Genomic DNA, 72089 nt, shown 5'->3' on the forward strand with positions numbered 1-72089 from the left:
CTAACTTTTCTTTTAATTCTCTACTATTTTCATCTATCTTTTCTTCGAGCTTTCTTTCTAATCTTCTGCTATTTTCTTCCATCTGTGTTTTTAATTCTCTATTATTCTCTTTTGCTTCTCTGCTATTCTCTTCCATCTGTGTTTTTAATTCTCTATAATTCTCTTTTGCTTCTCTGCTATTCTCTTCCATCTGTGTTTTTAATTCTCCTTCTAATCTTCTGCTATTTTCTTCCATCTGCATCGATAACTTCTGGAACATTTCTATCATGTTCACATCTTCCTTCCTTTAGTTCTTCCTTCATTCTCTTTTCTTTTTTATTTATCCTTTCTTCCTTGCAATTTTTGCATACGTAATCTCCTCTTTCACTTATTCCTATGTACTTTTCTCTTCTTATCTTCTCACATAGCCAATGTTTAATTTCTTTGCATGAGCTGCATAGGATAGTTTCTTCCTTATTTCCCTCTTTTCCACAGCAGTTTAATATTTCCTTTCTGTCTTCCATTTCCTCCATTATAGTTTCTCTGTCCTCGTCCTCGACTTTATTTGCTTTCTCCATCTTGGCTTTCTCTCTCTTTGCTTTCTCAGTCACAATTCTGCTAGCCGCAACGTTGGTCGCCACTAATGCTACGCCCCTTGTGGGTACGTACTTGAATGTTATTTATACCACGGATACAGATATCTTAATCTCAGGGGGATAGGTTCTTTATTCGAGAATTCCAAATGAAAAAGCGTTTTATAGCCAAGAGAATATAGTTAAATGCGGATCTATATTCTGAGAACTATACAAAATACAGAGAATATATATATATATATATATATATATATATATATGATCGAAAAGGCTTCTTCTCTTTTGGTTATCAAAAAGGCTTCTTCTTCTTTGATTATCGAAAAGGCTTCTTCTTCTTTGACTATCAACAAGGCTTCTTCTTCTTTGATTATCGTAAGGCTTCTTCTTCTTTTATTATCAAAAATGTTTCTTCTTCTTTTAATATGGAAAAGGCTTCTTCTTCTTTGACTATCAAAAAGGCTTCTTCTTCTTTTAATATGGAAAGGGCTTCTTCTTCTTTTATTATCAAAAAGGCTTCTTCTTCTTCTTTGATAATCGAGAAGACTTCTTCTTCTTTTAATATGGAAAAGGCTTCTTCTTCTTTTAATTTATTATCTTTCTTTTTTAAAGCGTAATCTTATTTATGCGCTCGCTTTCCCCGCTTCTTTGGTAAACAATACAAGCTATACTTGTAGAAAGAGTAGGGTCGACTAAACTGACAATTGCGCCACCTCCTATTTAACGACCAAAGGGAAATAACCAGGATCGCTAATAACAAGCGCTACCAATGGCCCAGTGCGACTAATAAAGAGCGCAACCAAAAAGTGCTTCGGGGCGTCTAATTTGGCACAGCGCCACCGGGGACAAACAAGCAAAACACTGACGATGTTCTCCTCGTCAGAGAAATCAAAAGAGATAGATTTCCAAATTCGTTCGCTTACTTAACTTTCCTAAACGTTTCATATGCGCCCATATTCTTAATTATTTAAATTTACTATATACAACATTCTATTTATTTCTTTTATAGTATTTGAACTCTTCTTTTATATATTTCTCAATTTACTATAATATATATAACCCCTCTTCTCAGCTCTAAGTTTTTTATAATTTCCTTTTCTCCTCTTTATATAGCGTGTTGCCATCTCTCGTCGATTCCGAGAAACCATTCCTCCTTGCAACTTTCATTGTGTCATCTAAACTGGCACGTGACAGTATATGGATGTATGTGTTGCTTTGCTTGTCTCGTCATTTATTTAATCGGTTCATCATTCATTCATCCCATTGTTCGGAAAGTTATTTTTTAAAAGGTAACTAATTACAGTTAGAGTTACTCATCTTAAAAAGTAACTCAGTTACAGTTACTGGTGCTTCAAAAGTAACTGTAAGTTACTTTACAGTTACATTCTACCGGAAATTTCCTTGCAAACATTTACATATAACTGGTGATCATTAATTGGAATAAAATAAACATATGAAGACGTAAATGTGTTTTATTTATGCTTCTGGTTGGTACATAATATGAGTCTTCATACATTTATGTTATTCAGTGAAGGGAAGGGAGGAGACAAATTACCAATAATTTATCGTGGAAGGGGGGGGGGGGGGGTCAGTTCCAAATATGAAAACTACTTTTCCAATTCCCCATAACAGTAAATAACACATATTTTAAATCGAAAAAATATCCTACATTTTAACTACACGCACGCACGGCTGGTAATGCAAAAACTGATCAGCTGCCACTGATGGATTAACCTCGTACATGAATCACCTGGAGTGTTGCTAACTAAATGAAACACAACGAAACAGGCCTTTTGAAATTCGAAACGAAAGATGAGACACGAGACGTGACAAGACGGCTGGTACAGTCTAGATATCTCGAAAAAAATACAAACAAAATATTTAAACAATTGCAAATACTAATTTACTTGGAATAAAGTAGTTTTCTTGGAAACCCAGACCAGCGTTTATTACGTCTAACGAAGGGTATCATACAAAGAGTAGGGAATGAATATCTAGTATTTTTTTTAATACTCTTTCGAAACCCATTTTCAATTTATTCAAGGTTATGTTGTATACTCTAGATACAAATGCAATTCATAAAACACTGATTCAGATTCCTGTTTATTGTGAAATACATTGTTAGAGAATGGGCAGTTTAAGAACATATTGTAAACTGTTCGAAGAATATTACGGGCTATGCTTCTAATAAAATGTATTATTTGTTTATCCTTTTCAAAGTTCATGTGTTTTTAACTCCCTAGAAACATTTTATAAAGCTTTTATTATAGTGTTGTAAGCCCGTTTTACCTGGGCTCTGAGGTCACAGGGAAGTTTCATTTAAACATTTAGGTAGAGCTTAATAATGTTTGATGGCTGAACCTGCTCCGTAGGAGGGTAGAGATATGGAAAGTTGGTGTAAAAGGTTATTCACGCTTGTTCATACCTGGTAGATGTGTGTGTTGTCTTGTCCTAATGCTTCTCGCAGACCGAATCGTGACAGTTCCAAGGTTCTATCCAGCGATCCTCAGTTCACCAAGCCAAGCGATCCCTTGCGCCTTGTAGCATGCTAGGCAGCGGTAACTCCGTGTTCCATCGTCGTAGTTAGCAGTGTAACGTGTTGTAAAGTAATCGGACTAGTTATCCATGTAGCGTCGATGAGTGTCAGAATCAAAAGAGAGCTAGCTCCGGGTAGGAGCTTGCTTTTATCATTATAGGCGTCGAAAGGTTGTTAAACCTTTCGAACGCGGTAGATCCTGTTTAGATCCACGCGTTTGCCTTTCCAGTTCCTGGTTTTTACGGAAGTTACAAGTTAGCGCATTCTTGGGATCACTCGCTGGTCGGACAAGTTCAGGAAATAAACAAGTGTGAATATTAACATGACGAGGTTTTCTCGGTCTAATGGTCTCCATATCTCTACATTCCCCTTGTTGAAATAATCGAACCACTCTGTGATGGTCGACTACTTCGTCCGGAGTAGATTATATTTAAAAAATTAGGATTTATTAACAAATCAAACGTGTAGAAGACCAATACAGTAAACCAATCACGAGAAGAATCACATCACCGTAAAAAAAATTGTAATCACCAGAAGAGTCATATCATATCGTGGCACCAAACACCGTTGAGAAAAAAATATAAAAACACGTAGAGAAAAAAATGAAAACTGTAGGTTATAGCCTCTTATAAACTCAAAAAGTACGAGCACAAATAACTAAGTTCTGAGGCATGGATAAAATAATTACATAAGTGTGACACTGAACTAGTTTTGGTTGAGTGATGACAGCACAATAAAAAAAAACACATGTCAGCACAGTGTGAGGAAACGCCGGGAACCGCAAGCGGTTGTATTTACTGTTTGCTGAGTTCAAAGTACACTCGGCGGAACATACACGATGCTGGGCGGGGCCTTGAGGTATGTTACCTATGGCAACTCTGTAAACTGCATGCCGCCATAGGCTGGACGTTCTGTGCAGCTGACGATAGAAAAAAACACAAAAGAAAGAGACGTATCTCTAATCCAATATGGGTAGTACCCATGGGCACAAACTTTGGCACTGTAAATGACATATGTTTGTATTAATTGCGTGTGCCTTACGGTACTTGAAATAGCTGAGCACCGGAACACTTGTAGCCGATGTAAGATAACAATAAGTATCATGTGTCGTCGGGAAACAAGAGCAGGATGCACGGAGTGGGCGGGGCCTGTCGATGAAGATCGCCGTGACGTCAGCGAAGTTGAGTCTGAAAGTCAAATTTGCGATGGCGCTTTTGGGTCAAGAGACGTCCTGGGTAAAGCGCTCCACATCTGGGTCGCGGCGTGGAAGATGGAAAAATCAGCCATGGCGTCCAGACGGGAACGGGTCCTTGTTGGTGCTGGAACTCCACAAGGTCGTTGTTGGTCTCTGCGATGAGCCTAGGTCTGTCGCTCGATGGTACAAGCCGGTGGTCGTCATGGGTCCGGGGACATCCGTGGAGATGAGAATGAAACAAGCGTAAAGGGAAAAATTAGGAAAAAGCAAAAGGTAGTGGAGCAGAGTTACAATAAATGATGACGGGTTATAAAATCGATTGAAAAAGGACTTTCAGTTAAAACTGGTGAATTATTTTGGGGGGGAGGGGAGGTAATATCTGATTTGAATGACGGCGAAGGGGCGTTCTTACTTATATGATGTAGAGTTTTGAAGGGGGCCTGTTTATGATTAACAGGTTTACCTGAAGAAAAGTTCGCCGGGGCAACGGGGGGGAGAGTAGGTGGAATAATTCCATGTTGTAAGGAAAGTTCGCCGGGGGGCAACGGGGGGGGGGAGTTGGAATAGTCGGCTTAGCCGGGAATGAAATGAGAAAAGAAAGGAGAATTCAGCGATAATAGAACGAACTAAGTGATTACGAGACATTTCCTTCTGTAATATGTGTAAATGTCGTTTATAAAAGCAATTGCAAGAATTTTACGTGTCTTGTGGACAAAGGTTTAAGCGCCTTCGATTCGCTGCTAATAAAAAAAAAATTGAAAAAGAAGTGAAAAAGAGTAAGTAATAGATTTGTGTAATAGTTCATTGAAAAATAGAGTAGGTTGTAATTTCATGGGATATGAGCTATACCATGTTGTATGCTATCAATATTTGAATTATAAAATTAAAGAGAGAGTGGGAACATTTGCCTATTTTTATTATATGCTTTATTAACATATTTAGTGCATTGCAGCTTTCAAAGAAGCAGTTCGCGGTACACCTAAGCGTAAATAAAAAAAAATTGCTATGGCCAAAAAGCCAATTGTTCAAGCAAGTTCTACGCAGTTCATTTGTTCTTTAAATCATTGATCTTGTTCTATCTTAGTTCATTCGTTCTTTATTTCTTTGTACTTTTTTCTTCATTTGAGCGTATATGTACCAGCAAATGGGGAAAAAAAAATATTTGCTAGTTCGGATCATAAACACACTAAGTACTTATTAGTCAAATCAGCTAAGTGATATGTTCTGACTATTACCATGCGTTTAATCGCAAATTATAAAATAACATTAAAATATCTGTAAAAAAAAATATAAATTATTAGGCAAGAGATGTATTATAAATGTTCCGACGATTGAGATAGCATTCTGTAATCCTGATCTTGTTAAAAATAAAAATAACCATGTTGTATTAAAAATAAAAATGAGTTCGTTCTAACGCAGAAATGCAGTGCGTGCACGAGAAGTGGAAGGAGGGGGGGGGGGAGGTGGATGAGCGTGAGAAAATGCTGGATCATGCTAGCATGTGCAATGTACGCAACGAGGAGCGAGGAGGCTAAAGCGAGTGACAACGGAGTGGCGTGTTAATGAATGTTAGTGGGGTTATCATGGCACTAGTCGTAGCGGGCTTTAAGTCTAGAAATAGTAATAGTGTCAGTCTTTTGTTTATTCCTGCCGGCGATGTAAGTTACTTCGTAGGAATTCTCATTAACTTTACGAAGAATAGTTCCTTTGTACTTATAAGAGGACGCAAAGGCTTTTGACACGCCTGGAGTTGGAGTGGCATCTAGAATCCATACATGTTGTCCTGGTGAGTATTGTATTTTCCTAGAAGTGCTGTCTATGTACCTTTTCTGCTGTTCGTAACGCTTATTCAAGTTGTCGTGTGCTGTCTTACGTATGGAGGTCAGGAGTTCAAGTCTCTGTGCGTTCGTCTGGGAAACATTGTCGGGGTTCGAAGGAAGGACTGCGTCAGCTAAGATCCTTGGGTTGTAGCCAAATAAAGTAAAATACGGGCTCTGGAGGGATCCAGAATGGATTGTAACATTGTGGCTGAACGCTGCGCTAGCTAAATAGTCACACCATGAAGCTTTCTTTTCTAACACAAAGACTCTCATAACCTTCTTCAAGTAACTAAATGAACTCTCAACTAATCCATTCGTGAAATGGGCACAAGTATCTACATATTTTAGTTGTACACCTGTAATATTAGCTAACTCTCGTAAGAGTAAACTTGAATTGGGCGTTGAACGATCTAAATAGATCGTCTCTGGGATGCCATGGACTAAAAAGACTTTCTCAACTAGGGCTGTTGCTATGTTTTGTGCATCGTGATTAGCCAAAGGAGCTGTAATTACATACCTTGTACAACTATCAACTACCGATAGGAAATATTTGTATTTGTGCGTTTTTGAAGAGACTAAAGGACCACATACGTCAATATGAATTCGTTGGAAAGGAATTTGGGCTGGTTGGAACGTTTGCAGCGTATGCGGTTTAGAACCTTGTGGTTTCTTTGAAATCTGACAAGGGATGCAATGTCTAACCTTATCGTACACAAATTTCTTCATATTGGGGAGAAAGTAGCGCATAAGCATTAAATTATATGCCTTTTGTGCACCTTGATGACTTCCATTCATTTTGTGTGCATGAATAAGATCGAAAATTTGATTTCTTAATGCATGAGGAATACAAAGTCTATCCCTATTACCAGTTTTGATTTTATTAGTCCTGTATAAGACTCCATTTTTGAGTACATAAGAATACGAAAGCTTTTCTAGTTTAGGGTCACTAGCTTTATCTTTGTTTTCTAATACATCAATAATGTCTCTGAAATAGGGGTCTTTACGTTGTTCTGAACTAATATCAAAATCTACTGCTTGTGCATGAAATACTTGATGAAAGAATAAGTCATCATCATCATCATCTTCTTTCTTGTCATGATTAGTCTTTTCTATAGGGTTGTCTTTGGGAATTACAGGTGACTGAGTGTTTACTGTATCATTGGGAAGGACTTCTGGATGCTGGGCCATAAGGGAAGCAGATGGGGTAAAAAGTACAGGCTTAGGGGTGTTAGGTGTCGTAGTGATGATGTTCAAATTGATATAAGTTTCTGTTCGTGGACTTAACTGAACTGTGTTTGAAAGGGTAGCTTTTCCCTCATACACATTTACATTCTCAATTTGAGTAAATATGTCATGCGACAGCTGGTGAGTCTTGTACTTTGATCTTAAAATACTATAATTAGGAGTACGTCCTAAATGACAAAGAGTTATTGTATTGTCTTTTAGCGACATTTCGCACCTTTGCGTTCGTAAAAAGTCATTTCCTAAAAGGGGAGGGACGTTAATTGAATCTACTATTCTAAATGGGTGCGAATATTTACGCTTTCCAATTATGATAGGAAGAACTACAATTTCAGACACACTCAGTTTCGATCCGGACACACCTTGGATTGTGGATTGTACCTTGTATGTTTTTCTTTCAGTAGGGAGAAGGTGGGAAGGATAAATTGAGATTTGGGAACCCACGCCAATAAGTAAATCTACCTGTTTTCCTTGTATGCTACTATTAATAAAGTATAGGCCATTTCTCTCAATTATAGGAACTTTATCTAATCTGGTATTATCTTCGATTTCGTTCCTGCAAGTCGAAGACGATTTTAGTTTAAAACACTGTCTCGTTGTGGCTTGTAAAAGCAGTTGTCGCTCTCGTGATTATAACGACCACAGAACTTACAGGCTGAGGTATTTGCATCGTCGCGATTAGCCTGATCTCGACGTTGAAACCTCTTGTTACCATTAGCTCTGAATTGGCCTCGTGAGTTCGATCTATAATTACCTCTGTGATTAGCTCTAGAATTATTATTATTTCTGTAGGAAGAGGACTTATTATTCCCCTTGTTGAAACCTCTGTTATGTGCGTTTTGATTAGCCGTTTTCGCAAATTCCAGCACATTTGAGCAAAGATTGAAGAAAGAACTCGCGTTCATCTCTTCGTTCGAAAAGAGAGACATGCTCGACATTTGTGACGAGAGTTTGTTTATTTCATCACCAGAGGCGGCATTTGGAGCGTGTTCTACTCTGGGTACGGCTGGTGTCGCCGCGCAGCGGGCACTATCAGAACTCGGTATATGATACATTCCTTGATACACTGTGTGGGAACTATTTACGAGAGCCGGATTGGACTGTAGACTTTGGACTTGATGTGTCAATGGTGGGAGAGAAGGAGATGGACACTGGTTGTATGGTACAAAGTGCTGAGCTGGGTTGTGTGCACTACTGGGGAGGGGGGAATAGACCTGTGCATGCGAACAGCTGTGAAGTGGTGTCGGGATGAATGTCTGGGGCAAGCTCGCCTGAGCGATGGCCTGATCAATTTCCAATTTCTCTTCCAACATACGGGAATTAATTAATGACTGCTGGCGTTCGAAATTCTGTAGGTGGGCAATTAATTCTTCTGTTCTGGCAAAATGCTTGTTGGTTAAACAGCCAATGTATTTGGCTCGCAGTCCCGTGATGATGTAAGAGAGAGTTTGTTCTTCAGTGGCGTTCGGGAAGTATTGCTGGACTAATGCCTTTTTAGCAATAACGTAGGTGTGGATCGGTTCACTAACCATCTGTTTCTTTTGGAGAATTATCTGTACAGGATCTGCTGACAAGTATGATCCCTTAAATAGCGTATTTAGCTCGTCTTTGATATGGGTGTATGTCAAGTCTACAAAATTGGGTCGTTTCTGTATGTCATGAAAATAAGTTAAAGCGGTGTCCGTCAAAAATAAAGGTAACATCTCTTTACGCTTAGCTTCCGACCATCCTGCGGCGTGTGCTACATTTTGGAACTTGAGGAAAAATGAGTCAATGTGCTTAGGGTCATTTCCGCTAAATGGTGCCGGGTATAATGCAGTGGGGATTGAGGTGGCCATGTTAGTCGTGGGAATTTCTACAGTTAAGTGATCAGAGTTATTAGTACCTTTAGAGGGAGTAGGAACTTCACCTGGGGTACTTGCTAAGGGCTGGGGTTGGTTTTTGTTGGGTGTTTGTAGTACAAGGACAAATTGAGGGTAATTTCTATTAGCAGACCTTAACCGTGTTAGTGGAGGGGAGGGAATTGGGGTTAAAGGTCGTGAATTTATTGGATTTGCCGTGATTGCAGTTGCTAACTCTATGATTTGGTCGAGGGAGGAATCTAGGTGTTCGTGCAACGCTATCTGTGACGTATTCATAAACGAAGGTTCGTCGTGCTGACCAAAGAACAAATGAAAGGATGGGTATACAGTTATTTATGTCATTAATATATCGCTGGTCAAAGAAGTATAAGCAAGTGTTCTCATTCCTGTGTGAATGATGCTTAAATACATGTTATGCAGAAGAACTAGATTTTTGTTGAAAAAAAGGGGGGGGGACTCGGCATAAAAGAAAAAGAGGGGTTGTTTTCCATAGGGTAATACACAAAATTGTCACTGGGTCTGACGCATCTTAAGCGTTTTGTGGGAGTATGAGTTGGAATTACTAAAAATTTACTTTAAAATGCTCCCAAAGTGGGAGGGAGGGGGGAGAGAATAATTTAATGTAAAGCAATTCGTACAGGAGGGTACTTAATTGCAAAAAGGGCCTGAAGCAACTCCACCATGTTGTAAGCCCGTTTTACCTGGGCTCTGAGGTCACAGAGAAGTTTCATTTAAACATTTAGGTAGAGCTTAATAATGTTTGATGGCTGAACCTGCTCCGTAGGAGGGTAGAGATATGGAAAGTTGGTGTAAAAGGTTATTCACGCTTGTTCATACCTGGTAGATGTGTGTGTTGTCTTGTCCTAATGCTTCTCGCAGACCGAATCGTGACAGTTCCAAGGTTCTATCCAGCGATCCTCAGTTCACCAAGCCAAGCGATCCCTTGCGCCTTGTAGCATGCTAGGCAGCGGTAACTCCGTGTTCCATCGTCGTAGTTAGCAGTGTAACGTGTTGTAAAGTAATCGGACTAGTTATCCATGTAGCGTCGATGAGTGTCAGAATCAAAAGAGAGCTAGCTCCGGGTAGGAGCTTGCTTTTATCATTATAGGCGTCGAAAGGTTGTTAAACCTTTCGAACGCGGTAGATCCTGTTTAGATCCACGCATTTGCCTTTCCAGTTCCTGGTTTTTACGGAAGTTACAAGTTAGCGCATTCTTGGGATCACTCGCTGGTCGGACAAGTTCAGGAAATAAACAAGTGTGAATATTAACATGACGAGGTTTTCTCGGTCTAATGGTCTCCATATCTCTACAATAGATAGAGATATTTTCACCAATAGTAAGAGCAGGAGATACTTCTCTTTGCATAATGAGCTAAGAATTGCAGTTTTGGATATTTTTTTTTGTTCACAATACGCATTTAGAACAATCGATTTTGTTGCTCCCTGGCGGCAAACTTAGAATTTAAGGAAAGCAATCCATTTTCACAATGCACAGAAGTTCTTTAAGAATTTATAGCAGTAATGAGAAAGATCACTCACTTATTGAACTTTCAGACCGAAGTGACACGCAACACATCTATTGGAAAGCAATGTTCAGAAATAAGTCTTTCGAACTGAAGAGACACGACAAGCTGCATGTGACGCTTGTCACTTGCATGATGCTCGGACTGAATACCGTGTTGCCTCGGTTTGTTCTTCGCATGCAGATGGACCGAAATGTTGTTTGTCGTTTCAGTGTCATACTTCCGCGTCACTAGTTGCTTGTCTCTTCGGTATGAATGTTCCGTTAAGGGAGATCTTAGATCGAAGCGACAAGCGACACAGTGCCCTTCAGTCTATAACTAAGCATTCACCGCGCATAGGCGAACAACATTACTTTAAAGAGTTCGCGCGGATTTTGGTTTACGACCAGTAACTGTTTACCACTGTAGAAAATCAGCAACAAAGCACTTGTATTTTCTATCTCTATCACAGATCAATAAAAGGACTCGTTGCTCTGAAGCGATCAACCGAGTGGACCTGTTTGATAACCCCCAGGCGACTTCCTGAAGCAGATTGCATTCTCAGTGTGAGGAATGCTGAAATCTGGAAATTTTTGCAAAGACAAGACACCTTGACCTGGGAAGGATTAAATGCGCTGCTCTTTGAACAAGAGGGGGCCAAGCAGATAGTTGGCGTCTATGCTTACCTTCAGCCTTGAAATCTTGCCTTAGGTGATCCAAAGAAAATCTCTAGAGTACCAAAATTAGCTCTTCCTCGTTACAAACATCCAAGTTGTTGTAAAGTAACTGTAAAGTAACTGTTGAAACGTTACTTCTATTGAAAAAAGTAACTCTGTTACAGTTACAGTTACATGATTTTAAAAGTAACTAATTACAGTTAATATTCTTCAAAAAAAAGTAACCGTTACTTGTAACTAGTTACTTCCAAACACTGATTCATCCTCATCGCCATGATTAACCAAATAGGTAGAAAATCGACTAAAATCTAATAGAAAAAAGAAAGATCATGATGATGCTTTGAGTGCAATAAGAATGTCAGAAAAGGGGAATATCAGACAATGGAAAACAACAGAGAAGTGTATTGGACGTATTCCTCGATGGACACACTCGTTAGAAATGCAGAACGTGGTTTCTCTTTCCGCATCTCCAAGGATTGTAATTCAATGGAATATAGAGTTCTTCTCTTCATTTTATTCCTCACTAACTTGGAAGAACATAATTTGCGTTGAAAGTACATTAATAAATATTACTTTGTAAAGATAATACAATAGTACTAAATTCGTTGAGTGCTTTGAAAGATTTTTGTGTAATTTTCACGGAAATATAACAAACATAATATAAAAATAAAGACTTTATTTACACATTACTATACATTTTCATAAAAGTCTGACGTTTTCTGATCTTCGATCACAGTTAAAGTAGAGTAATCACCCGTAAATTGCAATATGCGTACCAAGAAATCACGTGTTGAAAAGGGGTAAAGGTAGAACATAACGTTCTCTTTTTCTCTCTGCCATAATGCGATAATGTGATCAGTACCACTTCGGTTTGAACCAAAGATATCATGCTTACTGAATAGAGGCTGTCTAAACACTAGAGTCGTTTTATGCAGGGACATAGGACATTATCCACTCCAGAAATTAAAACTTGATATCCCGGTTTTAATTGTTATAATTTATTTAGAATGTTCAAAAGGAGTAAATATGACTTTACAGGTTGTCTCTTAGGTTTTTTGTTGAATTATGTAAACCGCAGTTAAGCTAGATGTAAGGAGAATCAATAGCTACTTACAAAATTACACAAAATAATGGCCACCTTTAACATACGGTGTACCCTGCGTGGCAGAGTAGAGGATGGCCCTTAGGGCAAAGGGGTAATTGCCCCCAGGCTCCACCTTCTACTGAGTTTGTGGGACCCTTTGAAGTAAAACGTAATAGGCGTAGATAATGTGGGAAATTCATTTCAGCTTTTATATCAATATGAAATGGCTTGGGCCCCCTTGATAATATTTAGTGTGAATTTACATTTTAAATATCCCGTATAAAACTAATATTAGCTGTAAATCGTCATGAATTACCAAGTTTGATCTTTATTGTGTAGTAATAAGACATCGACTGGTTGAGCAACTGAATCTTTCTGCTGGATTCATAACTGTAGACAATTGACACACTACACTGCGTTTACGACAAACTGCGTAGCTATAATGGTATGAGATTATGGACATTTTCCTATCGATTACTATCTGCGGAGCAAGTAATTTAATTCTAAATTTCGGTTGGGACCCACATGACAAGTTACCCGGGCCCCTCCGGCTGAAACACTACGCCATTGCTTATTATCGCAGACGTCGTCGTAAGATGTTACTGGGAACCAAAGTTCTGTTTCCTTTCGTAAATCGATTTTTATATAAGCGACACTATCTGTGGAATTTCTGCGATTTAATAATATTTCAGGAGCACATTGTGGGGTCCATACACCTCGCCCCTGATGTCAAGCTGTAGTCTCCTAGCGGGTAGAACTCTCGTAAGTGATCAGAGTCGTTCGCCATTTTGTATCCCCAGAGGCCCATCACACTTCTGCAACTCCTCTGGATACTGTCAGCCTGTTCGAAAGACATATTTTCTCTCCACTTGAAAACCGTTCGCTGCGTGTTCCTGCTGGTGTCGTAGGAACCTCCTCCGTCCTCCTTTGTGTGCGTGTTCAGAAAGTCAAGAGTGCTGTTCGCAAACTCCAGTCGAAGGAAGGAGAACAGCTGTTTCACCTCACCATAGACATCCAGGCAGAGATCTTCGTATCGCATAACCCTGGGAAATGGAAAATGGTTAGGAAGAACGATTAATTCACTTCAGGAGACATTTCAAATATTGACAGAGGGGAGGGCAACGCTATACAGTCAACAAGTGCATCCTTCACAGCAAATTTGATTTGATTTGATAATTAATGTTATTTTTCTTGTATTAGCACCAAAGTTATTTGTATATCCTTCGCCTGACATAGAGAAATGATCCCTTTAACGACAATAATAGCCAAATTGAATCACCTAAATGTTTTGTTCAGTCTCCTCCTTATCAAGATCAAGGTAAAACACAACTAAAAACTAAAATTACTGCGCATTTGTTAGAAGTTACGTCTCTAACTCAGACATAAATTTAAGGGATTTATTATACAGGGTGTCCACAAAGTCCTGCTACCGTTACAATGAAACTTAACTCCTAAACTATATGAGATAAAGACATGCAGTTTTTTTTGCAACGTGTTCTACAGTTCCCAGAGTTTTATTTACAATTACAACACTTGCACATGCGCCCCGTTAGTTGCCCTCAGGACGTCGAGACGATATTCGATCTCCATCCATACACGCTGCAGCATCAACCTGTTCGAGAACTTCTGCAATCCGTGTACGAAGTGTGACAAGATCTGGAACAGGGGTTTCGTAGACACGATCCTTGACGTACCCCCGGAGGAAAAAAATCAAGGGGGTGATATCAGGGGAGCGCGGTGGCCAGGAGATTGGTCCATCGCGCCAATCCGTCTTCCAGGGGTATGTCTATCCAAAAGGTCCCTCATATCTAGAGACCAATGAGGAGGCGCTCCATCTTGCTGGAAGATTATGTTTGGCTGCAGTTCCAACACCTGAGGGAGTAGGTATTCATGAATAATGTCGTAGAAATTAATTAGCCCCTGTAACCGTGTCCTCAGCAAAGATAAATGGACCGATTATCATGCATAAGAGCACACCAAATGTTCAGTTTTGGGCTAGCTCGAACATGTTCACGAATGACGTGAGGATTTTCAGAACCCCGTATCCGAACGTTATGGCGGTTAACATGTCCAGACACATGGAAAGTGGCTACATCAGATAACATCACCCTTTGCTGTCGTCATTGTCGCTCACAACATAATCTGCAAAAAAACAATAAATAATAATAATAATAATAATAATAATAATAATAATAAAATACCACTACTTATTAAAACTTTGAGAGCTGTAGAACACGTTGCAATAAACGGCATGTCTTTATCTCATATATTTTAGGAGCTATGTTTCATTGTAATGGTAGCAGGACTTTGTGGACACCCTGTATATATAATGTATATATAATTGCATAATAGTTAGAATGTATAGACTTCTAGATTATTTATATTATATTTTATGTTTTCAAGACATGCTTAAATTTCGGTCAAGAAGTCATTTTTTAAATAATTTATGTCATACTAATAATGTTGCTGGCTTGATTAAATACCCCTAGAAATGATTTAAACTCTTCATGTAATTTGGTATTGTATATGAGAGAAGTTCGTGATTGTATCAGTCAGAAGGGGGATAGGAATCATTAATAATCCTAGGGAAGTTTTTATTCAGTTTTGTGATAAACTTATAACGCACAACCAGGCAGGTAAACATACAAGCCGACAGAGGAATGTACTGGCTGTGGACCCAAGTGCAATTCCCTCGTTAGCCTTCAAGAATTGTAGATCCTAAAGTGTATTGCGTGGGAAGGAAATTGACATTTGAGTATTTTACGAAAATGGCACTCCTCACACACACACTCTCAATACCAAAAAGGCAATTATACGAATTTTTGCCTAATTATGTGCATGTGAATCGTCCACCTTCATCAGCGTCCGCAGGATTTTTTCCAGGGAGGGGCAAGAAAGGGTATTTTTCCATGGAGGGCAAACAAGGCAGATTTTCATCCATAATAGTGTTGTCCCCTCAAAAAACATTACTTCAATTTGAATTTATCATATTCATGCAATAATTAACACATATTCCTGTGGCTGAAATGAAATTATATCGGGTGGTCCAAAAGTCCCAGAACGGTCGCATATCGTGAGAAATACACATCGAATCGGAAAACGAAAAAATACGTGTTTAATAAGTGAAAGAAAGCTATTCAATGATATCACACTTGATTCCCCACCCTCGATCCCTGGGGGTAGGTCGGGGGGAAACTCTGAAATTTTAAATGGAAACTCCATTTTGTATTGTAGAATCGGAGAGAGAACTTCATTCCGAGTCCAACGAGCTATCAACCATCCTCCTAGCTCAATTAGGAACGGAGATATGGCGATTTTAAATTTTCATAAAATCCCCAAAAAATTTCAAAGGGACTGGAGTACATGGAAGGGGTGGTCTATTGAAAGGTCTTGACGTGCAGATTCCGAATCTGCAATCCCTTTCACTCTAACTCAATTAGGGGCAGAGCGTACCTTTGAATATTTTTTTGGGATTTTATGGAATTTTCACTTTTTTTAAAATTAAATTAAATTTAATTTAAAATCGCCATATCTCCGTTCCTAATTGAACTAGGTGGATGGTTGATAGCTAGTTGGACTCAGGATGAAGTCCTCTTTCCGATTCTATAATAGAAAACGGGGTTTCCATTTAAAATTTCACAGTTGCCCCGCCCCACCTCCCGGGGGAGGGGGTGGGGAATCAAGTGTGATATCATTGAATAGCTTTCTTTCACTTATTAAACACGCATTTTTTCGTTTTCCGATTCGATGTGTATTTCTCACGATATGTGACCGTTCCAGGACTTTTGGACCACCCATGTGAACTATATAATTTTTGGTTTACTTTCATTTTCCAAGGGGGCGTGGCCCCTCTTTGCCCCACCTTCAGAACGTCCATGTCCACCCTCTCTTCCTTTGAGGATCATAGAGCACGTTCGGCTGGGATGTCTACAGTTCTAGGCGTGTTATCCTTTATGGGAAAGATAAAAACGCGTGGAACACTGCCGGAGAACGTCGCTCGAGTCCCCAAACTTTGCGCAGGGTGTTTTTAGTTCCATTGGCACTCAACTGGGGGATGACTTGATAAATTCTCAATTTTGAGGGAATTTTTAACCATGCAAACCTAGAATGGACGAGATTGAATGAATGGACAACCTGAAGCGCTCCGGATAAGCCGTCGTGAGGGAAATAGCAGCTTCGTAGTCTTCCTGCATCTCGCTACATAGAGTTGCTGGATTCGAGCAACACTCCCTAGACCAGTCCATTTCACTTCTTGACAGGAGAAGGGCTCGAGGATCGCGTATCAAGTAAACCACTCGAACGTTGAGGCTGCAAAAGATATAAATACAGTAAACCTTCACTAATTCCAACTACCACGATCCAAATTTATGCAATTACATTATAACACGTAGCAATGTTCTAGGGCTTCCCCCATTGTTTAATTGTAAATCCGTCGCCTTGTAATCACGGGGTTCCGGGTTCGGTCCTTGCTGGAGGCACAAATGCCCAGTGATCAGGATACCATTTCAAACTATATATTCAGTTTCGATTAGCCTATCTGAGCATATAGTGGGCTTAATGCAAAGTTTTTGTAGCAATATTATGCAAAATAAAAGATGAAGGAATGCATGTACTAAATCTGCACTTTGTACCATATTTCTTAAATAAAAATTATAACTGGTGCCATGTGGTACTGTACTTTGCGACCAAATGATCGGTGTCCTGTAAAACGTACCCAGTGAAAATTGCACCCAGCGAAAATAGTACGGTACCCAGTACAGTCCCTACCTGTCAATTAATCATATTTTTCAAATAAAACTGACTCCCATCACACTTTATCCAGGCTTTGGACTGGCTAAATAGCAAAATTAATTTTTTGTCATTTAGGCATGTTTAATTGGATATTAGGCAATATTGGATTTTTTTATAAGTTACTATTTACATTATGTACATTTTTATTTCTATACTTCTAACTTTAGGGCCATGAACTCAAGTTTTACTACATTTACTCAAGTTTTTGGATGTAGGATATTGCTTCCAAAAAAAGCTCTTATGTCACCATCCTCTTCATACTTTTTTACTGTTTTTTTCCAGCCTTTCATCCAGTTTCATGTAGGTTGTTTTTCTTCGTTTGCCTTCCATACTTAACTCTGTCCTCATTAACGCACACGCTGAGTTTTCTGCTTCTGTCTCCATACATTCGATCACGTCTTTAATTTTAAGGCTCTGCTGTCCAAGCATATTACATTCATTAAGACAGTCTTTGGTCTTAATCATTCCTCTACAATGCGTTAATCTCTGTTTTGAACAATGCCAAATCACAGTTCCGTCTTCTTTGGTTCTCTTTATGATATACGAACCTCCTTCCTTCACAGTGGACACATGGCTTACCGTGGCTGGTCGTTGTCACTTCCATTCGAACATATAACAACATAAACACACAAGGCGCACGAACTGAACTGAACACTAGGAAAGTTAGAGCAGTAATAAGGCTGATATATAGAAATCTGGAAAGGATAAAGTGGGGGAAATCCCAATGCACTGTTCCGCGCGTTCAACCGCGGTGGAACTTGACTCATGGGGAGCAGGTGAGCCGTGACTTATAGTGACCAGGTAGTCGCTAGGAATGAATACTTAAACTGGTCGCGATTTACACAGATTTTTGTATGGGTGCGATTTTCACTGGGTGCGATTTTCATATATTCGTGTGTGATTCAGTAGCCTATGTAAGGAAAAAGGAATATATGGCGACATAATATTATATTATAACCTGAGCCGGCAACACTGATACTCTCAAAGAATTGCATTCATATGTACTTCATTTTGAAATATTCTTAATTTTTTGTTCGCACGTATGCAAGAAATCAATTTTTGATGATCAGCCCACACAATTGTAAAAGTTATTAATTATATCTACTATATTTCTATTGTGATAATGCTTCTCTGCAATTTTCTTTCTCATTTTGCTCAGATTTCGAGTCGTCATCATTCAGAATAGTAATATAATTATTTTCAGTTGCTGAAATTACGTATTTGAATTTATTCACACTTAATAGTTACGAAAAAGGTTTAGCAGAGAATAAGCCACTCACGAATCTAAACGTAAAGCATTAAAAAAAATAATAAAAGTGTATTGTCTTGCCTGCTTTCCTCCAAAAGTTCTTTCGCATATTTCAACTGAAACCTAGCAAACTTCATACTCTGGAATGGATACATATTGCAAGTCCGAGTGAGGAATTCTTCAGACATACAGAAGGCGTACTTCTCTTCGCATAGAGCATACACTCGTCGGTTTAATCTCAACCATCTATACTGCCTAATAAAGTTTAGATATTGACCTAAACGACAGAAAATGGAGCATGATTGAGAATTGCGCATAACTGGATTTTGTTTTACAAAAAACATTTGGATTATCACTATGAGATAAACAGTAAACTCCTTTCTCAAACTGGGGGGAGAAGTTCCAAAATAGGAGCAGATTATAAAATGTTGGTTGTAAAATATTTATTCAGGTAATTCAGCATAACAAAATTAATAAAATTCTTCAATGGTGGGTATTTCTTAACGCTGCGTTGTGACGTTCACAAGTCAATTATTTGCACGATTACAACTAAAACGCGAAGGTGAAGATACAACTTCTATAGGTCTATATATTAGTGAAATAACTGAGCAATATGCAGTTCACTATTACCTATATTTCCATTCTTGTCAGACACACTACTACATACTGACTATCTGACTATTGATTCTCGTTCCTATAGCAACGTTAGAATTACAAATATCTCGTTTATACAGCGTAGAGTGCAATGAATAACATAACATAATTAACGTTGTACAAATTAATAATCATACATTTTTTTAAACGTTAATATAAAGTGATTTTTATAATATGAAATTAATAATTTCAATAAACATATAATTATATTGTGCGGATTCACAGCACCGTCACAACATTCCCCTCCTCCGGGAAAATGAAAACTACGAAACAACGAAGAGGAGTTTTCATTTATAAATCAGTCAGATGTGTATCAACATAACTACAACAAAGTTACAAATGGACAATATTATCTGACATTCGACAACAACGTGCACCTAAACAGATTTGTGCCTAACAGGTAATAACAAATCAGAACATAATACAACATTCAATTGTACAAAATAATAAACAGAATGGTTTCATTTTCTTCAAGTATCTACTCTCATAAATTTAATTCTCAGACAAGAGTTGATTCCTCTTTTCTTCCGAACAGTTAAACACTCGATGATTTGAAACGTTCACCTTGTCATAATATTGCTGGTTCATTGTGTAAAGAATTGCATTATTGTCCTTAATTTCCTTGACAAGGAATGGCCCAATATACAAGTTGAACAATTTATGAATCTGGCTGTTAATTTTGGAACTAACTTGCCTATTTTTTATCATAACCAAATCTCCTGTTTGAAGTTTGATCGAGTTCAATGCATTCTTAATCTTCCTACTTCTTCTAGATTGTCTAGTCCTGATTTCTGCTAAAAACAATTTGCGTTTCCATGGCAAAGATTTAATTTGTTCTGGCCAGCTGATTTCTTCAAATATTGAGTCCTTCATATCTTCATGTAAGAAAAGTTCACTAGGAGATAACCCGGTAACTGAAGAGCATGAATGATTTAATAACTGAATAATATAATTTATTTTTGGATACCAACTGGTGTGATTATCATTGCAGAATAATCGCAGTAATCTAACAATCTCCTTATTGTACCTCTCAATAGGATTAGATTTCGAATTGTATGTAGTGGTAGTAATATGCTTAATTTTCCTTGAATCCATGTAGGCTTTCCACTCATTTGATGTAAATTGGCTTCCACAATCTGATAATAATACATTACGTACAGGGTAATGTTTAAAATATTGTTCTTCAAAACGATTGATAATTTCCCTGGCAGTCGCTTTTCTTAACGGATAAATCATAACAAACTTTGACATAACGTCTACAATTGTGAGGAGATATTCATATGTACGTGATCTTGGTAATTTTCCGATTAAATCAATAGAGAGGAAATCGTGAGGTTGGTGAGAAACGACGTGATATTCATCTCTCCGCAACGGCCGACCTACAATCTTTGTTCGTGCACATTCTAAGCAATCTTTCAGGTAATTTCTAATTGATTTTCTCATGTACGGCCAAAAATATGCCCTTCTACAAGCTGCTAAAACCTTCTGATAACCAAAATGTCCATTTAAATCATGCATTTTGTGCAATACCAAAGGTATAAGCTCACGTGGCACTACAAGTTTACAAATTTCATCTGAATTTGGTTTATAAAAAAGAATTTTGTTGTGAAGAAGATACTTTGAAAAGTTTTTATCAGTTGTACTATCTTCCAGGTGAGAAATTACATTATTGCATTTTTCATCTGCTCGTTGAGCTTTTAACCAAATAGAAAAAGTATCATCTTGTGAATCTTCCACAATTACTTGATTGATATATAATTTATCATCAAGTGCAGAATAAGTAGTACAAGGCGGAAATCTGCTCAACGTATCAGCAATATTATTCGAAACTCCTGGGACATGATATAACGTGAAATCAAAACACTGCAGTTTGAGAGCCCATCTCGTAAGACGAGAATTAAGTGATTGTGCAGTTTTAAGCCAAGACAACGACTTATGATCTGAATATAAGTTGAAATCAGTTCCTTTAAGATATATAGCAAATTTCTCCAGAGCAAATAATATAGCTAAACATTCCAATTCGTGTGTACTATATGTAATCTCTGCTCCTCTAAGAGCACGACTGCCATATTGTATGACACGAATTTCATCATTATCAACTTGCCAAAGTACACAACCCAATCCTTTCTGGCTTGCATCAACAGAAACACAAAATCTCAACTCAAAGTCGGGTTGACTCAATGCTGGTGCTGAAATTAGAGCATTCTTTAATAACAAGAAAGCTTCTTGACACTGAGGTGTCCAATAAAATGGCACATTCTTGCGTAAAAGATGATATAATGGACTAGCGATATCTGAAAATCCCTGTATAAAACGATTCCTCCAATTTGCCAGTCCTAAAAATTTGCGAAGTGACTTTTTGTTTTGAGGAACAGGAAACTGTAGAATAGCTGAGTCTTTATCATGATCGACCTTAATCTCAGAACCAGACACCACATGACCCAAAAACTTAATTTCCGTTTGGAAAAAATTGCATTTGGCAAATTTTATGGACATGTTCGTCTTCTGCAATGCCTGTAGAACATAATCAAGATGTTCAAAATGTTTCTCTATTGTTGGGCTAAATATTAAAATGTCATCCACATATATCATCAGAAATGAATGAGTCTCTGGTCCAAACACCTTATTCATTCTTTCAACAAAAACAGAAACAGCTGATTTTATACCAAATGGCAAGTAACAAAACACGTGCTGTCGTCCTCGATACGAAAAAGCTGTGTACTTATATGAGTCGGGCATAAGTGGTATTTGAAAATATCCACAGGAGAGATCAATCGAAGAAAAATATCTTGCACCCTTAAAATGTTGAAGTAGCTCGTTTATCGGTTCAACATGGGTAAGTGGTGAAATTACATGTTGGTTTAGGCGACGAAAATCCACCACTGGACGCCACTCACCATTAGATTTTGGGACGATATGTACTGGGTTCAAATAAGGTGAAGACATTTCTTTAATTATTCCCCAGGCTTTCCATTTTTCTAGTTCCTTTTCTAACGCCGCTCTTTTGGCGAACGGTACTGGATATATAGGTGCCTTAATTGGTTCCTTTGTGTCTAGTTAAATTTGATAAGGTTCTACGAATGCAGATCGGGGTCGATCAGAAAACAAACTATGATATTCTATTATTAGATTCTCAAGCTGAGACTGCTGCTCCGTGTTGAGTGCTTCACACGACCGCACCTTCGTTGTGATCTGATCTAGAGAAACGACAAGTAAATTTTCTACTTCTTTGACTATAGTAACTTCCTGCATCTGGCAGGAATCCCTATCAGTTGTGCTTTTGCTAGAATTTAATGGCTGAACCAATTCGGAACCAGTAGACGCCATCAAACTAATTTCGTTTCTTCTAAAATCGAGTACAGCTTTGTATTGCCTTAAAAATGGTATTCCGAGAATTAATTCAGCATGCAGTTGCTTCAATACAAACATCTCCAAAGAAAAAACTTCCGAGTTAATTGAAATACTTATAATCTTCCGACCAGCAACACGAAACTTCTGATGTCCTGCAAACGGCAATAACTTAAGTTGATCCACTGTATCCAGTTTGGCACTCGGAATAATTGATTTTATACTGCACCATAATTCATAACTGACTAAATTACACTGGCTTCCACTGTCGATGACACACTGTATGGTAATACCGCAAACTGTTCCTGTGATCAGAGATTGATCAGTAATAGGAGTAGGTATACCAGTATCATTTAAAATCCAAGTAGGTTCATCTTCGTACCAATCTAATTGAAAAAATATTGAAAGTGGATAACAATGATCAACTTCAGATAAAACGGAATTACTTAATACAGCATACTGACAAGTTGTGCCTATATTATCACTACGGTATGATTTAGCCGGACCCTCCATTATGTTATTGCGAGCAAACTGGTCCACGTTCACCCGCGACGTTCGTTTAATGTTGCTTCAGGGACAGAAGAAATGAACTGTTTACAAGAAGTTTCTCTTGGATCGAAAGATGGAGCATTTTCATTTAATGGAGTATTCGCCACTGCAGTTGCATTGCAACTGTTTCCCGTTGACAACTGAGAAGACGAATATCCGCAATTGGCACATACACTGCATGGTTGGAATGAGTGGAAATTATTGTTAGAGAACTGAGAGTTAGGACGCAGTGTAAATTGCTGTTGTTCTTGCTCGTTTCTGGCATTAAAACTGTTGCTCATAAATCTACCATTATTGTTGAAGTATCGTGAGCTTTGTGGACTTCTATTTTGCCGGAAATTTTGAGTTCCTGCACCATTACGTCTGTAACGATTATATGGTCTGTTAGTTAGGTTAGGTTTCCCAAAATTATTATTTCTATTTAATATCATCGTCTTTTGGCTGGAGTTTGATTCTTGGTTTTCAGCAACAAACGGAACATCTGTACGTGGAATCTTAATTCTTTTATTTGCATCGCTAGAAGAAACAAAATGAACACTATCATTAGGTCTTACGTTACGTCTTGAACCTTGATTTCCATTAGGTTCATCATCGTTCACAAACGATGAACTTTTAGCAACACTTTGAACTCTCAGTTTTGCCCTTGCACTATTATTGTCTGTAAAACTTTTCGAATTATTCCCATCATGTCGGAAATTTTTTTCACGTACATTATCATGAACATTAAAACTCTTGTTTGATATTGAATTCACTAAATCCAACCTCTTTAGTAACGCAATTACATCATCCATTTAAACTAATCTAGCAGCTAATATTGTTTGTGCAATAGATGTGGGCAACTGATTGATTAAAATATCAATAACTTCTGCATCATTCGGACGATCAACTAAATTATAATATGCTGAATGCGTACGAATAGCAAAAACTTCCATACTGCTCGTCGATTTAGGATCATATTTACGACTTCTAAGTTCAGATAATTGAGCCTGAGTTAACGAATAAGACGTGTAGTGATTCAGAAATTCGTCAACGAACTGTTTGTACGATGTAAACGAATCGACATGACTATTATACCAACCTTCTGCAGGTCCTTGAAAACAATTAGTAATACATTCAAGCCTTTGCATGTCAGGAACTTGCAGTAAGTCTAAGTAGGACGTTAAAGTTTTAATAAACTTACGTGGGCTTGATTTTTCAGGATCTCCAGAATATTTAGGAAGAACAGCAAGTTCATTCAATCTTACCAACCGTCGAGGTTCTTGAATAAGCGAACGCATACAATTGTCAGGATAATCACATCGATGATTCTGCGGATTTGCTGACTTTCGGTTTACTTGCCTCTTTCTTTCCTGACCAGAACCATCAGAATATAAAGAACGGGTCGATTGACATAACTTGTTAGTATTACTAGTTCTCACTCGATTATTTCTAGAACGTTTGTGTCTTTGTGAAGCAATGCGATTGTGTTCATCATCAGAAACATCACACACTGAAGAATCAGATGATTTCGGAGAGGTTAGGTTCCGTGCAGGAATACCAGGTTGACAGTTACTATTCACATGAGAACTGTAAACTTGTACAGGATTACTTGATTCAACATTAGTCGAAATATTAGATGTTAACTTAGTAATATTTTCCTCACATGCTTCCACGCGCTTAGTTATTTCATCCTTGCTCACAACGGCTTCAAGTCTTTGAACTTGCCGAGACAATCCTGAAACATTGTTCTGGCATTCTGTAATCTGATCATTCAAGCCAGCAAGTTTATCAGAATTCTCTGTACAAGTAGTGTTTACTTCCTCGATTTTCTCTGTTAGTCCTTGCACTTCTCTTTCCATTTCCTGATGTAATGAACGTGTTGCTAATTTGCAGGACTCTGCAACTTCAGCTAATTTCTTTCGTAACGATGTACTCAATTCGTGGAAGTCAAGCTTGAGTAGTTGCTGTGAATTTTGAATTTCCTGTTGAGATTTCCTGATTTTTGTAAACTCAAGCTGTTGAGACTCTTGAGTTTGCCTCATTTTTGTAAACTCAAGCAGTTGAGACTCTTGAGTTTGCCTCATTTTTGTAAACTCAAGCTGTTGAGACTCTTGAGTTTGCCTCATTTTTGTAAACTCAAGCTCTTGAGTTTGCCTCATTTTTGTAAACTCAAGCTCTTGAGTTTGCCTCATAGAATCTTGAGTTTCCCTAATTTTTGTAAATTCCATCTGTTGTGACTCGCTGATTTTTCTTAACTCTGCCAGCAGATCAAACATTTGAAAAGGAACATTACTTTGCCTCGTTGACGTCTCTGCCAACACAGAAGGACGAATGTCAATTTCTTGAACATTTTCTTGACTTCTTTTCCATTGCACAAAAGCTTCAATACTGAACGGATCATAAGATGGATCACAATCTCTACAGAAATAATTTTCATTTAACTGGTATAATTCCCAATGCTTATCGGACAAACCCAAACATTCTAAATGATACCAATGGCCACAATTTTCACAAGCTACCAACCTTTCCTTGTCGGAATCTTTGCAGCACTTCACCATATTCATTGCACCATTCTTATTTTGTGATTCATCAGGTTCATCACCACAATTGATAGATCTAGCTGTAAGACTTGTTTTGGATCTCAGATTATAAGGATTACTTGACGCGTACATAATATAAATTTATGTACAAACTAGATTCACGAGAACAATGGTGTAAGTTAACACGCAAAACACATCACTCAAGATCGTGCTGATAATGTTCCCCAATACTGGACCACCAATTATACTGTGACGTTCACAAGTCAATTATTTGCACGATTACAACTAAAACGCGAAGGTGAAGATACAACTTCTATAGGTCTATATATTAGTGAAATAACTGAGCAATATGCAGTTCACTATTACCTATATTTCCATTCTTGTCAGACACACTACTACATACTGACTATTGATTCTCGTTGCTATAGCAACGTTAGAATTACAAATATCTCGTTTATACAGCGTAGAGTGCAATGAATAACATAACATAATTAACGTTGTACAAAGTAATAATCATACATTTTTTTAAACGTTAATATAAAGTGATTTTTATAATATGAAATTAATAATTTCAATAAACATATAATTATATTGTGCGGATTCACAGCACCGTCACAGCGTACACTTAAAAGCAATACGGACACATGTATGGGGCAGATCCGAAAATGTGGGAAAAAGAGAAGATCCGAATTGCTGTTAGAGTATTAGATGCGACCATGGTCCTAGAGACTTACATATTGGTTGGGTGGTATTGCAGCTAGACGTACAACTGTAGAGTTCCAATGTTATGGTCCAAAGTAACGGAAACATTTCAACTCACCGATATACACCCTGATCCGACAATCAGAAATACAGTCTCTTACAGAGAACTGCTCTCACACGACGTACGGCTTGGCACTTATTGTTTATATTTAATTCTCAGAATGCCACGGGGCCGCATGGGTCAAGCAAATTGTAAAGATTGAAACGGTGACTAACAGATGGCAGCACTATGTAAAGCCTGGATTTCGTTTCCCTTAAATGATTTAAATAAGACAAAGGGAAGATGAAACCAAATGTATATATTGTTAATAGATAATTGAGACTTGATTTGTGATAACCTGACAATAATGAATTATGCAAAGGGCGGTAAGAATAAATTATAACAGTAACAATCACATACGTTACGACGAGAAGATTAAAGAAGTTGGGAAACGTTTTCAGATTTGTATCCTTACTCTCTGGTTGGGAAGGGGTTTTTCCATCAGAGCTTCTGGTTGTTTCCCCTGGTGGCGCCAAGTCCTAGGCTGCCCCAAACCACAGCGAGTTGCGCATTCTATGCGGCACCGGGTTAATGAGCGCGTGAAAGGACGCGAATTTTAACTGTCCCTTTGGTTGTCACAGATAGTCGGTGGCGCAGTGGTTAGAAACAGCGACCCGAGGAAGGGGGAACTAGATAGCTGTACAGATGCCTAGGAAGCGGGCTGAGCGCAAGACCCGCGAGGCTTTATTAGCGCAGCGCAGAAAGAAAGGCAGCGAGATAATTCAGCCACCAATGTGGGTTCTACATTCATTGGACTGAAACACGACATCGCTAAGGAAGAGAGCAAATTCAAGTTGATTCTAGTAGATACTGCAGAGATGTCAAAAGATATATATATATAAGGATATCAAGGAAATTAACCCTAATGATCCTAGGTGTGGACCGGGACAACAATAACAAGAAGGATATCCGTGTAAATAGTCCAACAAGTTGTCAGCGGACGTGACAACTACAACAAGTTTTATATATATATATATATATATTAAGTATTTCTGTATTAATCCTTGTATAATAATAATAATAATAATAATAAATATTCTTGCATTGGAAGAAGAAGAATCTTTTCCGTACTAATTCCTGCAGTGGAAGAAGAAGAAACCTTCCTGTACTAATATAATAAGAAGTTTCCTATACCATAAGAAGAACTATTCCTGCATTGGAAGAAGAAGAAGCCTTCCCGTATTAATTCCTGCATTGGAAGTATAAGAAGCCTTCCGGCATCATCAACAGGAGAAGCTTACCTGCAGATAAGAAGTAGAAACCTTTGGAATATAGACATCGAAATGACTTTAAATATATATATATATGTAAATAGGAGAAGATATGTTTAGTGAAGTATATATATATATACATATAAATATATAGACAGCTTAAATATGATTACGTATATCAAACAAATGTTATTTAATGATGCAAGAATATACGGTGTATTATTACTCTCAGTAGTGAATTAAATGAGTCGTTTCCTTTCATACCTTAACGTTGTTATTCAGTTTTAATAGCCCTGGATATCTCATGTTTTACTCTGGCCTAAGCCGGACTGGTATTACTCAATAGGACGTAGCAAGAAGTATTCGAATAGTAATGTATTCAGCAAATTAACAATGTTTTCAAATTTCTTTTAATTGTTTTAAACCAGCGCAATTGAAGAGTCATGAAAATTCTATGTTCATAAAATAACTTACTAGCATTGAATCTTATAGCGAGGAATATGTTTTGATGTGGGATAACCAAAAAAACAGGGACATTTTTGCATCACGACTGCAGTTCGGAAGAAGTTGGGACAAGATTTAAAAATAATAAACTGTCCCAACTAAATCTGGTAGCCTTGCATCAATGGTTACAAAACTTATATTATCAAATATTGCAGACTGAAGATTTCTGGAGCCTGTCTCTCTTCAGAAAAAATGTAAGGACAAAACCGAAATTCTTGCAAAATGTGAAAAATCGTCAACGTGATTTTTGTAAGTTTTGGTTGGTTCGCATTAAAATATTTCACTCTTCTACCTTTCTAGAATAAGAGGGATAATGAGAATCTATCTTGAATTAATCAAATGCAAAAGTTTATTTTAAATCTGTTTATTGACCAATCCTAAACTTTTATATGGTCGCGAACTAAGGTGTGACCTAAACGAGAATTTAGCCCAGGATTTCTGGAATACAAAGACACATCGTTAACCTCTACTCTATCGGGAGGATAATTAATCAATCAAGGGCCACACAGTGAAACGCCCATATCTCACTCGTGATTCCAATGCAAATAATAATAATAGTAGTAGATTATAGCATTGTAGAACTGGAAAATAGAGGAAACTAGATCAATACAAGTCAAAGTGTTTCTTTCCAAGTCTATTTTATGTTCAAATAGGCTAATTGAGATTGGACCTACAGCTTTGAAGTGAGATTCATACCACTGACGAACTTGTATCCATCGTAGATCGAATCTGGAACCGCTTGGTTACAAGATGACAAAGTTACTAATATGTATACTGGTCATCCAGATCAGTGGTTCTCAAACCTTTTTCACATTGTACCCCTTAGTCGTAAAACGTCTAATGTACCCCCACCATAGGTGTTCTCCGAATAGTGGGTTTTGGGGAATTATTTGGCTGTCTTATTTGTGGAGAGTTTTTGATATGTTGGAGGCGTGTATCTGCAATAGAGCTAAATGGCATTCGGACTGTGTGTAGACAGAGGGTAAACAAATAAACATTAAAATCGTAAGTTTATTATTTTATTGGGTGTTCCTATGTTTACAATCTTTATGATTACAAACATAAAAATGTGATACACATGTATGCTAAGAAGTACATAGAAAACTTTAATTTTTCACATATTTTTCGAGAGTTATTGAAAAATAAAGTAAAAACCTTACTCAAACTGTTGCGTGCTCGCGTATAGCTACATTAACTTCACACAATCTAATAATGCACATATAAGTTTGGCACCAATAGGTATTATCAGTAGGTACCACATGTATTATTACATCATGGTTATAAATTTCACCAACAATATAGTCAGTCGTACTCATGACGTTTTTACACTTTAACTTATATTTGTGGGCTTTTGAGTTGAAGAATGAAATGGGTAGAGATTTTGAAGGAGTATTTTATTTCAAAACAAATGAAACAAAGATAAGAGTGCCAGTGACAAAATCAGCCTATTTTCCTGTTGAGTGTTAAAGGTATGAAGTCTGCTCTACACACATGCAGCAAAAATGTTGTCGTCCACAGTTTGAGAACCACTGATCTAGATCATTACAAGCTTATAATGTATGTATACACGACTATTCAATAGAGCCAACAATGGAACAGTGAATATTATAATCGGCGAAGCATTTTGTGAGAAATTATTTATTGATTCAGTTATTTTTACATGGTTTTAAAGTATTCAAATAGTCATTATTATTGTTCCATTCGAAAAATACAGTGGTGGCCAAAAGTCTGGAAAATGCTTTAAGAAATCTTTGTTTTGGCTTTCACATACAAATACATTTTATATGTCCTTCTATTCTTTTGTTTTCTATTAGCCTACACATTCATACAAGTGGCAGGATATTATATCAATGGTTTCTGTAAATAATATTATATTTTTCTTCTTCCTCTTCCGCAAAGGTTGGTTTCTCATTTGAACTACATATACGTAATTTTATCAATGACTTCAAAGCTTATTCTGATGTAGCGAACAATATTATAAGGGTATTATTGAGTGCATTGTTGAAGTTTCTGTTGCAACATTTTTGGTTCCATTTGTTTTTACTGTGAGCCCATTGTTGCTTGATAAATACCAGTGAATGTTGTTGCGAAACAGTGGATATCTGTGAATTGAGAAGGTACAGTACAGCTGTATTCTGAACACTTGTTTGTGGGATTTGAAATTGAATGTGGAAGGAGAGACTTCTTTTTAGTTTTTTGTGTGTCTGTGTTTTTTGAACTCTTCTCGTTTCTTATACAAATATAAACTAGTGCTAGTGTGTTAGCTAGTGTGTATTTTCATCACCTGCACCTGTGTTTCCGGGAATAATGTTGGCAAGAAGCAAAAAGGGATCTGAACTGAGCCCAGAGACCAGGGCCCAGATCAGCATATTGCATCAAGAGGGTAAGTTAAAATCCGAAATTGCAGCCCAATTGAAGATAGCTCCAAGTTCTGTCACAAAACACTGAATAGAATTCAAGAAATCGGTTCATTCAAGTCTCGCACACGAAATGGCAGGCCACGTGTTACGTCTGATCGAACAGATACAGCAATCGTTAGATTATACAAACAATCTCCCAAAACTACTTCTGCTAAAATAAGATCAAACCTTCCAGAAGACATCAACAAACCGAGTTGCCGAACCATTAGACGTAGACTGTTTGATGCAGGTCTGAAATCCTACACTCCAGCAAAGAAGTCGAAACTATCACAAAAAAATATCACTGATCGTATAAAATTTTGTCGTCGTTACATGGCTTGGACAGCAGAGGACTGGGAATCAGTGATGTTTTCTGATGAATCAACATTTACTCAGTTTTTCCATTATAATAAATATGTAAGACGCCCCAAAAACAAGAGGTATGACCAACGTTATGTCGTCCCTACTGTGAAGCAAGCAGAAAAAGTGATGGTCTGGGGTTGTATTTCCACAAAAGGACGTGGATCACTATAGATAATGCCAAGGAACACTACCATAAATGGAGAGATCCTACAGATCCTTCAACAGAAGCTTCCAGCTGTTATGGACATTCATCAGTGTACTTATTTTCAACAAGTACTTGCCACGGTACTAAGAAAGTGAAATCCTGGCTAACCTCGGGCGACTACCAGTTGCTCCATCCATGGCCAGGTAGTCCACCAGATCTAAACATCATAGAAAATGCATGGTCCATCATAAAGATGAAGGTCTCTGAGAAGTCCCCAACGTCATACAATTACCTGGTACAAAAAATCAAGGAAGTATGGGTCACTGAAATTACGCCAGATTACTGTCAACGCTTGGCGCACTCTATGCCCAAACGGATATTGGAAGTGTTAAAAAACAAAGGACATGCTACAAAATACTAGAGTATGGAAATTATGATAATTTGTATCTACATTTCTTCAAGTAATCTTATAGTATACATTTTAAAAATAAAATGTAAAATTTCATCAATTGTATTAAGTGTGAGAGAATTAAAAAGTATGAATAATTGAAAATTTTGATAATTTTCCAGACTTATGGCCCCCACTGTAGAATACATATAATTAACGAAATTGTGAGTTCATTTTCAGGGGAGGGCATTCCAAGATTCTTACATACAAATTGTATGTAAAATGGGAAATTCAATGTTCAATGAGAATTTTTGAGTTGGGTGGTTGTGAGTGATGGTTTCACAACCTCTGCCCTCAAACTAGATAGGCATATACTATGTATCCTTGAAAACGTTTAGTAAATGCATTTCTAATTCACCCTTCAAATCAAAATTGATGACATGACTTCCCTAATAAAAAAATAACATTTAATTCGCACATCGAATAATGGGTTTGAACAAATTAAACTCACCTTGACCTGCGTAGTTGCATCTAAGTAAGTGCATTGTCAAGTCCAACGCAGAGGGACTCGTCGTGTCGTGGGTTCTCATAAGTTTACCAGGTAGGGCTGCTAGAGGCTCGAAGTGGTAAAAGGTGGCAGCGTGACTGTTGATGATGTCACTGAGAAAATTGGATCCAGATCGAAACGTTGAGAATATTACAGATCTGGCAACTATGTTGTTGTTTCCTGCTTGAGGGAATATCACAGATGAACGAACATTATGTATAAAGGCACTAATACAGTATGTTTCACAAACGTAAGTATTAACAAAATAAAATTATAACTACATTGATTTATTACATGACTCGCTAGAAAATCTACTACAACACGATAGTAAGTTTACCAAGTTGTCTGTCGTTAGTCCTGTTGATACGTTACTGCAATGTTGTTAATAGAGCTACGATTTCTATGACCTAAAATCACCAAAGTATGGACAATTAAAAATGCACTCATGACTTAAAATTGACATAAATACACATTCAACATAAGAAAATATAGGTCGGGTACCCTATTCTACACCCTCGAATTTTCATTTTTTTCTTTATGAAGATTATGTGATCCTAATTGTGAATAAAAAAATTGTAGCGCGGAAAGAAGTATTTACGACTGTACAGCCGCTACCGCGGCCCCGCCTTTATCTATAGAGTCCCTTTTAAAGGCATTTTAGAAATTGGCCGTAGTCACCTGCCCCAACACTATTTCTCACTGTTTTCCGCATTGACACATGAAGATATCAAAAATGAAGGCTAAAATTGAACCTTAGAAGGTAACTTACCTCTTTTTACCAAGGCCAGGCACTGAAGTGCGGATCGAAGTTAAATTTGTAAGTCCAAAAATGAAGTAAATTCTACGTTGAAAGTCCTTTTTGTCCTTTTCCACAGAATACCACCTCCACTCCCTTCCCATCATAAAAATAGGAAGTCGCAAATTAGCCCATCCCACAAGTCATTTAGAAAAAAAAAAAACCTCCCCTTTACGGCCTGTAGTTGCCAAAAAGAAATAATTAATTCCGATTTCTGAAGTGGCATACATGAAATCCAATGTCTGAAATGTCCAATCCGCCAATATATCACACAAATAACATATCGCAATCGCAAATGCTTCCAGTGTTGCTGGCATTTAATGTAATAAAGCGAGACCATTACGTTGAACTGTGATGTGATTTAATAGCCTATTAAATTGAAATATTACGTGAAGTTTTATTTTTATTTCGATTAACCAGCGAATTGCCATAAATATAAATTGTGCATATATACAGTATATATTGTAGCCTATGCAATTAACGTTAGAGTATGATAATCTCATTAATCACAGAATCTACAATTTTGATCTTAAAAACATTTTGTTATTTAGCTTACTTCTCTGCCACTTTGGTTAAATCGCGACATCTACAATTTTATATGAAACATTATATTTAAACGTTCATCACTTGCATTGTAAATGTTACAATGTATATTTTACAGTAAAGAATGAAACAAGAGAAACAACAACGAAGATCGAGCCTAGTACCTCTTACATATAGGCGTGCGCAGACCCTCTGATTAAGGTAGGGCAAAGCCTTGATGAAAGTTCAGTCGGGAAAGAAAAATCTAATTTCTTCTCACTAGTAACTATATACATTATATGTATATATACATATATATGCATAATATATATGATCTAATGTAACAACATAGAGGCACCATAATGAATAAATAAATTGTCTCTGAAATGTGCTGCGCTCCATTTCCTCCAAACAATTGTATTCAATTCTTCTTTGTAGCTGATCAGTGGCGATTCATTCATTCTTAGTTGTGGACTTTTAACCATTTTGATATTTTTAAAATTACCGACGTTTCGGCGACTGATTCTGCCTCCGTCTTCAGGAGGCAGAATCAGTCTCCGAAAAGTTGGTATTTTTAAAAATAACACATGTTAAAAGTCTAAAACTAAGAATGAATTGTGTTCATGCATTTAAGACAAAACTGTTTAGCAACAAGAGCCTGAAGTACTTGGTAGCTATAACTTCTCTCCCTCTCTGGTAATTTACAATGCATTCCAGAAAACAACGAAAATTGCGAGCGAAGCGAGCAAGAACATTTTTAGATCCACATTTTTGCAAACCGAAAACAATATTGATTTAATATGGCACAAAACATTTCATGGGGTCGCCTGTCATTATTTTTTGTCCCTATGTGCCCCCTGCAGGTGCTCTTGGCCGTCAGGACGAAATAATGCAAGAAAGACATAAAAACAAATTCCATCTTGAGTATATTTTTGTCCTGCTACTCTTAGATTCTAGCCTTGCTTTCTTTTACTTCAATGCTTGCCCCCCCCGCTTGCCCCCCTAGAATTGATTTCCGTCCAAGGTTGGGGAGGTGCAATAAGTATAATATCGTTTAATAACGGCGATGCGATTTCTCTACACTAAATTTCTAGGTGAAAGTATAATAATGTAGAGACATAGACGCGGCAAGAATGGCCACATCCTCCTCCTCCTTAGAAATCGAATGTCAACCTAAAAGTATATATTTCACACGTATCATTTGATTTCAGTCATAGTAATTTACATTAATGCGACAATTTCAAATTTAAGTGGTGTTTTTTGAGGGGGCAACACTATTATCGGGGTAATATGCCCCATGGAAAAATACCTTGCTTGTCCCTCTGTGAAAAAAAATCTGCGGACGTTCATGATTAGGGGGGCAATTGCCCCCTTTTGCCCCCCCCGTGCGCACCCTTAAGCTCTTACATCCTAAATAATAACTCTAACCTATAAACCACTGTTTTTCCCTTTACTTATACTTTCTCCAGACTAGACAAAAATTCCATCTTGTCACTTCCCGCAGCTTGTTATCTACAGCTATTATGCATAGTTTTTGAGATAAGACGATGTCATGAATTGCGTGACTCATGGTTTAAAACAAGCAAGCTGATCTTGCAAGTTTGAGTGTCCTTTGAAATCAAACGTGCATGCTGCGTACAGTAGAAATAAATATTTTCTCCAAACAGAAGAAAGTTTGGAGTTTGAGTTGTTGCTTTAATGGCCGCGTGCACCAACGGCGATTATTTCGAAGTTCAGATGAACGGGATCAATTTTAATCCACTCTAAATGAACTTGGTTTAAAGATTTGCATTGCACCAACGAAAAACGACGTTCACGAGATTCCGTTCAACTGATTCGAGATTAATTTGTAAGGCTATAACTGATTGGTTGGCTAAAACAAATGACAATCAAGAATTCCATAGAGTATTGTGATGTGTTAAAGCATCAACATGTAGGAAAAGAAAATAATTCGGACTGCAAAGTTCTCTGAATTTGAGAGATGTACTAATCAACCTTGTCAATATGTACAAGGATGTAGTGGAGTGTAAAAAAATAATAATATTAAAAAAGAACTGACGGCACAACACAAAAGGAGAAGGAGAAAGCATGGAACCTTTCTACGGGACTTGAATGCCTTACGAAATGCATTCGACTTTGAGAGAACGCCCTCAAATAAAGATATATATTATTATTATTTCTATTATTACTGTACTGTGGTAAGTATTTGAATTTTTCATTTCTTAATTCTTATATATTTATATTGTCGTGTCGTGTAAATAGCCAGTAACATGTATTTTCGTAAGTTTATACAATCATATTTCTAACACCATGTAGCAATATCGTAAACATTGCTCTGTTCTAATTTACCTTGCACGTAATATATGACATTTATATATGTTTTGTGTTCTGGGATAGAAAGTACAGTATTTATAAACATTACGACTTTGCACCACAGAACCACAAATTATTATTATTATTTTGGCAGTTTTTAGTTTACATAGTTCTCGAACTATCAGCATTGAACATGGACATCCAACATCTCTAGCGTTTGCACGCCCTCGATATCGCTTTCCGCTCATTTTATATTAAAAAAAACAACTGCCTGCAGTTGAAGCGTCGGTATAGTGAACCAGGATCACACACCAAAACGGTCGCGAATGGCCGATCAGAAGATAAACTCGTTTTGATGTTCCTAGATCGCGATCAAGTGTTGAACCGTCTTCCTGCAATGGAATTTTCCAGTGATCCTTTCCCGATCCGAGTTTAAAATTTGATCTTCGTTCGTGCACACGGCCATTAATCTATTTTGTGCACAGACAGGCTAATCGGCAATGGACCTACAGTTTAAAGTGGGATCCGAACCACTGTGCAATGTTCCTCAAATCCGGGACTTCTTGGTTACAAGGCGTCGACGTTACCACTACTCCATTTTTATTTTATTATATTTAATGCTTAAAAGGAAAACTCCTAAGTGTTAGTTGATACTCATTGTTATTTCCCTTTAACATCGTTTATTCATCGTTTCAATAAAAGAAGTGCGCCTCTCCGAGGGCGCAGTGGTATCGTCGTTGCCTTGCAATCAAGGCGTCTCGGGTTCGATACCCGGTGGAGGCACATAGTGGTTCGGATCACACTTTAAACTGTAGGTCCAGTCCCGATTATCCTAACTGTGCATAAAGTTGACTTAAAACACCCAATCAACAATAAAAAAAATCGATAAAAGAAGTGAGAAAGTGTTGATAAGCAACTAAGAATTGGCAGACAACAAACCAACCAATCCATACACAGTCTATATCACGTTTATGTGTAACAAGCTGACTTCACTGGATTCCAAGAAGAACTGAGAACCGATCGCATAATCTTTGCTCAATATTAGACAGAGCATCATACTAGTGATACTTCACTCGAGTTAAGGGCAAGATTACCTGCGCAAATATCGCATAAATGTTTTTTATCGTGGTGTAAATTTGCTTCAAAGGTTTTGTTGATTCATACTGCTTTTTTTTTGTTGAAATCAAGTATTCGTGTGTTATTTACACCATACACTTAGGAGTTAAATAACACTTCAAATTCATCAGCATATATCCCTTTCAAACATGACCTAAAGAGTTGGTATTACCAGTGTGGTATTTAATAAATTTCCAGAGGGGAGGGAAATTCTACCGACTGTCTAGAGACAGCATGAGATAATGCTTATATATTGTTGCGTGACCCGTTATAATATATATGTAATAATATTATATATATATTTATTACACATGTATGTATGTATGTATGTATGTATGTATGTATACAGGGTGACTGGTAATTAGATGTATTCCCTGAAAGGGGGTTAAAGTAGAGACAACTTGCAATAAATTTGACCATATGATACCCCGTCCGAAAATTAGTAGTTTTCGAGATAATCGAGTTTCAATTGTTTTTTTAAAAAATGACAATTTTCCACATAAAAAGATGAATTGAGAAAAAACTGCTCATTGTATGGAACATATTTCAGTGTTTTCTGATAGCTAACAAATAAGTGGTTCATTGAAAAAAAAGTTTTTCCCAAATAACAATCACATATAAGTACGGGTGGGTCTAAACTTACAAGTGATGATAAAAAAATGCACTCTTAGTTTACTTGGCAACGTATTAACAACAAAAATGGTATGACACGAAGCGTACAAATTAAGTAAATTACTTCCTTGTGACATCTGCTATCCAACAAGGTACAAATGTTGCTAACATACACATTTGTGTACAAGAAATAATACTTCATTCATCTTCATGCGAATGGAATCAATGAGCAATACAATTAAAGAACATTACACGTCTTGCTCAAAGTGGGCACCTCCGTTACGAATGCAGGCACGCAGGTTTTTACTGACATTTTTTCTCTTAACTCGTGATGTGATGGTGTCCTTGATGTGTTGACCAACTGTTAAGATCCTCTCCCTGAGCTCTTCTTACGAGTTTACCGGTGTCTTGTCATGTGGCTCCAAATGCAAAAGTCGCAAGGCGTCAAATCGATAGGGGGATCGAGCTGGGCAGTCATCATGATGATAAATCATGTCACGTCTTGTAGCTAGAGGCACATCCTCCAACAATATTGCCATCCCGTTCCTCAAATATTGTTCATAAGTGATGCCATTTAAGATTTGGGGCAGGAAAAATGGCTCGATCAAATGATTGTTGATTACGCCCATCAATACTTCTGCCTGGGCGTGCGACAGTGGCTGGATGGAAAATTACCCAAAGAAATGGATTGGCCGAGGCGGTCCGATTCCCTGGCCAGCTCGATCTCCCGCTTTGAAGCCTTGCGACTTTTACATTTGGAGCCACATGACAAGACACCGGTAAACTCGCAAGAAGAGCTCAGGGAGAGGATCTTAACAGTTGGTAAACACGTCAAAGACACCATCACATCACGAGTTACGAGAACAAATGTCCGTAAAAACCTGCGTGCCTGCATTCGTAACGGAGGTGCCCACTTTGAGCAAGACGTGTACTGTTCCTTAATTGTATTGTTCATAGATTCCATTCACATGAAGATGAATGAAGTATTATTTCTTGTACACAAATGTGTATGTTAGCAACATTTGTACCTTGTTGGATAGCAGATGTCACAAGGAAGTAATTTACGTAATTTGTACGCTTCGTGTCATACCATTTTTGTTATTAATACGTTGCCAAGTAAACTAAGAGTGCATTTTTTTATCATCACTTGTAAGTTTAGACCCACCCGTTACTGACATGTGATTGTTATTTGGGAAAAACTTTTTTTTTCAATGAACCACTTATTTGTTAGGTATCAGAAAACGCTGAAATAAGTTCCATACAATGAGCAGTTTTTTCTCAATTCATCTTTTTATGTGGAAAATTGTCATTTTTTAAAAAAACGTGGGCATAACTTTTGGGGGAGGCAGAATCAAAAAGTTTTCTCCCACATAAAAATAGCACCCAAGACTACTTTGCTAAATTACTGTTACATTTACGAGATCATAAAAATTACTCATTAACTTGCTTCTCAGGACCCAGGAACTTAACACAAGTTCTATTTGCTTGTTAATTCTGAAAATTTGTTAGGTGGGCAATGAAATGCAATTTATATGTATCTTCATTCATCACTAGATACATCCATGGCCACGTAATTTTACATTTACTATTAAATCTTTCATGGGCCACAAACAAAGAAACTCTAACACTTTACTACTACTGCCTTCTTGTGTAGATGCCCTTGCAAATTTTCAGAACCGATCCTTTGTTCAACACAGCCTTCACTGCCAACAGCTTTATCAGATTTTGTTCATTTTTAAGGCAGAGTCCTGATATAGCAGAGTCTGGAACTCGTAACGCTCACTTTTTCCACTAACATTCTAGCTTAGGGTTACCAGATCGCTGTAAGTGAAATGTAGGACGCAACACATTCTCAATAAATAATACATATTTCTATAGAACACCTTAAGAAGTAGTTGAAAAATGACACTTTTCAGATTCTAAATAAAATATTTCCCAACGAATGTTTAAATGCAAATTTCAAAACTTGCAATCATACTAATCAATGCACCTCTTACTACTTGATTTAAGTGGTACTTCTCAGAGGAGACAATATTTATTAAAATTTCAGGTTTTGTCAAACTATATATTTATGTTAGAGTGGACAGTGAAACTCTCTGAAATTATAGGGATCAGTACCAAAGATTTTACAGACTGTATGAAGAAATAATTCTCTCCTGAGTTTGTTGTGCTGATGGTAATGAAAGTACTCTCTCAACATTTGAATTATGACCTGTAATGGCAAACAAATATTCAGCTATTATTGTAATTTAAAATGGTCTCATCTTGGGTAGTTTTTAGTTCAATAACAGGGTGTCTAGGTCTACCAAAATAATACATCCAGAAATCTTGACTTTTTCTGGACTTTTCTAGATCCTACTTAGGTAAAGTTGGAAATTAGTAATTAAGAAAATAAATATTTATTTAATGAAAATCCCTACCAAAGGGCCAGTTAAGATGAAATCCGAAGCTGAATTTAAGAAGAGAATTACATCTGCTATTTCGTATTAATTCATCCTGAACTGTGCTTGGCAGACAAGCGAGGCTTTGGCGTCTGGACTCACAGCCAGTATAATCTTATGTGGGGTTTGTGTCGGTTGTCCCTATATGTTTATGACTATCCATTCATCCATCTTATCTTACCATCATTCATCCTCATCTTCGCGATTAGCCAATGGGACAGAAAAAAAGTGAAGTAAAATAAACTAAATCAACCAATCAATAGCAAAAATTCTTGACCACAAGAATAATTTATTGTTTTTTTTAGTGACTTCTTGACCTACTTGTTGATTTTTACTTTTTCTTGACTTCCATGACTTTCTTGACTGGCAGACACCCTGAATAACTTTGTTCTCTATACCCCAGCTTTACAATCAAATTATATTGAATAAGAATGGGCAACACCTTGTTCCATGAGTATAAACCCTAAGGCAAGAAATTCTGCTCAGGCATTGAACAGTGACGTTATCAGAAAGTGGTCCCAAGACTTTGTTCATTAATTGCTTCCGTTTTCTCGTTTTTTAATAGCAGAACAAACTTTATTCTTTTTGTGCAATGACTGAATCAAAATAAATTTCACTATTGAGTTTGGAAGCGCAGTCCATAGAGTTGTAAGTTGCATGATTTTTTTTCTGTTACGTATTTTCCTAATTAATATTATGTGACGCTCAAAATGTAGGACATTTATGATATTTTCCAAATTCCTCTCGGACGCCGAACATAAGGCTAAAATGTAGGACATGTCCGGGAAAATCCGGACGTCTGGTAACCCTATTCTAGCTTCACAAATAAATCTAGTTCATTATTAAGAAAAAGCACACTATTCTTTAAAAAAATGACTTCGTAAAGGGATATCGCGCTTGCGTCAAAAATTCTATGTACGCTATCTTCGTGTACTATTGTTCCACTCATACAAATAGAGACGTTCTGAGGTGACAAGTTCGAGTCACGTGACAACCAAATTGTAACTTTCACATGCATTTTCCTGCCAAATTCCATGGACAAAGGAAAGGGAAGAGGGGAGGTGATCTTCAACCCTGGCCACTTGTTTGACAGTTCCAGGAATAGAGCAGCGCTTGAGGCCACATCTGTGTTCGCCAAATGGAGCTTCCAGTTGTCTGACAGAAAATGTTGCCATTGAATGGCGAAGTAGGAAAAAGTAAATAAATTTCCAATAATTTCTTGTTTCCCCCCAAACACAATTCCCCCAGGGATATAATTTATCAACCAGGGGGGGAGATTCCCCCACACCCCCTACAAATACCACACTGGGTATTACGTAGGATAGTGGTTACCGTACAGGATTTGTATCTTGTACACATTTAACATTTTATTCTTGCAGGCGGCAACAATAAAATTAAGCTTAGTTCTATATGCAACATATCAATAATAGCAACAATTGAAAAGAGAATCTTTCAAAATATTATGCGACAAGAACGAAAACTTACATCAAGGCCCCTATGCACTTAAAGTATGCCTAGTATAAAATGTTGTCGTCGGGAAACTTTTTGTGTACGATAACGAATACTACAGCTTACTTCGTACAAATTTAATCCACGTCGGATATAGCTACGTGACAAAGAAAGTTCATTTTATCCTGAAAAAGCAAAAATATGAAGAATATGACCAAAAATGGTAAAAATATTCTATTCCTCGTATAAAATGGTAAAATATGTATACAGATGCCTTAACGAGGCGCCTTCATGTAATTAGTTTTTTCACAACATAAATATATGTAATTTTTTCAGAAACATATCATCCTTACCCAATAAACAAAATAAACAAATATACTATATTCGTATGCATGTGAGTGGTTTGTTTGTTTTTGTATAGCAGCAGCATATCTAGAAGTGAATGCAATCAGTGAATTGCTACAAGGAGCAATATATTGTTGTTTTGAGACTGTTGTTTTACGATGTCATGTGAGAGGTCTGAGCTAAACCGATAAGGAAAGGTCGTACGATTATCACAGTTTTTTAAGACAATGCAAGATAAGTAGAACACTTTCACAAGGCGATATTGTTGATAAGGTCAAACCAAAACGTAAACACACAGAGACACACATGTATGCGAGTGTGTAAATTTACATTAGTGACAATTTCTTGAACAAGATGTTTCAAATTCAAATTCCAGATTAACCAAAAGTGGCAGAAAAGGGAATTAAAATCAATCAATCAATCAATCAATCAATCAAAGGATGTTTCAAAAGCCCCACCCCTTTTTTAAACTTTATTTTCCTGAAAAGAATAGCGCACTATAATTATCTAACTCTATTTTACTATTCATAATTACATTCTAAAGTTTTTTAGCAGCTGATTTTCTCTTCAAAACAATCTGGTTGCACCTATGGGCATATCCTCCCCCTTTAAAGCAAAATATAGAATTTTTATTCCCACACAGAGTCAAAAAATATGTGCACTTTATACCTTGACCTACCTTTTACATGTATCTCATTTCGACTTAGTTCTTCAGCTATGGAATTCTTCTGTTTAATCAATAAATATGTGCGGTATGCGTCCTCTGAAGTAACAGTTTGATTCATAAGACGTGGAACATCTAACAGATAGAGTTCATCATAAGAATATGACTGAAAGGAAAGACAATGATAAACTGTAACCGATAGTTGCTAATCATTTGAAGAAAAGATAAGTTAATCGACAAAGTTTTCTTTAAATCAACTGTTTTATAACAAATATATACAGAGAGAGAGAGAGACAGAGAGAGAGAGAGAGAGACAGAGAGAGAGATATGAGAAAAACTAGACATACAAGAACAGACAGTCAGATAGAGAAGAGAGAGGAGAGGGAGAAGGATGCTGAAGTGGGTGGAAGGGACTGGAGAATCGTAGCTACGGAACTATTGAGAAGATATCCATCGCCTAGATAGAAAATCTCTATATCCCCTTGTGATAGAGAACTTATTAGAAGAATGATAATACAGATTAAACGAACAAATTTGATGTGTACCCTTTCGTAGACTAATAGAAAAGAATAAAAAAAATGTCCTTGGTGGGTATCGAAGCTAGACCTCACTGATGAAAGCTCTGTACGCTAATCAACACTCTATCAATAGCACAATGTTTTCTTTTTTCCAGTCAGTCTCTTTCTTTCCTCAACACCTGAAGACGAAAATGCATCTTAATTTCTCTCATAATTGTTTCATTGTCTATTAATAGAAACCACGTACGTCAAAAATAGACGCATTCTTTCTGTGAAAAATCCCATGTTTGGCACATCGTGCTTCTCCATTTACTGTTATTTGGATATTCAATTGGAAGTTAAAACTTAGCTTTGTGTGTTTGTTTTCACGTGCATGTGTGTGAGAAGAGTGGTGTGCACGTGTGTTCGATGTTTTTCTGGGTATTATTTTCGTTCAAAGCATTAATATAATTGTAAAATATGGAATTTATTGTAATGCAAGGAGTGAAAATATAAACCCAGTCCGTCAGGTTCGTTCCCAAACAACATTAAATAATGGAACGTAACGTGGACCGAGTATTATTCCATGTCGAGAACACAATCTTCATCTCGTATTCCTCTTTGGCATCACTGCTTAATTTACATAGATGTATACCCGTGACTGGTATACAAGCCGCAGAATTGCAATGCTGGTTGCGTTGTCTAGTCACAAGGCGCTTGGTGGTCAGACATGGATGGCTTGCTTCAGTGCTTCTTCAATAAGGTCGTTACAACCCAGCAGTGTCCGTGGCTGTATGTACATACATACAACTTTATCGGGTCCAGCGTTCCCCCGCTCCCTAACAAGCTACGGGCCAGCAGTGTCCCGAATTTTCACTTATGAAATATAGGAACTCTAATTGAACCAAAAGTTGGCCCCTCCCCTTACGTGAGCTATATATACGCCCATGTATACACACACACACACACACACACACACACACACACACACACAAATATACTTACGCCCTGCCTGGTTGTATTCAGAATATATACTACTGAGGATACAATTAGAAGTATCACTAATATTAATATCATTCTGCATGAGAAATATCGCAGTTGGCCAGCCATTTTCTCTGTAAGAAACGCATTAATTAGTATATTCAGCATGCACAAACAAATTATATTATCTTATTAACATATTAAAATATTTGGAACCTGTCGATCGAAGAAATTTGACACGCTGTTAGATGAATGAGGAATATTAATAACTTCCAGACAAATAATCAAACGTAATAGTATATCATATATATATATATATATATATATATATATATATATATATAAATACATAAATTTACTGGACTTAAGTCGAGTTTCATAGCCATGAGGCGTCAGTTCCCTATCCCTCAACCATACCCAAACCTCTCCTCGAGCATCACTTCCTTACACCTCAGTAATGTTACTTCCATATATTTGTTGGTTTTATTATCATGATATTCAATGTTCAGTCAAAGGTAGTGTTTTTAAATAGATGTCCGTGTGTTGTTATTTCACAGGGCTAGGCCCCTTGGTGCTTGAGGTTGACGTAGCTCCTCAGAGCTACCCCCTTTCTCTTACAACGTTCTTCTCGCTTTAGCAAGCGAGTGGCCAAAAGGCTATCATAGCCTATCAACGATGCCCCAAATATTTGGTCTTTATACGATATTGAGGGTCACTTATTTCACTGACATTCCAATAATTCAATAGTTCATTGTGCCTGTACGTCCGCAGGATTTTTTCCAGGGAGAGGCAAGCAAGGTATTTTTTTCCAGGGGGCAAAGGAGGCATATTTTCCCCCATAACAGTGATGCCCCCTCAAAAAACACTATTTTAGTCTGAAGTTATTATGTTTCTTAAAAGCATTTATAATAATTATCATAAATTACTGTGACTGAAATTAAATTATGTGTGAAATATGATTTTTAGATGGACATTCATTTTCCAGTGGGGCGTGGCCCCCTTGCCCCCCTTCCGGACGTCCACGATTGTGCGTAATCAATATTTTTACTTGGCTAGAATTGTTCGTATCACACGTATTTTGTTCACTGGGTTTTAATTTATTTCACAGTTTTCAGAGGAAAATTATTTTTAGACCACGCACATGAGATTGTATATAGGGTAACTTCGGTGAATAACGCCACCAATTGGTCATTTCGTTCTAGAACTCATACATTTTTATTGTTAGGAACATGACACTTACATGTATAGGAGAATGAACTTTCCTCTATTGTGTAATAATAAAATATTGATTGCACTGTTATAATGAGAGCAATAAAATACTAAATTGTGTGTTAATGCAGATGATGTAGACTTACTGGAGGATGATGTGAATACAATTAAGAATAATGCTAAAATATTTTTCAAAACTCCTAAAGAGATAGGTTTGGAAGTTAACAAAGAGAAAACTAAATATATGCTTACAGGCCGAAACCAAGTGTTAGGTAATAATCATAATCTAATTATTGATAACAACTCGTTTGAACCAGTTTCCAAATTCAAATACTTAGGAGTAATATTAACAAATGAAAATTATATTAAAGAGGAAATAAAAAGTAGACTTAATTCAGGAAATGCATGTTACTTCTCTCTTCATAAACTTTTGTCTTCTCGTTTAATATCTAAGAAACTAAAAGTTAAAATATACAAAACAGTAGTTTTGCCTGTAGTATTATATGGATGTGAAACTTGGTCCCTTACATTGAAAGAGGAACATAAATTGAGAGTATTTGAAAATAAGATCCTTAGGAAAATCTTTGGACCTAAAAGGGATGAGGAGACAAGTGAGTGGAGAAGGTTACATAATTTAGAACTACATAATTTGTATTCATGTCCAGATATTATTAGAATAATTAAATCAAGAAGACTTAGGTGGGCAGGCCATGTGGCACGAATGGAAGAGGAAAGAGGAGTTTACAGTATTCTTGTTGGGAAACCTGATGGTAAGAGACCTGTAGGAAGGCCAAGACGAAGATGGAGGGACAACGTTGAGATGGACCTAAGGGAAATCGGTAGGGATGGAAAATAGTATATAGAACTTGCTCAAGATAGGGAAAGATGGAAGGCCTATGTTGCTGCAGCCATGAACCTTCCGGTTTAAGAAGGCTAGGGAGTTAGTTAGTTAGTTAGTGTTCATGTAAAATGGCGTTATTTCCAGACCTGTCGTGTAATAACGCAATGTTCTTAGTTACAAGTAAAACATTCACATTTTCTTAATTACAAGTAAAACATTCACATTTTCTTTACTAAACTGTACTAGGAAAAGTTTTCAAATGGGTTGTTTGTCTTTTCGCGATACCCAGTCCTTGAAAGTTCTGCGAGGAATTTGGAACAAACATGCATCACATGCTATCTTCATCCCTTGTTTGATGGCCGCCATAGCTTGCATCAAGTCATCTACTGACCATTTGGCCCATATATTTCTACATTTCCTCGACATCTGAAAGAGGAAATTAACCGAGAATCTGTACGCCTCGAAAGTAACTGAGCAGGATAAACCTATTTTCGAAATCAACATTTCCTTAAATTTGAGTTTAAAATGAGTGGCTTTATTCCCCGACACGGTGATGGCGTTATTTCCCGAAACAACAGATTGCAGTTTAACCAACTGTTCTAAACTTACGACACCGACCATGAAAACCGTACACACATCATTCACTTACGTAATAAACGTATTGTTTACGTAGAACATTTTTAACATTTAAAATCCAATACTACAATAGAAAATCACTCACCTTTGTCGGCGCGATGAAAATGTGGACCCTTTTTCCTCGAAACGCTACTCAAACGTCTACACTGTTCAAACTGTTTCTCTGAAATGAAGGCTCGACAATGACAACCGTTCTTATCAGCAATGCTACCAGGCACCATTGTTTATCGCACAACGGTTAGTCACCCCTTAACTTTACATGCGTCCATGCTTTCAGAGCTGAAACTTTGAAATGGCGTTGTTTCCCGCCAGGCGTTATTCACCTGTTACCCTAATATCTTTAACAGATGCTGAATAAAGCTCAATCATTACGTATATTTCTAAGACAGCCCAATTGAGATGATTGACATTAAACCTTCAATTAACGGATTTCCATCATCAAACGTTTCTGCCATACAATAGTTGAAACGAACAGATTAGACACAAATCTTTTCGCATCAGCTCTATTCATGTGTATTGTACAGCCAACGGCAAAGATAATAGTAGGCGAATTGTCCATCGCTATTTTTATTATTTTTTATTCCACATCCGGTGTTATTTTAAAGAATGAAATTCTGATGCGAAGCAAATGTTGCCTTCTGCTTATTGATGTTTTTATTTCAAAACATGATCATTACATTGTGGAAAACAGACCGAATAAAAATGTTGCTGGGCAATTGGCCTACTATTACGTTTGCTGTTGAGTGTACAATTAAATATTTAAAGGCATGCTTCCATTTAACATATTTAGACAAGCATGTATAATGCACAGAAACAAACACCACACATTTTTTCGATTCATAAAACCGAAGGGAAATTAAATATTGTCACGTGGTAAAGTGGAATATTTTAAGTAATGGTGGGCTTTCTAACTACAATGTTTCCGGTAGAGAGTAGTCATTTCATTATGTTGTGAAGAAACAGAAAAGGGACGGAGGGTATCTGAAATCCACGACTAGGTAGTATATAATGTATATATTATATAAATTATATATCTATTATGTATCTAGTATATAAATTAAGCCACTTTCAGAATTGTTAGAGAAATTTGAAAATTTAGATTTCTTGGTTTATAACATGACAAATAGAGGTGGAAACTGGCGGTGGAAATAACTACAAAAGTACCGGGTGTCCATAAAATCCCTTTACAACTTAAAAAATTCACTACAAATGCAAATGATGAGATATTTGAGTGATTTTTTTTATTGTACTCGTTTACTATTAAATTTTGTACTAATAGTCAATTTGTGTATTTTCGGTAACATTGTGAAGAAAGAGAGGTCCTCGAAAGAAAAATGGCTACTCCGCAAGAAAAGGCACAATGTGTGGCGTGGTTCATTGAAACAAAATCTGACACTCAGACTCAGCGAAACTTCAGGACTAGGTATGGGAAACAACCACCAGCATGTCCATCAATTCGTGAATGGCACAGGAAATTCATGGAGACCGGTACAATTTTGGATAAAGCAAGAAGTGGAAGAAAACGAATATCAGAGGAAGATATCGAACGTGTAAGACAAGCCTTTGTTAATTATCCAAAGAAATCCATTCGCACTGCTGCCAGACAGTTACAGCTACCACGATCAACAGTGCACAAGGCCCTACGCCACAACCTGCGATTGATTGCGTATAAAGTGCAACTGTTTCATCCCATCGAGCCCAATGATAAACCAAAACGCAAAACATGCTTCATCGAATATCGGAGGATGCAATGTTCCTCAACTGAGTGTGTTTCACTGGGGAGGCAACATTTCATGTTTCCGGTAAACTGAACACGTACAATGCGAGAATCTGGGACTCAGAAAACCCCAATGCGACAATGGACCTCAAATGAGACAGTCCAAAGGTGAATGTGTGGTGTGGACTGATGTTCAATCGAATCATTGGTCCATTTTTCTTTGCGCAGCAAACAATTACTGCAAATGTTTACCTTGATCTTTTGACTGAATATGTGACACCACAATTGGCTGACCTTCAATCAACTGTCCTTTACCAACAGGATGGTGCCACATTGGGGATTAAATGTTCGTGACTTCCTGGACCAAACATTTCCCGGTAGGTGGATTGGACGGGATGGCCCTATTCACTGGCCACCTCGTTCATAAGACATAACACCCCTAGATTTCTTTCTATGGGGCTACGTTAAAGACACTGTGTATCGAACAAATGTACGGAACATTACTGACCTCAAACATAGGATCACTGATGCCATTGCCACCATTGATGAGGCTATGCTAGAGGGGACATGGCGCGAAATCGATTTTCGCCTTGACGTCCTTCGTGCAACCAATGGTGCCCATATTGAGGTTTATTAAGTTATGAAAAAAAACTCCAATATATACTGCTACTATGTAACAAATTTCGTTTAATTATCTCTTCATATGCGTTTGGAATAAAAGCTTGAAGTTGTAAAGGGACTTTATGGACACCCTGTATTTTATTATAACATATAATATGCCACATTATAATTATGATAAAGTAATAGGTGTATTTTTCCCCTTATTTTAGATACTTTCAGAAATGTATTTGTGAAACAAATTCCAGTCCGTGAACGAGGTGGAGTTGGTGAAAATTTCAAACCTTGTGTAAAAATCTAATTTTTTGGCTATGGTTCGCTGGGTTTGTCCAGAATGTAAGGGTGATTTTGGTTATAGCTCATCCTTCGCCTTGGATTTAGAAAGAAAAAAACAGATGTGTGGAAAGATGGTAGAATTTAGCATTCACTATTACAAAGGAAATCATAGCCTCCCCCTTTAGGAACATAAATTATAGTTAAGGCATGAATGTACGGTATCATTGTGTTTGTACCGTCATCCATTTCATCAGTTCATCGTCACGAATAACCAAATGGGTAAAAAGTACAGCGTCTTGAATAAAGTAGTGTGGAAAACGGCACGGTTCTGCGCTCTCTGGTTGGTTCCACTCGAAAATGATCCGCTAGAGGCGCTGGTGTTGGACCCGGTGCTTGGTATTCGTCTGCTTATAATGGAAGTAAATGGAGTTTTCGCTGCAACGTCTGATTCTTTTACGTGAAGCATTTCTATGAATGTGATAATTGCTATTATATTTGGCACAGTGGTCGCGAAGATATTAACGAACATTCTAGACAGTCGACCACGTCCTGTTATCGTCATACATTCGTTAATAATACGGGAGAAAAAATAAACGTGGAATGCTCTTGGCAACTAAATTTTTGTGTATGAATTAGGTTCATTATTATTATCATTATCATCATTTCTTTTAAAGATATACACACTGAAGCATTTGTATTTTTGATATTTACTGTCTCTGTTCTTCAGCTTTAAACTAATCGCGGTGATGATGATAATGATGATTGCATGAAACGACAGGGGGAACCCCAAAAAAACTTAGTGCCATCGACTTGAGTGTAAGGAAACTTTCAAACCAATGGGACAAGCGACACGGGACGTTCACGCTGTCACACTAGTCACTAGTGACACACACTTCCAGACTGTAAAATAGCATTCATTGCACATGAGGGTCCAAACAGCAAACGACACGTTCATATGGCGTATTCGCGTGCTACTTGTTACTTCGGTCGGAAAGCTCCTTAAAGGAAGGGTGCTCAGACCGAAGCGACGCGCTACAGGGGGAGTTCCCAACTAAGTGACAAGCGACATGGTGCCTTCAGTCTATTAGCAAGCGTTGCTTGCGAACAACAGATAGGCGACACGATAAGCCACACGTGTCGCTTTGTCGCTTCTGCGTCGCTCAAACTGGGCCATTTCCTCAATAGCTTGCAACATGTTGCCGTGGTTTGTTGTTCGCGCATACGCGATGCAATGAGTGTCTTGCTTTAGTGAGATTGCGCACCAAAGCGACAAGCGGCACGCGACACTTATCGCTTGAGGATTTCACCAACCGAACGCTGGCCTGTGCTTCCCGTCATGCCGCTACGATGTGAAATGTTGCTCTTGACTGGCTCCTTTCCAAGCAACACGTGTCGCTTTGGTATGAAAGTAGCCTTGGACCGAAGGACCCGTGTCGCTTTGGCGTGAAATCCTCGTATCGTTTGTCGCGTGTCGCTTTGGCCTAAAATCTCCTTGAGGAAACGGCGCAGTCAGAGCTTTTGTCCCTACGGTTCGAAAGGCTGCATTGATTACCGACTGCTCGCTTTCAAGCGACACTTGTGGTTTGTCGCCTCGGTATGAAACATCTCTCAGGATATTATTTATATTCTAATAACATAGAAAAATAAACTCTAATACACAATCCAACACCTGACGTCCGGAATCACATTGCGATGCTTCTTCTTGTGTTACGCACGCATGCTATTTATTTATTCATTTTATTTTACTTTTCTTTCCAAATTAATGCCATTTCGTGACTGCAAATCACTCCACAAATATAACTGTTTCCATCAATTCACGTACCGCCTTTCAAGACAAACGAATCTACACAATATATTCCAAAAACTAACAAAGCCGCATTACTTTCATAAGAAAATTAGCACCGATTCTGATCCCACTGCCATCTATGTTCTCATCAGTCGCGGAAACCAGTTTCTTGGGTCGTTTTCCACACTATGTTATTCAAGGCGCTGTAGTAAAAAGCTACGTAAATAACCGAATTAGAAATAAAGGGATCCAATTTCTCTCATAAAATAATCTCATATTAATAAGAAACTGCAGGACTATAATTGCTAATTAATGTTTTTCTCAAATATTTTGATTTTTAATAGAATAACATGAAACGTTCAAAAATACGTATAACGAATAACTCGTCATAATCAACTTCAGTAGAAGGAATGTGAAACTGCTACAAGTCAGGTTGTGGCGGGTTCTAAATAAAGCATGGATATCTTCGTGCGTTTGACCTTTCATGAATTCGTCAGCATCTGCATTGTAATCTTCGAATCATCACTCATTAGTCATTACCATCATCGCAATTAGCCAAAAGCTGCAGAAAAGCGAAGTAGAATAAACCAAATCGATCACTCAGTCAATTTAATCATCGAGATTAACCTGTTGACGTAGAAATGAAAAATGAAAGCACATAAATTCGAATATCCTTTGATAAGTTATCACATATTATGGAATAGTGATTCATTACTATTTTTATTGCCTTACCAACTCAGTGGTATGATACACACTCATATTTCGCTTCTATCATGAGCATTATACGTATAGTAGAATTGGAAGGAGGAACAAAGAGAATTCCTCTAACCCCCCCCCCCCCATGTTTCTTTTCCCCGGTTCTATATACTTGAGTTCAATCTCAATAGAAGAAAGTTGTGAAAAGCGTCTCTTTCTCTCTCTCTCTCTCGCTCATACATACATATACATACATATAGTGTGTCTGTAAAGTCATGATGGGGTTTTAAACAGTCATAGTTTGGAAACAATTACGAAAACACATATAATTACTCTCTGAATGCTTTACAATTATAGCAGGAAAAGCGGGTTCTTGAGGACACACGCAAATTTCAAAGTCTGTTGCCACTTCATGCATGTCAGAGGATCAGAAGAACGATTAATATGCTCTGTAGCTGCCAAAATTTGAGTCACGCGAAAATAAGTTTTCCTCGCAGCCAAGAGACATCTGGCGCGAAAGATGACAAAGGATAACCTGGCCAACACGCTCGCTAGATTTTACTCCTATTTATTTTTATTCGCGATAATGTGAATAAGTAGAAAGTGTGAGTAGAGAACATCAGAAACGACGAATTGCAGAAGTTGTTTCGTCACACAGGGACAAATATGACTCATGCTCACGTGCTAACGTGGTATTCAGTGCTAAGTGTTGTTATTTCTTCTGCATTGATATGATATAGGACAACAGTATCAGTGAAGATAAAGAAATATTTGCTCTCTGACTTTGTCCTTTACCTTGAAAGAAACTGATTACGGTGTACAAGCATCGTTGCTATACTTGTGTACTGAAAAATCGTTTTCTGAAAAAGAAATTTCATTTCATAAAACCAGTTTTTCGGTTCCTCCTTTTAAAGCCTTTCTTTTTACGTAGCTACAGATCATGCTCTTAGAACCAATTTAAATTAGAATTACAATAATTTCTTGAGAGACCTAGAAGATACTTTTTAGAAGGAGTTCTGCGCCTGAAGGAAACGATGTCTCTTATTTAAAACCACATGAAAATTCTTCGGTGCATGAAGCTTTCATGTCCACAGAGGTTTCCTCGTGGTATTCTTCAGTTTTTCAGACATTGCTAATGGCCCCCAAGGCCCATCTATATTCTTTCAACCATTTCTCAGTCGCGGTTAACCCATTGGTATACAAATTAACTATATTAATTATTATATCAAACACTGAACTAAGTTGAGGAAATATCATTTTTTCCCTAGTGTCCGAAGACGAGGCCCAACATAATATATGTTCATTTTGGGCCACTGTAGGCCAGAAAAAGGTGGGTTTTATTTGTCCTTTTTTTGCCTTTTTCGGCGTTTTTTGGCTTATTGGTCCTTTTTTAGGTCTTAACGACTTTTGTTTTGCAACTTCACCTTCTTTCGACTAGTTTTTTACTGCCCATTCTCAATTCGAATCATCATCAGATTATCACCATCACCTCTTTAACATCCTTTCTGTAGTAAAGAAATAAAAAAAAATATATTTGAACCATCCTACTGAAACGAGAGAAAAACATTTTTGTACGACTGAAGCAGGTACGGTACAAGGTCATTTAACCGTAACTTGTCTGGAAGGTCGCGCTGTAAGTGGCAACTTTCTCTTGTTCTGAAGCTTTCAGGACGGTGTATACGACCATATACATTGAATATGTAATTAAAACTGAAGTTATTAATTAATTTGAATCACATTTATACGTCCTTTTTCCGTTTTTAGGTCCTTTTTTATATTTTTAGGTCTTTTTATAGGTCTTTTTATGGCAATTTGTAGGTCTTCAACTTCTGAGCCTACTTATTACTATTTGTAGTTCATATGATCCCCATAAACGATATTGTGATAAGAAAATGATTCATGAGAATTATAAGTAGAGCCCGGAAGTTTGGCAAAATGCCTCTTTTTATCTACTGCATATATTGATAAACCTTTACGGATATACGTTTTTTATGTTGTTTCGAATGTTTTAGAAGCCTTTTCATTTTGCCTATTTTGCCTATTTGGGACCCCACTGCCTATTTTTAATTATAATGCCTTTTTTTGCCTTTTTTAATGAAATTTGACAATTTTTAAAAAAAATAAATATGTATATAAATTATTTTTCTCCCAAAAAAACGTTGTTGGCATTTATTTTTCTTCCGTTTATTATGTGAATAATTTTCGCCTTATTTAAGTAATATTGAACTCATGCATGGTTCAACATTGCTGAAGGAGAAAAGTGTGAGAAAATAGTATTTCATATTGAGTTAGGATATTGCCTTTCGGTTAACATTTCCTTGTGCATGATTGACTGCTGAAAACTGTTGCAGAACACCTGCACAATTACGTCATCACGTCTAGCGTCCGTGTCAGGAGGTTATTGACAAGAAACAGCACTAATGCCCAAGGGCCTTTGTATGGATTCCAAAATCAAGTTCTCTCTCTTTAGTTTAGTTCTGAACTTTGGAGGGAAAGGATCGTGTAGTTGTCATCGTGCCGAAATTTAGTGTGCCATTAAGTGGTAAGTTACATGGTTACGTGCGTGAATTTGGTGAAAGCACATTTTCGACAGATGGTACTATTCTTCTCTGCAAGATATGTGAAAAAACAATCAACCATGAGAAAAAATACTTTATATCTGAGCATGTTCAACAGCAAAACATAAATCTGCAGCTGTTAAAATGATCGGACAGTAGAAGATATCCCTAATTTCAACAGTGGGCACTTCATCCAACAGGCAATCTCAGTTTTCTCTTGAACTTTGCAAAACTTTCATGGAAGCAGGAATACCTTTCTGGAAAGTGGAAAACAAGTCACTGAGGAAACAAGTTTACTTCTAAAAAATACCACTCCGTGTTATTCCTATCACAATTATGAAGATTTTGGGGACAAGATTTTTTTTCCTCAATTGGAATGTCGTTCACAAATCACAGGTGCAATAAAATCAATTTGTAGAGACATACCTACTGTGCTAGATTTGTCGGACGATACCCTTCCAGAGGCGAAAGCTCAATAAGTACACTGTAAGCCATAGAGGGACAGTATGTTCGAAAATGAAAACCTTTAATGTCTGTCTCGGTGTTTGGATCAATAATCTTATCTTGATTCTAATGATTCGGCGATATGTTTGGAAAAACGTAATGTTCAGATAAGAGTTTGTTTGATTGGTAGCATCATAGAGAGGCGGAGTACTTTTTTGCCCCACTCCTTGCGTGGATTCAGATGCCCTACCTACTTGACCAAAATGTATATGCTTGCATATTGAAGATAGGGTCTATTGAAGTTGACCCATCGCCACAATTCCAAGAATTATACAAATTTTAGCATGAATTAACCAATTTGTAAATATAATTAAATCATTGCATGTGTATGTAGGGAGCTATGCGCATCTTTAGAACTGAGTTATAAAATGTGGAATTTATTTTGAATTGATCAAGTCAAGTGTATCATGTATTATGTGTTTTTGAAACTTATTTATAAGAAAAATATGCAGAAGTTTATAAAATTAGAGATTTGATGAGAAATGACAAAAATAAAGATAAGATAAGATAAGATAAGATTTATTTCCATCCACTTGATCATATGAGTACAAATAGCACTATGATATGAGATAGGTCAATTACATGTATAATTTTGAGTACAAAGGAATTAACACATACTTAAGCATATTAAAAAGTATAAAGAATATAAAATAAAATTACATGTATGATTTTGAGTACAAAGGAATTAACACATACTTATGCATATTAAAAAGTATAAGAGAGTATGGAATAACATAGAAAATAGAAGAAAAATCAGAGGTTATGACTATTAGTGAACATAAAAATAGAAGAAATGTCAAAGGTTATGTCTATTAATGAAAAATATGATCTAAGTACTCCTCTGTGCTATAAAACAAATACTTCATAAGCAAGCTTTTTACTGTTATTTTAAATTTGGTTGGATTATGATTCTTGAATTCCTCTGGCAGCTTGTTATAGAGTTTTACACCTTCAAATCCTAGACCACTTTGTGTTTTGGATGTGCGGACAGTAGAAAGGTGGAGGGAGCTATGCATACGAGTGCTGTACTTGAGTATGTCCAGATTTTTTGAGAAGATTTTAGAATTTGTATGAATAAAAAAGTACAAAGTTTCTAATATGTACAAACATGGAAGAGGTAATATTTGAAAGTCATTGAAAATTTGTTTTGTTGGTTTGAGAGGTATATATACATTCTTCATAATTTTTAATATGCGTTTTTGCCAAATAAAACTTTTCTGCATTTTGGGTGAACTGCCCCAGAAAGAGATACCATATGTGAGTACAGGTTGAATCTGTCCAAAATATACTGTCCTTAAATCATTCAAAGTTAAAACATTTCTCAAAATTCTCATCATGTGGCAGAGCCTGCTTAACTTTTGAGTTAAATTAGTAATTTGCATGTCCCAAGACAGGTTTGTGTCTATCCATACTCCTAAGAATTTTATTGCATTGCATTCTTTGACAACTTCATTGTTAATAATTACATTTAAGTTTTTTATTTGTTTTGCTGGATTAAAATTTATTATAACTGTTTTATTAACATTCAGGGAAAGCTTGTTGTTGTTTAGCCAGGTGTTTAGTTGTGTTGTTGTTGAAATGGAATTATTTTGAAGTTGCTCATATTCCTGGCTTTTTACTATGATATTTGTATCATCCGCAAAAAGTATTGTTTGAGACTCTGATATAGTTTCTGGAAGATCATTTATGTAGAGTAAAAATAAAACTGGTCCTACAATTGAGCCTTGCGGTACACCTGTATTGAGGAACAGTTGGTCTGATTTGATTTTGTTAATATCTACATACTGACATCTGTCTTTTAAATAAGACGTGAACCATTTTTTTTGCTAAACCTCTGATTCCATAATGGTCCATTTTATCTAGTAAAATGTCATGCTGAACCAAATCAAATGCTTTGGTGAAATCTAAAAATAATCCATGCACATGCATTTTTTGTCTCGATTTTAGTATGTTATTTGTAAATTCAAAAATAGCTTCTGATATTGACTTACTTTTTTGGTATCCAAATTGATGTTTGGATAAAATGTCGTATTTTTCTAAGAAAGTTACTAATCTATTTAGCATAATTTTCTCTATTACTTTAGAGAAGACCGATAAAAGAGAAATTGACCTATAGTTTGAGCATTCTTCTTTGTTGCCTTTCTTGAATAATGGTCTCACTTTTGCTATTTTGTACTCACGAGGAAAAATACCTGTTTCTAAAGATGTGTTGCAAATACTTACATGTGGTTGTAAAATACTATTCGCACATTTTTTTAGTAGAGAACTTGAAAATTCATCTGGCCCTGATGAATACTTATTTTTTAAATTTATAATTACCTTCTCAACTTCTCCCTCAGTTACTGGTGTGAGAAACATAGTGTTTGTGTTTCTGGGACTGTTGAAATATGTTCTTAATCTAGGTGTAGAGATTACTGCATTTTTATTTACGGTATTGGGAATGTTCACAAAGTATGTATTAAAAATTTGTGCTACATCAAGGGGATTGCTTATTTTCTCTCCATCAGCCATAATTTCTATTTTTCATTCACGTTCTTTGTTTTCTTACCAGTTTCATCATTAACAATTTCCCATAGTTTCTTTGATTTATTAGCAGATTTGTGTATTTTATCTGCAATGGCCAATTTCTTAGCATTGTTTATTATCTTCCTGAGAATAATTACATATTTTTTGTAGTGGTCTTTAAGTATGGGATTCTTGTTTTTCTGGATTTCTTTATATAATTTTCTTTTTGTTTCATAGGATTTTTTTTATCCCTTTAGTTATCCAGGAAATTGATTTTGTTTGATTTAGGAGTTGTCTGTATGTTTTGTATGGAAATGCTACTTCAAAATGATATTTTACTGTCTTTGTGAATAAGCTTACTTTTGCATTTAAATTTTCCTCCATGAACACATCAGTCCAATTTTCTTTCTTTAATGAATATACAAAGTTTCCTATATTTTCCTTAGTGAATTTTCTTTTTTCTACAGTAGTGATATGTCTTGCAGTTTTTTCTTTTATATTCTCTGGTATATGGACACTTATGAAAATTGCTTCATGATCGGACAAGGCTAGAGGTAAAATATTTGTGGTGTATTCAAAAAAATTTTGGTTAATTATTATTTGATCAATACATGATTTACTTGTTGGTGTTATCCTTGTTGGTGAATTTATTGTTGCAATCAAATTATGGGAGTTTAGAATTGTATTTAATTCATTTTTTTCCGGACTGTGTTTTAAAAAATCTATGTTTATATCGCCCATCACTATAATGGGTCCTTTCTTATGTAGTAAAATGGACAACATTGTTTCTAATTTTTCAAAAAAATGTGCCTAAATGTCCATCTGGTGTTCGGTATAAGCAAACTACTGTTGCTTCATTTTGTTGTAATTTTAAATTCACTACTGCATGTTCAAAATTGAATTCTTCATTTAAATAATTAGTTTTTGTTACGATTTTAAATGGTATATTGCTTCTAACTAGTATGGCAGCACCACCTCGTTTGTGTTGTTTACGGCAATATGCGCTGGCTAAATTAAAATTTGGGATTTGTGTGGAAGAAAACTCTTCTTCTCGCAACCAATGTTCAGTGGCACAAATTATATGTGGGACTTCTTTGAGAGATCCAAGAATCACATCCAGATCATGGACCTTGTTCCTTAATGACTGAAAATTTTGACTCATTAACCTAAAAATATTTTTGTTTTCAGAGATAAGAAGTTGTTCATTTTTGTTTACATTAACTGTATGTACATCTACACTGGCGTTCAGATTTTGTAAACTGATTACTTTGTCTGCAGACATAGGCCAAGTTTCACTAGTATTACACTTGGCCACTATTACAGGTTTCCCTGCTCCATACGATCAGTTACAGCAATATTCATATGTTGTCTAACAATCAGCCTATCCTGAATAACCCTGTGTATAATTTTACACAATTCCAGTTTTCCGTTTGCATTCAAATGTTGGCCATGCCTAGTATGCATTTCTCTATCAAGTATGGAACTATAAATAACCGTTACATTTTCAAAATTTTTACATACATTACTGTACATGCTATTAGCTTTCTCTACTTCTTTATTGACAATAGACCAGCTTCTGAGATCATGGCGGTGTGGAACATTTACTACAATCACATTTGTGTGAGTCAGCCTCCCTAAGGGCTTTCGCAGTGTAGTTACAGCATCACATGTTTGATCTTTGCTTACATCATTTGCACCACCAATTAATACGGCAAAGTCATCTGATGATAATTCTGAATATTCCTTGTCCCCTACCACCTTTTCAAAAGTTGCACCTGGTTTCACAACACTTTCAATTTTTAGGTTATCCGCACATTTTGAAGAAGTTCTTAGCATTGAAGATAAACCACGCCCATGACTATCAGAGTATATCTCGATCCTACCCATTCTTTTATTCTTATTTCTTTGTATCTTAGGTTGCACTTCACCTATTTCAACTTTCTCAGTGAGCCCTAGTTCACCAACTTGATCTCCACGTGCATCCTCCTCTCTGCCCAAGACTGCATATCTATTCTCACTAACAACACCATCACCCATTGCATTATTCCTCTTCTGGCTCATAGAGTGTATTCTCTTCCCATGTGAAACGATTTGCCACACATTTTCATCAAGTTCAGCAGACGACACCACTTCACCAGAAGAGAATCCCTTGCCCGACTGCAGGTCACATGCCTCCAGGTCTTTCTTTAACTGTGCATTCTCACCCTGCAATGTTTCAATATCTTGCCTTAACACAGATATTATCTCCAGAAGAGTGCCTTCTTCCCCCTTACCACCACCACTCTGTGCACTCGCCACACGTGTAACGGCCATATTGGACTGTAGGCCTACACACGTCGGACACCTCCATTCAGTTCCCTCACTTGGCAACTCGTTGTCACTTATGCCTACACATCTAAAATGATTCCACAAATCACACAAATCGCATAAGATACCATTTCGAACAGTTCTTCTACATTTCACACACTTAATATCGGTGATCACACGATTCTTTGAAGGAGCTACACAGGATCCGACCGACTCAACAGGCGCCATTTTTTTTTTTTTTTTGTGATAGGATATTGGGCGATATTGTGATAGGAAAATAATTCAATTGACTGCATCAAAAGGTGGAATCGACTTCAATTATTATTTTGCGGGGCCAAGATGGATATAAATGGTTATTTATATATGATTTTATGTATACAAACCTCTAGGTAGGATTGTGGGAGGGAGACTGGCAGTCGCGAGATAGGCCCAGGCCCTTTCGAGGGCTGTCGAGCCATGGGTTATTATTTTGTTATGTATACAAGTTGTATATTACATCTGGACCCTTTAAGAAGTTTGGGGTTGGAATATTTCTTTGCCTTCCAAGCCGTCACACTTTTCAGCATTACTTTTCCATTACCCGGTGGAGGCACATAGTGGTTCGGATCCCACTTTAAACTGTAGGTGCAGTCTCGATTAACCTTACTGTGCATAAAGTGGATTTTAAAACATCAAATCAATCAATCAATCAAACAAACCATTACTTTGTATTTCCTCCCGAAATATCGTTACTTCCTGGGCATTAGCGACTGAAGGGTTGTGCAAGGGGTGGTTGCGTACCCCTTGCATTCATGTCAGCAACTCCTTCCCACCGGTCATTTTCATCTCATTTAAAAAAATAATAAATGCATTATACACACACACACACACACACACACACACCATCCCACACTCACACACACCATCACAAAGCAAGTTTACTATATTACATATTGCCATAAAGTGATATTTTCCTCTAAACCATTGCCCTCTGCATAATACAAAATACAATTGTTATTTAATTACTATGAAAAATACTAGAGTTTAATCCTTTCCGGCCAAAATAAAGAAATTTTAGTAATATTGAAATAACTACATGCATTAATATTCTACAGAAAATATGAGATAATTTGTAACAAAAATAAATATCCCATGGTGTTCAATGAGGCGGTTTCACTATAGAACGACTTGGCTAGGGCTGTAATGCATTTCACTTCTTATGGTGCAGCATGGGATGTGTCGAGTATCTGAACGATACTTGCTGATCAAGAATTTTGCTCGTTGAGCAGACAGATCATTTACATGACAGTGTGTTCTCATTGAACAAAATATCAGTGTCTTTGAAAAGGAACACCTTTGCCTTTAAAACTGTACGTTAACAATCACAAAGTATTTTTTTTGCTGCACGATCTTCGACGTAAAGGTATAGTTGCGCATAAGACAAGAGAATGGTTTTAGTGTAGTGCAAAACTAATATTATAATTTTTGCTTCTCAAAACAATGACAGGATGCTTATGAATGAGAACAAAACCAAACATTTTTGACCAAAGGTAATTTGAAATTTCCTTCTTCACACAATTGCCCAACTTTCCAAAACTACGGTGCATACCCTTTCATCTTAATACAATTACAAAAAAATTATATTACCTTCTGTGACTTGAACTTCCTCTGTAGAGCCCAACACATATATTTCTGCGATGTGATGCGCGACACAACTCAAGAAGCAGTGTTGCTAATGGAGCAGATAGAAAAATCGCTGCAGTGCGCCGATGCACAGCTGTTACGTACAACAAGAAAATTAGAGAATTCAGGTCTATCTAACGTTGAGTTTTAAACGTCATGCATTATACCAGGACTAGGATTAATATGTACTAACAAGTGGCTTTATATGTAGCTACATACATATGGACTAAAAATTCGCAAAATATGGACTAACACATATGTAAAATTACCAAAAATTGCTGCAAAGAAGACTTCTTCATAGTGATTCCTTATTGAGTGATTTCAAACAAAATAAACACTTTATTATTTTCCATTTTCCATTGCCCTCTGGAGTCACTATTTGCGCAGAGACATGCTTTCGTTCACTCGCTCCAGAAATTCCGTGGACAGAATATATGAGGCGTTGCGGATACGAAAGGCGAATTCAACAAACGGACATTGTGAGGAAAATGCGTTTCAAGTTGCCAGGCACAGTGCGAACTCCACAAAAACTTGGTAACAATAGATCGCAAAGTGTCCTACGTGATTTCCAAAGTTTTTTGTTGATTTTGCCCTGTGCCTCACAACTTGAAACGCATTTACCTCACAATGTCCCTTTGTTGAATTCCCCCAAAGTATCCGCAACGCCTCATATGCTTTCACATTTTTAAAGTAATGAAACCATAACATATCCACACAATACACTATTCGTTTGTTTCCTTCGTGTGTTCACGGCACTGAATCCCAGTTTCACCTTCATGTCAAGCTGTAATCTCCTAGCGGGTAGAATTCTCGTAAGTGATCAGAGTCGTTCGCCATTTTGTATCCCCAGAGGCCCATCACACTTCTGCAACTTCTCTGGATACTGTCTGCCTGTTCGAAAGACATATTTTCTCTCCACTTGAAAACCGTTCGCAGCGTGTTCCTGGTGGTGTCGTAGGAACCTCCTCCGTCCACCTTTGTGTGTGTGTTCAGAAAGTCAAGAGTGCTGTTCGCAAACTCCAGTCGAAGGAAGGAGAACAGCTCTTTCATCTCTCCATAGACATCCAGGCAGAGATCTTCGTATCGCATAACCCTGGGAAATAGAAAATGGTTGGGAACAACGACTAATTCACTTAAAATAAACCTTTCCATTATTGACGACGACAGAGATGGGAAAGGGGCTTCGCGATCCACTAAGCAAGTGAATCCTCAGCAGTAAATTTTATTGGTTTGATTGTTAAAATTACTATTCTTGTATCAACACCAAGACTATTTTATATCCTTTACATAATACACGAAAACAAGACCTTTAAGATGTTAATTTGATTTGAATCAACAATTAAAACAATTGAATGTCTTCACTCTCCTCCTTATTATGTAATATAGTGTTTGGGAAACGCAGTCACTCAACCACTCAATGTGAGTGGTAATATCTGGAAGTATTTTTTAGCCTGGGCAAGCTGACTTACACATTTGTTGAAAGCTGAGTTTGTATAGGGGCACTCAGCACACATAGAGGCAAAAAACAAGGCAGCACACAACCGAACAGAGAATTAGATCAGCTGTAGTAGATCCAAGTGCCAGAGCCTTGTTAGGCTTTAAGAATGTACTGCGTGAATGAGAAGTTGACGTTTGAGTATTTTCCGAAAATGTCACCTCTTACACACACGCCGCACTCCAAATGTACAAAAAAGAAATTTTTGGCAATTATATGAACTTTCCTCCAATTATATCTATTTTCATGTGAAACTTAGGGCTGGTTGCCAACTCAAAATAGTCAGTGTGAAGGATTTCGGGAAAATATTGGTGATGGGTGAACTGACATGTGACTATTTGCACTTCCCATCATTATACATTAACCTTCTCAGTCCCAATAAAACATGTTACAAAATTTTCACGGATTTTAATTCTGTAGCAACAGGTTTCTGAAAACATGAATGAAGAAAATTATATACTACTGAATTTCACGACCATATTTATATCGTAATATATTTAGAATATTTAAATAAAGGAGACTTCGGTAGACAGGCAAACTTGTAAGCAGGGGATTTATAAAACTTGGGCCTATAGGCTACCCTTTGTTTTGATCCCTGCAGACATTGTTATTATTATTATTATTTTAATTATAATTAGCAGCTTTGTTATCATGATACTTCACTTCCACTAATTGCATGCTCTGTATATGCTTTTCTTTTCCACTTTTTGTTTATTAGCTCCATTTGCACTGCACTATTCATTTCCCCACACAACATTAATATCGCAGACGCACCAAACGAAAAGAAACCGACACTACATTACGGTAGCCACACTGACCGAGAACTGAGAAACAAGGATGTTGATTTCAACAGTCATTATCCCTCCACTTGAATTTCAAAATGTTTACATTCGTTTCTTCGAGGAACAATTGTTTATATTCAAGCGGCTTCTTTTGCAGTCTGCCATACAGCCTTACATTCTGGTTAAAATAATGTAGTGAAAATAGGGTTGTGATGCAAGAAGTTATTTAAACGCTAGACACTCCTTCTTTCTTTCATGAAATATGCAAGGAAAAGTACCTCACATGTTGTTTTATTTTGCTATTATCACAAAATTAGGGATTTCTAATAATGGTCTTTGTCAGTTCTGCCCTTCAACGTCCCATTTTTGTGCGGCCCCCCTGAACTTGGGGCCTCTAGGCTACAGCCTAGGATAGCCTAGTGGCAAATACTCTCTGGTTCGACGCATGGGAGACGAAGGAAATATTTGCAGGATGTATGTTTGGAAACCTGACAGAAGAAACATTTCAGAAAGTCAAGGTTAAGGTGAAGACGAACTTGAAGGAAATTGGCAAGATTGGCAACGACAGAATTGCTTGAACAGGACAGGTATGCATGCATTACCAGGGAGTTATCTTGTTATACTGAATTAGCATCAAATATGTGTGACTTAAGAGTGGCGATAACGTTTAAAATGTTGTCCACGTTTTCACTTTTAAAAGTTAGGCAACACCACTTAGGTTCTTTAGGGATTTTACGGTTTCTGATGTTCACTTATGTGACAATGGTATTTTTGAGATTTTTCTGAATGGCTTAGTCAAGTCTATAAAATAGTATGTCGAAAATTTGACTTCCATTTAACTCTCATCGAATATAGCGGAGTTAATATTTAATTTCAAACAGAAAATTTTGGCCCTGGTTCCACAAATTACAGAGATGTCCAAGAGTGGACAAGAAAGAGTAACAGACTACCTGAAGCGTTCCGGATAAGTCTCCATGATAGACGTAGCGGCTAGGTAGTCCTCAAACATCTCGTTACAGAGATTGTCGGGATTCAGGCAATCCTCCCTACACCACTTCATCTTAGCCCTTGATAGGAGAACGGCTCGAGGATCACGTATCAAGTAAACCACACGAACATTGAGGCTGAAAAAGATAAATAAGTAAAACCTCACCAATTCAAACTTCGAGGCCAAAATCTTTTAACATTTGAATTTTTGTAATTTGTTAATTTATAAATTCAATGATAAAGCCTAGCAATGCTATGAAATAAAGAAAATTGAGGAACGCATACACGAAATTCGAAAGTTGTACAGATATTTCTTATGTGAAAATTACGCAACTAGTACCACGTGGTACTGTACTTTGAGAGCAACAGCATCCATGTGAAACATTTCCTTCAATAGATAGAATAGTCAGTATGTGTGGTAAATGTCCAAAAGTATAATTTTAGCGTCATACACTGGCTACCCTGCTGGTCCCAAATAATTACCTTCACGTAAACTTCACTTTGTTATATCTACGCAAGAAACCAGTTGTTGTAGAAATTAAATAATGAAAAATATATGATTTTCTTTTTATATTTTTAATGTTGTACCTGATAAAAATGGATTTGGAATATTATAGTAGGTATTTACAATTGCTTAACTTATTCCTACTGAATTTAGTCACTAAAATTCTTCTTAATAAGGTTCAGCAAATAAGCCAACCATTCACGAATCAGAACGCAAATGTGAAAAACAGAACAACAACAACAACAAATAGGTATGTTCTCATTGCCTTGCCTGCTTTCCTTCAAGAGCGGCTTTGCATATTCCAACGGAAACCTGACCAACTTCATACTCTGGAATGGATACATGTTGCAGAACCGAGTGAGGTGATCATCCGACACACACAAGACCAAGTTGTTCTTGCAGAATGCAAACACTCGTGGGTTGAATTTCAGCCATCTGTATCGCTTTAGAAAGCTTACATATTGACCTAAACGACGAACAATGGAGCATGAATAAGTTTCTGTGCTTAACTGGATTTATATTACATAGAAAACATTTGAATTAATAACATAAGAGATGTCACTACTATTTGAGCTTCATTTAGCTGAAGCTTTGGTCAGCAATACTATGGAAATAAATACACATAATTAAGAATTAAACATTAATAATGCCCAACTTGCTAACAGTAATTAAAAGTAATAAAGTTTAGAGCTCTTAGAATTTAGTTTTGGTTTTTAGTTGAAGCTGGGTGTGCCCCCCCCCCCACCAGACTCCCTTCTCATAGTTACCTAACGATTCTAGACGCTCCACACATTCTCCACTACCGACTAGAGATTTTTTGCTTTATGAGCCTCCACTTCACCAAAATAGTTTCAAATTTAAAAGATCTCGTCAACATCATCCTAAGGTCAGCATAATAGAGTACAGTGTTTTGGCTTCATTTAAACATTTTTGCAACTTACTGGTAAATATATTACAGTGGGAAATCTACATTGCCTTGTTTCGCAAGTCAACATATTGTAGTTGGTAGTGTTTGTTTATCTTAAAAGATTATGATTATTATTTTTCCCTCGAAAGAGATATAGGATATTCTTGAAAATTTATTGCAAACTCATTTATAGTTCACCTTTGAATTCAAAAAAATGATGGCATGGCTTCCCCTATCAAAACATAAAATTTAATTCGAACATCGATTAATAGAAGTAATCATCCTGACGACGGATGATGAAAGGATTCTCTCGGGCTATCGACCAAGTGACTTGTGGAAAAGATTCTAAGCTTTCAAGAGCTAACATTAGTGTGCTAGCTCTCGAAAGCTTATAATCTTTTCCACAACTCACCTGGTAGATAGCCCGAGAGAATCTTTTCATCGATTACTAGGTTTGAACAAAATAAACTCACCTTGACCCGTGTAGTTGCAGTTAAGTAAATGCATTGCCAAGTCTAATGCAGCGGGGCTGGTCGTGCCATTCGTTCGTATCAGGTGTCCGGGTAGTGCTGCCAGAGGTTCGAAGTGGACGAAGTTGCCAGCGTGGCTGTTGATGGCGTCACTGAGAAAATTCGATCCGGATCGAAACGTTGAGAATATAACAGATCTGGCAACTATGTTGTTGGTTTCTGCTAGAGAGAATATCACAGATCTTTGTGCATGATGTTTAAGGGCAATAATAATAATATATAAACTGTGCAGTAAGTCTCACTAACTTAAATATTAGCATCTTTTATTCCTAACACAAAATGAAAGTGTAACTTTAATGATAAATTATGTAAAGTTCAGATCACCAACCCTAAGATCTTCTGTAAACAAAACCACGTGCATGCAGAAAGCACTGCAAACTCATAGAAGTAAAATAATCCACACGAAAATCCAGCGTTGTTACAGGAATCATTACGTAAGGTAAAACAACGGCCAATTTGTAATATGGGATACGCTGCCGCAAATGACGTCTCACTTTAAACCCAATGCTTTTTCTTTTGTACTTATTGCTTCACCTTTATGGTTAACTCTATGCACCAGTAATCATTTCCCCAGGGGGTGCTCGTTGCTATGTGAAGTACGTATGCATTACGTCATCTGGGAGGATCGGGTTTGACGGTGCTCGTTGCTATGTGCAGTAAGTTTGGTGCGGGGTACATTTAGCTACTAACACGTCGCAAAAATCGGAACAAGAAGGTTGTTGATTTCGTAGCGTTCGATTTATTTTTATTGTATTTTTGTACTTGTAGACTGCAATCATGTCTAATTGTGCTGTAGCAAGCTATGAAAACTATAAGTAGAAAACTAAAGGAACTGACATAAAATATCATAGATTTCCAGTCGATAATTGCGTAAGTAAACATGCTTGTAGACGAAATGTAAAAAATGCAAGTGTGCAGTGCCAATTATTGTGAAGAAGACTACGTATGTGCGAGATCTAAAAGCAGAATTTCTGTATTTTCCACCAAAGAACGTGCTGAAGCCAACTGCAGTGCCATCGCTAAAATTACATCCAATTACTTTAGTACCAAATAATCGAGGAAATGGTGTTCTCCTAAACACTTATCTTCACAATATGCTTCGCTTGTAGGACGTGCTGATAAGGTTTGCAGAGCTGTACGCTACGAAAGACACGCAATAAGGAAACGTGCCCTAAACAGGCTAAAGACTATGCTGCCAAAAAAGTGAAAAATATATAGACGTTGGTATATACACAAACTGCAAGCAATGTTTCGTTGTTGGAAAACATATTCGATCTATTACAAAGGAGAAATACACATCTGCATAATGAAGCAAATAAATTAAAGATTACAAACAACCTCTTTCAACCGCTTTAACCAAATAAAAAAGTTCAAAATCTAGAACGTAACCTAACCGACAGTACTACAAGAGAAGTCATCAATATCTTGAAAATGTGTTCAACTAGTGCGAAGTACGTAGTGAGCCTAACTGATTTGTTAAGTACATTTTATTTAAGTCGGATTTATAATTATTAACAATTTCATTTAACACAGACAGATGTGAAGTGTGATTTGTATGTTCACATTATTGTGAAAAACGTTGTCGGAAATGGGCATTTCGAAGATCGTGTACTAACTTTCACGCTATTCGAAATGAAATTCACTTAGTACATCTTCAATTCGAGTTACATAGCATTGTATGCACGATGGTAAATATTGCATAAGTGACTATTACACCTATCATTAAAATGTTTGCAACTTTGTTCAATTTTGGTATTTCACAAATATATTGTGAATAATTTTGTACCCTTGTACTCAATATAAACCAATGGATGTTACATTATTTCTTTGTAGTACATTTCTGTCAAAAAGAGCAAGATCTAAGATTAGTGTAATGCAAGTTACTTCGTTAATGTACAAATGTGTGTCGCATATCAGCCTTGGAGTATATTTTCCGGTTATACAACTCAGACACACATGGGAATGGAAATGGAAAATCTGCGGACAAAGTCCTTTAACGAATAATAATTCGTGCACTTGCACGGTCAATCATTGTGAGTTCATGTAACTTTTCTCCTTTATTGTTTAATTAAACTAAGATATTTTCATCGATATTCTCAAACCGTTTCATTTACCGTGTGATCAAAGATCTATTTCTATAGGCTTGAATTAGTAGGTTAAGACATTTAAGTTTGATGTTCCTAGCACTCATCAAGTATTTCGAGTAGGTTAACTTAGTTAAATTAGTACTGTACACTTTGACTCATCTTCGGCACGCCTTTGTATGTAAAGTTCTTAATACGAAAAAATACTTTTTAGAACTATGACAACGATAACTTGCAGCCAAATTTGAACCAGAGAAATTAAAAATATCTGCAAATTACAAACTGGAATTGCGTTTTCAAAGTCTGATACTACTATCCTACAAACTATTTCATCATTCTTCCTCCACATAAAACTTTTCAAAAAATTTTTGCATGTGGAACTTTGATCCGTACGTAAATTATTGTACAGTAAATAAATATATGAAGAAGGTTGGGAATTCTTTCGAATTTAGAGTAAGTATCAAATGCAGAGTAAAATTTTATCTAGATTGTATATTGCTTCTTTCACTTGATAACTTCAAAAATAAAGTTACATTATGGTGAATGGTAAAGATTGGATTTTAAGTATATCAGTATAATTTTAATACTTTCTGATGTTATGTAAAATTTGAAATGTTCCTGGAAATAATTGCAACGTTCTGAATGAATAAGAAGGAACTATTTAGTCAGAAAACTAAATATTAGGCATTTGTACTTCGTTGTGTTAAATGTTGTAAATAGATTATACCGGACTACTATCGGATTAGAAATTACGGATATTCAAGTTTGGACTCCAATTAAAAGTTAATCAGTAGAACCACATAAAAACGAGTTACATCAAAATTCATCTTATTCAATGCTGTGTCAATCTATAGTTACCTATTTATTTTTTATTATGCCTTCTATTTTTATTATCGTGAGAACAAGATAGGATTATTTTTTAGTTTGGCAAACTATCGCTCTCTTTGAGATTCTATAAATAAAGAACGGGTGTTTTTTTTATTTATAGATTATATAATTTATTTATTTATTATCCAAACTCTAATATCCATAATTTATAATCCGATAGTACTCCTGTGACGTTCTGTGAGCCCGCAGTACTTCGGAGGCCTCTGTCGATCTCCTTGGCGTAGTGCTTAGCACATCGTGCTTCGACGCCAGGGATCCCGGATTCGAATCCAATCGGGCAAGATATTGATTTGTCCTTAATGGGAAAATTGAGAATTTAGTAAATGTGATAGTATATGTGAAAACAAATATTGATTGATTGATTTGCTTCATTTTACTTCGCTTCTTGTGCCACTTTTGGCTAATTTGCGAAGATAGGGATGAGTGATGAAATGATGAATGAACACTCACAAACATCCATGCCCAAGCCAGGATTCGAACCCAAATCTCTGGCGTTGAAGTGCGATGTGCTAACCACTACGCCAAGGAGGCCGGCTTGTGGAAACAAAGAAAGAGATACTCTTATGGGTTTTCCTTTCATATTTAAAGAAAGACAGAAAGGCAAAAATAAATCAAATCTGTCAATCAATTCTTTCTTTGTAACTCTTTCACTATGCAATACTTCTTCAGCATGCAACGTTTCTTATTAAAATCATAATACGATTTATGAAATGATGAAATCTGAAATTCTAATTAGAACACGGACAACCTTCTTTGTAATATATCGATCATGTTTCAGAAAAATGAATTTTTACAATACTTTTGCACGTGTAATTTTCCCCTCTTTTAAAAGTGGCGTGTTTTAATTATGTTACTAATCATTAAAGGAATACCTCAATACCATCCCGAAGTATGATAATTAATATTTACCCCTCAAAGTAATGAAACACTTCCCCTCTCTGAAACTCGCATAGAAATGATAGCGGCCGTTTGCTTCTGCCAAGCCCCGAACGAACATAACCGAAGGGGCACCGAGCATAACCGATCCTCCCACATGACGTCACGCGTTCGTGCATGATCGGCAATTTTCGGATGGCGCTACCTTATAGTATATTAAGTTACCTTGCATTTCCCATAAATTTGGTTTCTTTCTTGCATGCGAATTGAATATATTTTACTTGCATTTTTTTAGACAAAATTATATAAAATGGTAATGTATATTTCTAAGGTTTGATAAAGATAGGAGATAGGTTTGGAAGTTAACAAAGAGAAAACTAAATATATGATTACAGGCCGAAACCAAGTGTTAGGTAATAATCAAAATCTAATTATTGATAACAACTCGTTTGAACCAGTTTCCAAATTCAAATACTTAGGAGTAATATTAACAAATGAAAATTATATTAAAGAGGAAATAAAAAGTAGGTATAATTCAGGAAATGCATGTTACTTCTCTCTTCATAAACTTTTGTATTCTCGTTTAATATCTAAGAAACTAAAAGTTAAAATATACAAAACAGTAATTTTGCCTGTAGTATTATATGGGTGTGAAACTTGGTCCCTTACATTGAAAGAGGAACATAAATTGAGAGTATTTGAAAATACAATCCTTAGGAAAATCTTTGGACCTAAAAGGGATGAGGAGACAGGTGAGTGGAGAAGGTTACATAATTTAGAACTACAAGTACATAACTTTTTGATGCATTTATAATTTATTATCCTGATAAAGTGTCGTTTTTATTCCAGTTTTTAGCTATTTGTACATAATTTGTATTCATGTTCAGATATTATTAGAATAATTAAATGGCTTAGGTGGGCAGGCCATGTGGCACGAATGGGAGAGGAAAGAGGAGTTCACAGGATTCTTGTTGGGAAACCTGATGGTAAAAGACCTGTAGGAAGGCCAAGACGAAGATGGAGGGACAACGTTGAGATGGACCTAAAGGAAATCGGTAAGGATGGAAAAGAGTATATAGATCTTGCTCAAGACAGGGATAGATGGAAGGCCTGTGTTGCTGCAGCCATGAACCTTCGGGTTTAAGAAGGCTAGAGAGTTAGTTAGTTAGTTAGTTAGTTAGATAGGAGTGTATTTGAAATTTGTTTGTAGAATCCGGGAACTTTTCTAACGTTGGAAGCGGCCCCCGCGCCCACCCAGCGTCGAATAACATGGGTACCTGGGGGAAACCCTGGGGGGTAAAGGCGGTCAGGGGCGTGATGCTGATCACATCAGCCCAACCAACGGCCGGATCAAGAAAGTGTGGGGCGTTACCCCCACACCCCCTATACGCCTTCATGGCGTGCTGCTAAGCACAGGGGGCAACTTTACTTTTTTTATTAGATTTTATGTAAATTGTATCTTAAGTAATTAAAATATATAATGGGCATAAACAGCCATATGCAATGCTGTAAGTTCAATAAATATATTGATGATGATGATCAAAACAAGACAAAAAAAGTTCGTAAATTTATTGCGGTTGGAAACTTTGACAAGCACCCTAATAACGATTTTTGTTCCGCCAAATATAGTGCACTTCGTAAAATAACTTGGTGACATGGCAAGGCAAGATAAGTGTGAGCATTTTGTAGGAATATGCATTGTAACTTTCAATGAGCTTAGAGATTTGTGTACATATTGATATTTTATAACATTGGTTATTTTCTAAAAATTATCATGTGAACAGCAAGGAAGTTGTGCCACTTTCAACATGGCGAGTTCTATGCGTGCTGGAAGGTCTCCGTGTTCAGTGATACATCGAATCGGTGAGACGGCTTGTTTACAGAAGGGTGATTTACACTTTAGCTACTTTGCCTTCTGTGGATTCCTGTCTTTGATTGATTACGTTTCCATGCTACACATGAGTGTCTTTCTCAAGTTCTTAGTTCATGCGTCAATTGAAGGTAATGTGATTTTTTTGATAATATACT

At 36.9% G+C, this 72089-nt stretch overlaps 4 protein-coding genes across 4 annotated transcripts in view; all 4 read right to left on the reverse strand.

The window, feature by feature from the left end:
- Positions 1-12698: 12698 nt before the first annotated feature.
- LOC145998556 (carbohydrate sulfotransferase 3-like) lies at positions 12699-16373 on the reverse strand. Its single transcript, XM_083134985.1, has 2 exons — positions 16350-16373; positions 12699-13530 (listed from the first exon to the last, which is right to left on the reverse strand). The coding sequence occupies exon 2, from the start codon at positions 13524-13526 to the stop codon at positions 13176-13178; it is 351 nt and encodes a 116-aa protein (XP_082991111.1). The 5' UTR covers positions 13527-13530; positions 16350-16373; the 3' UTR covers positions 12699-13175.
- Positions 16374-16630: 257 nt separating this feature from the next.
- On the reverse strand, positions 16631-42361 carry LOC145998557 (uncharacterized). Its single transcript, XM_083134986.1, has 3 exons — positions 42230-42361; positions 31921-32136; positions 16631-16795 (listed from the first exon to the last, which is right to left on the reverse strand). Exons 1-3 carry the CDS (start codon positions 42333-42335, stop codon positions 16770-16772), a joined length of 348 nt encoding a protein of 115 aa, XP_082991112.1. The 5' UTR covers positions 42336-42361; the 3' UTR covers positions 16631-16769.
- Positions 42362-61748: 19387 nt separating this feature from the next.
- On the reverse strand, positions 61749-64391 carry LOC145998559 (carbohydrate sulfotransferase 1-like). Its single transcript, XM_083134987.1, has 2 exons — positions 64235-64391; positions 61749-62100 (listed from the first exon to the last, which is right to left on the reverse strand). The coding sequence occupies exons 1-2, from the start codon at positions 64342-64344 to the stop codon at positions 61782-61784; spliced, it is 429 nt and encodes a 142-aa protein (XP_082991113.1). The 5' UTR covers positions 64345-64391; the 3' UTR covers positions 61749-61781.
- LOC145998372 (uncharacterized) overlaps positions 64383-72089 on the reverse strand; it is a 12156-nt gene continuing 4449 nt past the window's right edge. The window contains exons 3-5 of the mRNA XM_083134780.1: positions 66157-66375; positions 65042-65242; positions 64383-64408 (exon numbers count right to left, since the gene is read on the reverse strand). Of these exons, the coding sequence (XP_082990906.1) occupies positions 64383-64408; positions 65042-65242; positions 66157-66375 (446 nt within the window). The remainder of the gene's footprint in view (positions 64409-65041; positions 65243-66156; positions 66376-72089) is intronic.

The sequence above is a fragment of the Lepisma saccharinum genome, chromosome 14 (genome assembly GCF_977018435.1).
Source record: "Lepisma saccharinum chromosome 14, izLepSacc3.1, whole genome shotgun sequence".
Lineage (NCBI taxonomy): Eukaryota > Metazoa > Arthropoda > Insecta > Zygentoma > Lepismatidae > Lepisma > Lepisma saccharinum.

What these genes read in the sequence shown, in the direction of transcription:
- LOC145998556 (XM_083134985.1), bottom strand. Translation starts at nt 13,526, where the DNA reads ATGCGATACGAAGATCTCTGCCTGGATGTCTATGGTGAGGTGAAACAG.
- LOC145998557 (XM_083134986.1), bottom strand. Translation starts at nt 42,335, where the DNA reads ATGAATCAAACTGTTACTTCAGAGGACGCATACCGCACATATTTATTG. An exon ending in AAATGAGATACATGTAAAAG is followed by an intron (nt 32,137 to 42,229) that starts GTAGGTCAAGGT and finishes TCCCTCAAGCAG; the next exon opens with GAAACAACAACATAGTTGCC. An exon ending in ATGCAACTACGCAGGTCAAG is followed by an intron (nt 16,796 to 31,920) that starts GTGAGTTTAATT and finishes TATCTTTTGCAG; the next exon opens with CCTCAACGTTCGAGTGGTTT.
- LOC145998559 (XM_083134987.1), bottom strand. Translation starts at nt 64,344, where the DNA reads ATGAAGTGGTGTAGGGAGGATTGCCTGAATCCCGACAATCTCTGTAAC. An exon ending in ACTTATCCGGAACGCTTCAG is followed by an intron (nt 62,101 to 64,234) that starts GTAGTCTGTTAC and finishes TCTATTTCCCAG; the next exon opens with GGTTATGCGATACGAAGATC.